A 69,602-nucleotide genomic window follows, 5' to 3' on the forward strand; every position below is an offset into this window, starting at 1 on the left:
CGATTCAGAATAATCTTCATGCTTTAACTTCATATAATTTTAGCAACATGCAACATATGTATCCCAACTCCCATGCATCGGCAACCCCACAAATCTATATGCCGATGAACAATATGAGGAGATCGGTTAATCATGTTGAGACACCCCATGTAGGAACTTCCAATAGTATGCAACAAAGTGTTTCGACTTTTTATTCATCGGCAAATAACTTGCAGTATGTTAATCCAAACGTGCCGGTGGATAGGGGAATTGGCCATGCCACTACTAGTTATTTGGCCAATTACCCTCAAACATCGTATGCTACACCTCATGCTACGAATTTTTCGGCACCATACGCAATTGTAGATATTCGTGATTCAGCTCCGCACCTTCATGCTCATGGCCGAATAAGTGAAAATTCTACCAGAGCGCATGTGTCTTTACCTAGTAACGTAGCATATCATGTTGCCCCTGCACAATTACAGAAATTCGGCAACACACCATTGCCGAAAGCGTCTCAAAGTATTGGGGGGCAATCCGATGAAGATTGGGCTGAAATTGGTCGAAAAAAGCTTAAAGATAGACTAGCTACAATGTTTGCTGAATTTAGACAAGAACAAGCAACCTTGCAAATCAAAGAAAGAAAGAGTGGTGATTCGGATAACAAAGTTAATTCGGTTATTAAAAAAGCCGAATCAAATAGTATTTGTACCGAATCTATCAAAGAAAAAGAGGATGCCAAGGCATTGGAGAGTCATTCAAAAGTGAAACAAAGTATTATTCAAGTGATACAACCATCATGCTCTCTCAACGTAATTGAAGAGGTATGTCTAGCAAGTGACTTGCCTATCTTCCGATTTGGTCGCAACTTTATTGTCGATGCTTCTACAAGAAAAATTCTAATAAGTAATTTTGAAAGACCAATGAAGAAGGGTAATTTACTTGTTAGCAACAAAATTGTTATAGACTATATCGGTCAACCCATTGCACCATTTATAAAGACCGATAATGACTTATTGTTGTGGCCAAAGCTTTCCCCGTTGCTTTATCTAAAGTTCATATCTAGTTGGGTAGCTTTGCTTATTTCTTACTTGGCTTGCACTTTGTCTCAATTGAGACATGTGTGTTCTAAATATTTTCGTATCGGAAGTTTAAAGCCAAGGTTAATTTCTTTTGAGAAATCCGATGCTAATATAATATCTTATCCAAAGACACCGGAGATAGAGTGGAAAACACAATGTATAGCCAAATGGGAAGATTCTAAATCTGAACCATTCGTTTGCTTACCTTCAAAGCCGTTCACACAGCAAGATCGGCTAGAAAACAAAAGGTATACCTTCGATTCAAGCTTGTGTGATCAAATATTTGATTTTTTGCTAAAAAATAATTACATAAGAATTCTTGATCACCATGTCAAGCCATCAATCCAAGGACGAATGTATTGTAAGTTGCATGATTCGTTCAAGCATAGTTTTGAGGATTGCAATATGTTTCGTCAAATAGTTAAATCGGCCATTGATAAAGGACGATTGAAATTTGTTGAGACACCAAAATATGACTAGTCTATTCCGATTGGTCCCGATGGCAGAAAGTTTTTGCATCGGCTGCTTCAAGCCGATCCATTGAAAGAGAAGGTAAAAACTGCAGGTGATGGGATTAAGCTTTCAAATAATGAAGTTGTTGAAGAGCATAATGAACATAATCTTGAGGGCGAGAATTCCATCGAAGCTACAATGGAGATGCCAAGGACTGGGAGGCAGCAAGCAAATCCAATGATCGATGAAAGCAAACAAAAAGAAAACAAAGGCCGAAATAAGCGCAAGTGTAAGAGATCAAAGATCACCTTCGCTGAACTATTGGATAAATATCAAAAGAAGAGTGAAGAGAAGAATACTTATCGGCCGAATCATGTAAAGAAACCAAGATCACCCCCAAGGCGCAAATATAAGGATCGGTATTGGCAAAGTGAGAATTTGTATGCAACATATTCATATCCTTATTTTGGGCCGCCAGTGCCAATGCCGTGGATGCCTCCCTATGCTCATGTAGATCTATATCTATCATGGGACAGGTATGATACAAGGGCACATTCTCCATCTTATTGTAGACCATCTCACCAATATTATGCAGCTCCGAGAAAAACAACATTTGAACAATCACATGTTAAAGACCGTTTCAACCATAAGGAATCGGTCCGGAACTCAAGGAAGAAGAAAGATGTAGTCAAACAAGTTTACCGCGTTAAAAGAGATGGTCGTAAGAGTGCTACTTCAGATTTGATCTCAAATGAAAAAGAGCCAATGAAAGTATTGACATTGGCTACTACAGGCAATGAGATGAAGCAATCAATTGTTAAGAGTCAAAGTGCCAAATCTGAAGAAAATAAGTTGAGAGTGCACAAGGTCAAAAAATAATTGCCATTGGTCAAAATAGAATCACAACCGAGATGCCCACTCGGCTTATCGTATTGGCAAAAGAAGGAATTACAAAATCTTAGTGCACAAGAGCTGAGAAAGAGGAACATGGCATGGGTTCCCAAGAAGATCAATCAAGACAAAAATGATGTCCATGCTTCTGTTGCAACAAGTAAAATAAAAGTGAAGAAGGAAAATAATGAAAGCAACAAACAATTAAGCCGAAGGTGCGCATCACAACATCAAAATCTTCGGTTAGCACGTCATCCATTTTCTTCAACCATACCGTTGATGCCTTTGCCATGGAATTCATCCCTAGGTATGATCAATTACCCTCCATGGATTTATTTTGATCCATGGATGCAACATAATTTTCTATATCATGAGAGGGTATTACCAAATTACCATACATTTGGTTAGTTACATTGTTGCTAATACAAAGGGGCCGAAATATTTTATTCCTATTTTATTTGTTTATTTCGGCTATACATACTTTGGTGGGTGAATTTTACATGGACCTCATGTTAACGACCGATATTTATCTATCGCCCTAAGAATATGTCAAAGCATGGCCGGTGTAGTATCTTAACATCGTCCTTAGTTCAATTGGAGATCAAAACAGACCTCATGCCGCTTAAAATATTTTTGCACAATGATCAAAGCTGAATATGCATTGTCATTCGGATCGGAGCTTTGCCTTGCTATAGGTGCTATACATACTGAGGCTTTCGGTGATTTGTTATGACTAGTGCAACAAATATCTAGGGTTTATCAATGTTTTGATGAATCACTTGTAGTTTATCTTGAGGTATGTCTAGATGCAAAATTTACCTTGGGTTGCTTTAAAATTGTTCATATATCTAGGCATGACAATTCGAAAGAGTTGGCACAGCAAGCGTTCGGCTACTATGTTAACCATGGTGTATTGCATTTCTATCAATAGCCGATGCTAGGTCTTGTTAACATAGGTAATGCTGAATCGAAGCCCACCGCTTCGGCCACTAATGAAACTTTTATGCAGGCGAAGTAAGGATTGGAGGAAGTTCATTCTTGATTATCTGCATAATCCTAGCAAAAGGGTGAACAATATGGTTCGGAGGATGGTTTTGATCTATGAAACCTTATCACTGGATTGTTATAGAAGCTGAGAAGTTTTCACCCAAGTTTGCATCAAGAGGTTCAAACAAGCAATGGTCGATATATACTTGTCGTCCTAAGAACATGCAAAATGGCCGATGGAGTGTTGACATCGTTCTTAGAATAAACTATGCGAAAGTTATTTTTCGGCACACAAACTTTACCAAAAAACAGGGGGGCATGTGTTGACACCAGATTTTGGCACGGTCAATAACTTATTTAAGATGACCTCAAATGGAGAAGTGATCTTCATGAAAGAGTTCTGTATTGTCGATATGAACATCTTTGAAGTTTGGGTCATCGCAGTCCGATTTCATCTCGAAGGCCGAAACTATGCTCAGAGTACTAAGATCTTATATTCAGAGTACAGTTTGGCTGATTAAGCCCCCAAGATGACCTCAAATGGAAACATGATCTACACGGGTTGTCTTCGTCTCATCGAAACGATCGATTTCGATATAAAAATCGTTCAAATCCGAGTTCGTATGCAAAAGTTAGAGCCATCGGAATGTAGCCCTGCCAGGAGGCGAAGTGTGGCGCGCCCCACGAGACGCCATGTCTGATGGGTAGCGCAAGCGACAGATGTTTTGCGTCACAGTCTGTTTTGCATGAGCTATTTGACCCTCAAGATGACCTCTGATAAAAAATCGTTCAACATGAAAGTTTTTCGTCTCATCGAAACGGTCAAGATTGCTTTTGGACTCGTTTCCATCCGAGGTCGTTTACTGCCTCAAACATGACCCGCAAGGTGCAGCCAGGTTGTAAACCGAACCGTTTTGGAAAGTTCGGATAAAACCAGTCCGAATTTGACTAGGGTTTTGTACGTGAATTGATGCAATTTTATTGTAAGGAAAGCCTAGATGAATCCTTTTCTTGTACGGGAAGTCCAGCTGCCTCTTATATATGTTGGGGGTGACGACCGATTGAACAACACACAATCGATCAAATCATCTACCACTTTTTATCTTTTATCTTTTCTCCTTAACCCTAGTTCTTCTTCTTCCTCGTTCTTCGTCTGTTCTTCTTATTGCAGGACGGCGAACCTCGAGGCCCTAGGGGCGATCAGGTCGACCTAGGGCAGCCCATAGCCGCCGCGCGTCCAGACGGGGTCCCTCCCGGGCGTGTGGGGTTTCGGGTCCTCAAAAGCACCTGCCGGATTGCCTGCGTACCGCGCTTCCGGTCGGGTCTCCTTCGACGTGAGTTGCGGTGCATCACCCCCGGCGTCGAGGGTACACGGTGACGTGTTCGTTTGCGAACACCACATTCTGGTCCTCAGTAAGTTCTCGCCTATTAAGGTAGGCCAGAAAGGGTTCGGTCCATGAGGCGATGACCGCCATGATGAGATGGACCGATGGTGTAATTTCGGTGGCTGAGCCCCCAATGATGTCGGTGTGTTCGGAATCTGGGGTTGTATTAGGGTCCAGATTGGTATTGCCGCTCTCCCCTTGCCACACCACGGATGGCTTGAAAAGCCTTTCCAGAAAGATGTTAGGTGGGACGGGGTCACGCTTGGAGCCGATGCGAGCAAGGACATCCGCCGCTTGATTGCTTTCTCGAGCCACATGGTGAAACTCGAGCCCCTCGAACCGAGCCGACATTTTGAGAACGACATTACGGTAAGCTGCCATCTTCAGATCTTTGGCATCGAAATCTCCATTTATTTAAGATGTTGCGAGGTTTGACTCCCCGCGCACTTCCAGGCGTTGTATGCCCATGGAGACGGCCATCCGAAGACTATGCAATAAGGCTTCGTATTCGGCTGCGTTGTTGGAGTCCGTGAATAATATTTGTAGGACGTACTGAACAGTGTCTCTCATGGGGGATGTTAGGACAACGCCTACCCCAAGGCCTTCCAGCATTTTCGAGCCGTCGAAGTGCATGGCCCAGCTGGAATATGTGTCGTACTCTTTAGAGAGTTCGGCCTCTGTCCATTCAACGATGAAGTCGGCCAAAACCTGGGATTTAATGGCCCGGTGCGGTTTGTATGATATGTCGAATGGGAGGAGCTCAATGGCCCACTTGGCAATCCAGCCTGTAGCGTCGCGGTTGTTTATTATGTCATTGAGAGGTACTTCAGAGGCTACTGTTATTGAGCACTCTTGAAAGTAGTGGCGTAGCTTCCGGGATGCCATGAAGACCGTGTATGCTATTTTTTGGTAGTGAGGGTACTGGGATTTGCATGGTGTGAGGATAGTGGATACATAGTATACCGGCTTCTGGAGCGGGAATTTGTGTCCGTCCTTCTCTCGTTCGATGACAAGTACCGCACTCACGACTTGGTGTGTGGCCGATATGTATAATAACATTGGTTCGTTGACGTTTGGCGTGGCCAGGATTGGGATGCTTGCTAGAAGAGCCTTTATTTCTTCCAGTCCAGCCGTTGTCGCGTCCATCCACTCAAAGTGATCGGTGCGTCGGAGAAGGCGATAGAGTGGCAATGCTTTTTCTCCTAGTCTGGAGATAAAGTGGCTCAAAGCTGCCACACATCCGGATAGTTTTTGGACTTGTTTGAGGTCTGTTGGCATAGCCAACTGTGACAAAGCTCGGATTTTAGCTGGGTTTGCCTCAATTCCTCTATTGGAAACGATGAAGCCCAGAAGCTTTCTAGTGGGAACGCCGAAAACGCATTTTTTCCAGACTAAGCTTAATATCATATGTTCGGAGGTTGTCGAATGTAAGACGCAGATCATCTATTAACGACTCGACGTGTCTGGTTTTGATGACTATGTCATCCATGTATGCTTCAACTGTCTTGCCGATTTTTTCTCCAGGCATGTTTGAATCATGCATTGATAGGTGGCACCGGCGTTTTTAATCCCAAAAGGCATAGTGTTGAAGCAGAAAGGCCCATATGGGGTGATAAATGTCGTTGCGGCTTGATCGGACTCCTTCATCTTGATCTGATGGTATCCGGAGTATGCGTCGAGGAAACACAGTGAGTCGTGTCCTGCGGTAGCATCGATGATCTGATCGATGAGAGGGATGGGAAAAGGATCCTTAGGGCAAGCTTTGTTGAGGTCTTTGAAATCGACGCATAGGCGCCAAGATTTATCCTTCTTTGGTACCATCACCAGGTTTGCTAGCCAGTCCGGGTGTTTTATCTCTCTGATGAATCCAGCCTCGAGTAACTTGGATAGCTCCTCCCCCATGGCTTGTCATTTGGGTTCGGAAAAGCACCGTAATGTTTGCTTGACCGTCTTGTATCCCTTCAATATATTTAGGCTATGTTCGACCAGCCTGCGTGGGATTCCTGGCATATCAGAAGGGTGCCAGGCAAATATGTCCCAGTTTTCGCGTGGGAACGCCCGCAGTGCGGCGTCGGCCATGGGGTCCAGTTGTGCCCCGATGGATGTTGTCTTCGTTGCGACAGTCCTTGATCCTGTCCTTGACAAGGAGGAATCTGGCCCAAAAGTGATGGACCAATTCCTGGGACTACTGTCTGATGTAGGTAAGATCGCTTGTATCTGGGTGGGTGGGTGGATTTAAGTCTGAACCATGACCCTATCTGGGATCCAGAGCTTGAGAAAATTTCGAGCTTAACAGTTTGGACTCCGGGATATCAACCAAGTTTTCTGGCCCACGGTCCGATTCTAAGCTCGAAATACGGGGCATCTCTTCCCACAGTCGAGTGTCTGGCTCTGTGAGCTCGGAGATCTGAACATAGTTTGTCCTCAACATAGGGGAAGAGTCGTCGCATTGCTCCTCCACTACCCCTATCTGATGAGTGATCGGTGGAGATTCAATTTCTCTCTGATCGGGTTTAAGCCCAATCTGGTCATAGTCTGTAGCAACTCCCAAGGCGGCGATGTGATCCAGGAGTTCGTTTAAAGACGACAACTCCATCAGATCCATCTGTTCGGAGTATTCTGAGATGACGCGAAGGCGATTTTCGATGACCCGAGAAGTCATCGTTGGCCCGACGACCGAACGGGCGGCCATGGTAAATCTGCCCAGCTGGAGGGTTTGGCCTGAAGCCAGGGTTCCCCCGGTGGTGATATTGTCCTTGAAAACATGGCGAGCCATCAATCCTATCTTCAACGTCACAGTGGAACTCTCAATGAAAGCACCAATGTTGGTGTCAAAACCAGTGGATCTCGGGTAGGGGGTCCCGGACTGTGCGTCTAAGGCTAATGGTAATAGGAGGCGGGGGACACAATGTTTACCCAGGTTCGGGCCCTCTCTATAGAGGTAATACCCTAGTTCCTGCTTGATTGATCTTGATGAATATGAGTATTACAAGAGTTGATCTACCACGAGATCGTAATGGCTAAACCCTAGAAGTCTAGCCTATGAGGTTATGATTGTTGTCCTACGGACTAAACCCTCCGGTTTATATAGACATCGGAGGGGCTAGGGTGACACAAAGTCGGTTACAGAGAAAGGGATCTATATATCCAAATCGCCAAGCTTGCCTTCCACGCAAAGGAGAGTCTCATCCGGACACGGGACGAAGTCTTCTATCTTGTGTCTTCATAGTCCAATAGTCTGGCCAGAGTATATAGTCCGGCTGTCCGAGGACCCCCTAATCCAGGACTCCCTCAACTACCGACTAGCTACACTACAGAGTTATCATCAGGAGTGCATTACGAGGTATCACCCTCGGCACTCGATAGTAGCTCTGCAGAGTCGTACAACTAGGGGGGTGATGTGATTGCTTGTATCTGCGTTGGTATTTCCCCGAAGAGAGAGGAGATGCACCTTCGGAGACACCTGTAGAGCTCCTTTATAATCACCCAGTTACGTTCTGATGTTTGGTAGCACATAAAGTGTTCCTCCGGTAAACGGGAGTTGCATAATCTCATAGTTATAGGAACATGTATAAGTCATGAAGAAAGCAGTAGCAACATACTAAACGATCAAGTGCTAAGCTAACGGAATGGGTCAAGTCAATCACATCATTCTCCTAATGATGTGATCCCGTTAATCAAATGACAACTCATGTCTATGGTTAGGAAACATAACCATCTTTGATCAACGAGCTAGTCAAGTAGAGGCATACTAGTGACACTTTGTTTGTCAATGTATTCACACATGTATTATGTTTCCTGGTAATACAATTCTAGCATGAATAATAAACATTTATCATGATATGAGGAAATAAATAATAACTTTACTATTGCCTCTAGTTCATATTTCCTTCACTGGCGCTCTACAACAGAAACGCGCTGCTACAAAGTTTTTAGCAGTACCGTGCTTTGGGAAGAACCGATACTACTATTCCTAGCCTACCGGCACCAGTGTGGGAATTATAGTAGTAGCGCTTTTCTGTGCAGACGCGCTACTGCTGCAACTATAGTTGTAGCGTGCTTTTTCAATAAGCGCTACTACTAAGTAGCAGTAGCGCCTAGTTTTGACCAGCGCTACTGCTATACCTCTGTGTATAAGGTTTCCCCTAGTAGTGAATGCACCCCAAGTAGGATGTAAATTCATTGCATGACTATCGGCTTTCGTGCTTGCATAGGGAATCACAAACCTTAACACCAATATTCTTACTAAAGCATAATTACTCACCAACATGACTCACATAGTACTATCATCATATCTCAAAACTATTACAAAGAATCAAGTTTATAATTTCCAATTATCTTCATGATTTTTTATTATATCCCTTGAATATCTATCACTTTGGGACAAGTTTCATATATTACCATTCCTTATAACAAGCTCTCGAACAAATTTAAGTGAAGAACATGAGCATAAGAATTTTCATCTCTCAAAATAATATAAGTGAAACATGAGAGAATTTCTTCAAAATATACTAACTCTCAAATTAATCTAAGTGAAGCATGAGAGTTTTTCTTCAAAAATTAAAGCACCACCATGCTCTAAAAGATATAAGTGAAGCACTAGAGCAATTCCACAGCTCAAAAAGAATTTAAGTGAAGCACATAGAGCAATTCCAACAAATCATAGCATCATTATTGCTTTCTCAAATGGGTGTGACCAGCAAGGATGATTGTGACAAACTAAAAAGCAAAAAACTCATAAAATACAAGATGCACCAAGCAAAACTCATGATATGTGATGAATAAAAATGTAGCTCTAAGTAAAATTACCGATGGTTGTTAGGAGAAAGAGCGTATACCTTCCGGGGCATCCCCAAGCTTATTTGCTTGGTTCTCCTTGAATACTACCTTGGGCTGCCATGGGCATCCCCAAACTTAAGCTCCTTTCACTCCTTATTCCTTCATCCATCGTGATGTCACCCAAAACTTGAAAACTTCAATCACACAAAACTTAACAAAACCTTCATGAGAACTATTAGTATAAGAAAACCAATCTTCACTTTAAGTACTGTTGCAAACCCATTCGTATTTTGTTATTGCATTATACCTACTGTATTCTAACTTTACCATGGCTAAAAAACCCGGTATGGTCCATAGATTCATCAAAATAAGCACACAATGCAAATAAAACAGAATTTGTCAAAAATAGAACAGTCTATAAAGACTGAATTTTACTCATACTTTTGTAACTCCTTCTGAACAATTAGGACAACGCAGAAAATTTGTATATCAATCTTGTGAAAAAATTCAGAAGTTTTCGTCGCTTTTGTGAATTTTAATAATTCTGCTACTGGATGCAAAAGTTTTCGTTTTCCAACAAGATCAAATCAACTATCACCAAACATGATCCCAAAGGCTTTACTTGACACAAACACTAATTAAAACATCAAAACACAATCATAATAGTAGCATAATTGTGCATACACTCAAGAACAGAAAGAAAAAGACAAACTAAATTTTATGCATTGGGTTGCCTCCCAACAAGCGCTATCGCTTTATGCCCCTAGCTAGGCATAATGCATAGATTCAAGTGTTGTCATCTTTAGTTTTTGATCCATAGGTTGCCCTCATGATTAATTCATATGCTGGCTTAATTCCTATTTTAGGGAAGTGTTTAGATGGGATGCGACATCCTCATTAGGAGTACCGAAAAATTGCTCTTTCATAACAAGTTTCAACAAAGCGACCTTAATATTATAAGACTCCACACTAGTGGCAAGAGGAGCAATCGTAGTATTAATAAAATCATTATTATTAGTATAGGAAAAATCGCACAATTTGGTATTTTCTTGAGACATCGTGAACAAGAAATCTGATGAGAAAAAGACAAACAAAAAGAAGGCAAATATGTTTGTGCTTTTCAAAAAAACGTTTTAGAAGTGGGGGAGATGAAAACGAGATGCAAATGGCAAAGAGTTTAAATTGCAAGGAGATGAGAATTGTGATTAGGAACCTGATAGATGTTGATGATGTGTCCCCGGCAACGGCGCCAGAAATTCTTCCTGGTTGCTTGTATCTGCGTTGGTATTTCCCCGAAAAGGAGAGGATGATACGGCATAGCAATGGTAAGTCTTTCCCTCAGTGATGAAACCAAGGTTATCAATCCAGTAGGAGAACCAAGCAACACTATGTAATCAGCACCTGCACACAAATAACAAATACTTGCAACCCAACGCGTAAGAGCGGTTGTCAATCCCTCCTCGGTATTGAGATAGATTAAATTGTATGAGATTGGATAAATAGATCTAGAGGAAACACACAAAAAGATAAAAAAATGCAGCAAGGTATTTTTGGTTTTTGGAATAATAGATCTAAAAACAATATAACAGAAAATAGACCTGGGGTCGTAGATTTCAATAGTGGCTTTCGAGAAAACAGTATATGGTGGGTAAAAAAATATTGTTGGCAATTGATAGAAGAGCAAATAATTATGATGATATCCAAGGCAATGATCATGTATATAGGCATCACGTCCAGATTAGTAGACCTGCCTGCATCTACTACTATTACTCCACACATCAACAACTATCCAGCATGCATCTAGTATATTAAGTTCATGGAGAAACGGAGTAATGCAATAAGAACGATGACACGATGTAGACAAGATCTATTCATGTAGGAATAGACCCCATCTTTTTATCCTTAATATACATGCGTGCCTCGCTACCCCTTCGGTCACTAGGTGAGGACACCGCAAGATCGAACCCATCACAGAGCACCTCTTCCCATTGCAAGAAAAATCAATCTAGTTGGCCAAACCAAACAAAAGTTTTGGAGAAGAAATACGAGGCTATAATAATCATGCATATAAGAGATCAAAGAAGACTCGGTTAATATTAATGGATAGAACTGATCATAAACTCACAATTCATCGGGTCCCAACAAACACATCGCAAAAAGTCAATACATCAAATAGATCTCCAAGAACATTGATGAGAACATTGTATTGAGAATCAAAAAGAGAGAAGAAGCCATCTAGCTACTGCCTATGGACCCTTAGGTCTGTGGTGAACTACTCACGCATCATCGAAGGAGCACCAATGAGGATGATGAACCCCTCCATGATCGTGTTCTCCTCCGGCAAGGTGCCGGAATAGGGCTCTAGATTGGATCTCGTGGTTCTGGAACTTGCGGCGGTTGGAATTGTGTTTCGTCGACTCTCCTAGGGTTTCTAAAATATTTGGGTAATTATAGAGCTGAGAGGCAGTGGAAAGGACCTCCGTGGGCCCCACCATCTCATGGTGTGTCGGGGAACTCTAGCATGCCTAAGTGGGTGGTGGGCCCCGTAGGCCTTCCCTCGTGCACTTCCTTGCCTCCTAAGTTGTCTTCTGGGCAGAAAAAATCTCCAAAAAGTTTTGTGCGTTTGAACTTCGTTTGGTACTGATATTCTGCGAAGTAAAAAAACAAGTAGAAAAATAGCAACTTGCATTGGGCACTATGTCAATAGGTTAGTCCCAAAAATGATATAAAGTTGCTATAAAATGAATGTAAAATATCCAAGAATGATAATATAACAACATGGAACAATCAAAAAATATAGATACGTTGAAGACGTATCATGAGGTGATGTGCCGGCTCTGGACGTTGATCACGTTGATTGAATCATCGGTGATGAAGCATGGGCAACAGGGACAAGGTGAGGGGTCATTGATGGAAAATTAACCAACCTATATTAACCAGTTTAGGATAAGCAGGTGAGGTACAAGAGCAGGTTACAAAAGCAGCCTATGCATCAAAATAGGAGCAATCAATTACAGTAGCAAAATCTAATGCAAGCATGAGAGAGAATGTAATGGGCGATATCAGAATGATAAAGGGGGGTTTGCTTGCCTGGTTGCTCTGCAAACGAAAGGAATCTTCGGAAGCGTAGCCGCAGTCGAACACTGGAGCATCAATGGTCTTGGGGTCTACCGGAGAGGAAGGAGGGGGAGAAACAATAAATAACAAGCATACAAGGGGACAGAAAGCATAACATGACCGATAGCTATGCTGAGGGTGACCTAACGCAGGGCTACGCATTACAGACGGAGCAGGAAAATATCCGAGAATATTTTCCTGGCTCGAGGCATTTATTGGATAGATGATCGGGAGAGGACGGTTCCATGTTTCAGTGTTAGAGGCATGTGAGAGGTATGTGGACAGCGTATTCGTATTCGTGCCATTTTTCTGATCAATTTTCATAAATAAATTATTTAAATCCGAGTTATGGTTTATCTTATATGATTTTCTAAAGTTTTAATCATTTTCTGAAATTAAAATAAAGTCGAAAATAAAAGGTTAAATTGCTAAGTACACCTGAAAGTGTACCCAGCCAAAAGCTGTATTAGGCTGACAGTGGGGCCAGGGGACCCAGTCAGCTTTGAGCGCTGACTGGTCAAATTTACAAATGGGCCCCGGATGTCGTAGACACTAGGTAATTAATCGAGTTTTAAAACATTTTAATTAGCCTAAATAACTAGTGGGGCCCACTGTCAATGAGCCTATTAAAGACAGTTTTATTTAATCTTAATCCTAATGCTACAGTGGCATGGCCCGCACATCAGTGAGTGTTAGGGGGTAATTAAAGGTTGGTTTAGCCCCTAATCACGGCGCCACGTCGGCAGGCGGCGGAGCTTCACCACCGGCGACTGAAAACGTAGCGTAGGTGCGCAGACTTCGCCGGAATCACGTTACGGGGCACGGACGGGGGCGCGGGTGGGTTCTTTCGAACGCTCGGGACATGGCGCGATGAATGGAATCGGTGGCTCGACCGGAGGAGGACCGCAGCATCGCCATCGACGAGCAGGGTGGACGTCGGGGCTCGGGCAAGCTCGGAGGCGGGGCTGCGGGGCACGAGGAGGCTCGTGGAGGTGTGCGTCGGGCTCCAGGGAGCCCCAGGAGCATGGATGGGTGCTCGGACACGAGCTAGGCCGACTGTGGCTGCGACGATGAAGCGGCAGGCGGCGGCGAGCGTCGGTGACCGGAGGGAAAGCCAGAGCATAGGGCAAAGAGGTGGGGCACGGGGCTCACAGAGAGGCCGGTAGGGAGCTCAGGGGAGCCGGAGGGGGTCTCAGTGGACCGGACGACGACGGAAGCGGCGGCGGCTCGAGGTTGAAGATGACCTCGCCCCGCTCGAAGGAGAGGCGCTCGGCTCGAGTCCGATGTCGCAGGCGACGTAGGGAAGCAGGACGGATCTGGTGGGCACAGTGGAGCGGCAAGGAGAGGCCGGTGAGCGTGCGGGTGTCGCCGCTCATGGTGACGGTGGGTCAGGCGCTGGCGGATATATCGCGGGAGAGAGCGAGGGGGAACTGCAAGGGGGGAGAGGGCATTGAAGAACCCTAGAGGCCAGGGGCACCCTTATCCGCTCCTGCGGCGCTACAGGGGCGAGAGGGGATCGGGCGACCATGGCACGCGCGGCCTTTCCCTGGCATACCGGGAGGTAGGGGAAAGGCCGAGGCCAGCAGGCTGGGCTAGAGCCCACTAGCACAGTGCAGCTCTGCCCCTTTTTCTATTATTTTTTACTTATTTTCTTTTAAACTGTTTTGCTTTAATTTTTAATAGTAAACTAGTTTTGTAATGGATATATAATATGGTCCATAATTATCATTGCATATTTAGACACTGCCACAAAAAGTTTGGAGTTTAATTAAAATAGTATGGATTTTACATAATCTAAACGGCAATGAAAATATTGATTTGGCCCTTGTTTTGATTATTTTTGGGCATTAACCACTTTTACAAAATATTTTTCTATAAATGATAATTCCTTAGTGATTATTTGCAACATTTGGAACATTTGTTTTACTGTCTGAAGAAATATTTTATTTGACTTTATTTTAAATTTGAATTTGAGGTTAAAATATTTCTTAATTATCTTTCTTAGGGCATAATGATGATGACTTGGCATCATTAATGTGGACTTACTGTACGCATGATTCTCGGGGTGTTACAGTAAGCTAAGCTAACATGTGAATTTAGTCCATTTATTGCTATAAGCATGTTCATTGTGTTCATCTACGTAGTTGCTAGTTTACGTTGCATGTGCTGAATGGATTCAGGGGTCCAGATATGAGGGAGACGGCTACCAAAGCAACCAAATGAGGGGTCAGTGTCCGCATATGCGTTCACACAGGCGGAGCTCCCGGTAGGGCGAGGTTGGGCGCTCGCCCTACCTTGATTTTTGGTGATTTTGTGTTACGTATATACACATGTTCGATCGCTAATGACCCGAAAACACTAATTGAGGAGCGCTCCTCGCAACGATTAGTCGGGGAGCGCTCCGCGCGCGCCAAGTGTCACGCGCGGAGCGCTCCCGAGACTTTTCGGATGCGCTCCGTGCGTGACACTTGGCGCGCGCACGGCTTCTCCCGTGATTTCCGGTTTCCGGTTTTCTTTTGTGGTTTTTCCTTTTTTCATTTTAGTCCTTATACTTCTAATGTTTTGTAATACCTTTTGATCTGTTTTGAGATCTATTTCTCGTTTCTCTCTGTTGTGGGCGAACCGTCGTCGCGCATTGTTCGTTCTTTGCCGTAGTCTTCGCCCGTCGCCGCCGCTGCTCTTGTCGCGTGGTTATGGCGGCAGTTGTTCCGGCCGCCGCGCTTGTTGCCTGGTCTTACGGTAGTCATTCTTTAGCGTCGAGCGCGCTTCCTCGTTCGCGATATCGTCGTTCCCTACTGGTTGCCTTCGTGGGTTCCCTGTTTCCCTTTCACGTTTCTCTTTTTGTTCCCATTATATTTCCGGGATATGGAGATTTATGGGGTAGTTACGGGTGGGGACTACCAACACTATCAGATGTCAAGTTTCAACTGGGTTTTGTGAAATTAGTTGTTGATAACCATTGTGTTCCTTGCAGTTATGGCTTGTCCTTTTTGCCGTATGCCTGGTGGCCCGTGTTCTTTTGTTGATTCTTCTGTAGATGGGTTCAGTGTGGTCCTGGATTGGCGTTGTTGCAGGCGTGTTGTAAGAAAATCATTTTATAGTTGTTCAATTTTTGGCACACAACTTATTTCTTTTGGTGTTGTCCATGCTGTTTATATTTTGATTATGATCCTTGTTTTGATTTGTTGTGCAGTATGTTCCGTGCAGTGTTAGAGCTCATCTTGCTCGTTACATCGAGGAGTGTAGGGCTTTAGCCATAAGGAGGGGTGACGAAGATACTGACCTAGCTCTTCAGTGCAATGACGGTTATTTGTATGGTGTTCTATTTAGTCATGGTCGTGTGAGGAGCAAATTCCATGGTCCTTCCTGGGAACGATTGGTCAGTGATTATGGTGTTCGTCCTCGTGATATAATGACCATTAGGCTTGAACATTATGGAACTTGGATTGGTATTGATTTTTATCGTGTTAGTCGTGGAGATGCGTTGTCTCCTTTATCGTCTGTTGGTAAGGTTTATTTTTAAGGAAGTTTTTATCTTGTTTTATTGTTTATTTTGATTTTTCTGTTCCCTTGAGCCTGTAATTATATTCTGTAGCTCTACATGGTTTGAGCGACTCTGAGAAGGAGCTTGTTGGGAGTTGTTATTACACCCGTGATGTTTTTCTTAATTATCAGGAGATGTATTTCATGAGGTGTCAACTATTTGATGATGACTACATACCCTGTTGTCCTTTTGTTCACAGGATTGATTCCATGAATGTTAATGGTCATCATATGGTCAGATTTTTTTCCCATTTTTTTGTTTCTGTTTATTTATTTATTTTTATTACGTCTCCTATTTATAGTTTTGATTTTTTATTCTATTTCTGATAGCTTGATGCTTTTTGTCAGGTTATTCCTGGTATTGTTGTGAGGAGTTTGAAGGGGTTTGTGACTTTTAACTCTTGAAGTTACTCTGGAATCTGGTGATGATGATATATATGTGAGCACTCCTTGCTCCTACTTCATTGGTTTGGGTAATAGAATGGTGTTCAAACAGGAAGGTTTCAATGATTTTCTTCAGGCATCGTCTATTGAAGTAAACAGTTTGGTGCTGATAACTTTCAAACAGCTTGTTGGGAGGCTTGCTGTTATCTTCAATCTTCTGTCGCAGTGATGTTAGTTATAGCCTTTGAACATAATGGATTTCGATGTATAAGATGCTTGGCTGTGCATCTCTTTTAACGATGTTTTTTTGGACGGATGTTATTTAATTGTGGTCAAAGTTATAAATACGGTAGAGGCACGTGTGTTGTTTACTCAGAGGCATGGTTGTGCATCTCTTTTATGTGAGAGGCACCTGGATTCAGCAAACTGAGGCACGGAATTGAAGTCAGAACAGGCACGGTTGTGTGGAGGCACGTAGAGTTACCATGGATTTCATGTGAGGCACGTGGTTTCAGCAAACAGAGGCATGGAATTGCAGTCTGTACAGGCACGGTTGTTTGGAACACGGGTATACTGAGAGGAACGTGTGTGCAATACCAAAGTTACAAGGGCGATGACGGGTGCCTAACACGCAGAGATACTGTGGGTTTCATGCGAGAGGCACGTGTGTGTGTAGCACGTAGAGTTACAGTGGGTTTTATGTGAGGCACGTGGATTGAGGAAATGGAGGGACGTAATTGAAGTTAGTACAGGCACGGTTATGCGGAGGCACGGGCGATCAGTCGCGCGGAGCACGTAGAATTACTGTGGGTTTCATGTGAGGCACGTCGATCGAGCAAACTGAGGCACCGAAGTGCAGTCAGTACAAGCACGGTAGTGTGGATGCACGGTTTTGAACCCTCTTGCTGCTATCAAGTGTCTTGAGGCACGGATGTATGTCAGCAGAGGCATCAGTTCGAATATTTGGTTAGAGAGGCTCGGTTGTGGATGCACAGGTGTGAAGTCTCTAAGGTCATGGGTGCGTGGCACCAGAGGCATGGGTTGAGTCTACACTTAGAGAGGCACGGTTGTACATGGGTCAGTTGTACACGGTAGTGTAGTTTTGTGTCATCATGGAGGACTGGTGTACGGAGAGGAACCTGTGAATGGACAGTGTGGTCAAAGTAACAAAGTTCTTGTCCCTTGCGTCTGTGTACTGAATGTTCTTCTGCAATATTTATGAATTGTTTATGCCAATGTTGAATAAGCATTCTACTGAAAGTTTGCAATGATACCATCACATATTCTTGTAAATGCATGATGCATCTTGTAAAGGTTGAGTATGAAAATTATAATACAATGTTGTGCGACATATCTCTAGTTCTATAGTCATGGATACAATATATGCTTGCTCGATACTTGGACATAACTTACTAATTATATTTAGACACGCACACCACTGTGTTCAAAGTTCATACGTAAAATAGTAATACAATACAGACAACATCTTTGAGCAAGAACAAACATATGTACAACATGGGTTCATTCAACCTAAATTATCATAATAGTTGTTCCACGCACCTGATCACTTGATCATGACAGATCAATCAATCACGGCACGATCCATTTTCTCGCAATTTACCAACCGCTGCTTCCCTTCTGGCGCTTCCAGCCGCTGGAAGATCCCTTGTCTTTGTTCTTACGCGGGAGGGGTCTTTCTTTCAGTGGTTGTTGGTGGAGGTGACGTAGCCCGTTCTTGATGATTAGGATTCTACGGTAAAACTCCTAGCTAACATACCCGTCCTTTGTCGCGTACTCAAGGTGTATCAGGGAAAGCGGCTTCCACTCCCAGAACTAGTGCTTCTCCTTTGGGAATGATTTCTTCATGTTCTTGTATGAGGGGTCGATGATGGCCGCTGCAAGGTCAGCCATGGAGTCCCTTTCTCCATCACCCTTGATGCAGAATAGCCTCTAGATGTCGACGTGGTGCTTGTCTGGAATTCTGATGCATGCACGGGCAAGCATGGTCTTGTCGTTCCTGGTGTCGACGCTGGTGAAAGTTACCACTTTCTGTTGCAGGAAGTCAACTAACGCCTGGGAGCGCTCGGACCTGCAGTAGTGGTATACAAGGACATGCTCGCGCATGGAAAGTTGGACGACGGCGATCCCTTGTCGTACGTAACTACTCTTAGATGTGTACTCGAGGTCGAGGCCGACGAACTTGTTCTTCTCCTCCTTTAGCCATTCCTCGTACTTTTTGATGATCCGCTCCACGGTCCTTGGGTCGTTGGTGTACACCACCTCCAGCATGGTTGTACCGTGGGTAGTGATGTGCTCGGTGAATGTTGTTATTTTCCCGTCGTCCATGGCTGGAGGTGTGCGGTGGTGAACTGTGGCCGGCGAGAAACTTTGGAGGGAGAAGACGCAAATGGAGTCAGAAAAGTGAAAGGGATCTTTTGTCGTGGGAAAAAGGAAACCGCCAAAGAGCAGTTGCTAGTCACCCAGCGGTTCCAGGCGTAGATTTTCGAAAACAGGCGTTTGTTTTATCTGTTTTTTTAAGATTTCCACTTATCTTGTTCTTTGATTATTTTTTTATTCGTAGCGTGCTGCGTGCGTGATCCATATGTGTGTATTCCATCTTTGGCTATGAAAGTAGTCGTGTGAACGGCAGAACACTCAGCAGATGCATGGTTGTGCCTTTGTTGTGAAAACGTTTTTTTTCAATTAACAATCTTCCTTGGTCAGGGAGGCACTGTTGTTATGTTATTCAGTGCACAACTGTGTGTTCATGAAAAGTTGGTGAAGTAAACATAGTTTGCACTTGAAAATGGAGTCCTGTTTGGTTTTAAATTGAGATATGTTTCAGTAGATCGTTTGAATAAGTTTGATAACATGGCATTGTTGTAGGTTTTGGATCAAAAACTGAATGTTGTTTCGTTTGATTTTTGAAACTTTTCAAAGGATTAGAACTACATTTTTTCGAATGAATCACTCTGATAGTTCAAACAGCATTTGTTGCAAAGCATCATTCTGATGGTTGAAACTGTGAGTAGAGGGTCCGTAAGAGCTACTCCCTCCGTTCGGAATTACTCGTCCAAGAAATGAATGTATCTAGATGTATTTTAGTTGTATATACATCCAATTTTGTGACAAGTAGTTCCGAACGGAGGGAGTACATAAGTTTCAAAAGATCATTCGGATAGTTAAAGCAAGCACATGGTCCATAATAGTTACATTACTGTACCATTCTAACTAGCGAACTTATTTTAAATAAACCAGTGTTTTGCTCCTGGGAGGCATCATCTTGAAATGAGCGCTGAACATCCTAGGAGATACATTGTGCTTCCATTTTAGGTGCAGGTTCTGACAGAATCTACACAATGCGTTGAATGATGATGGACACAGAACCATCATGGCACTCTTTGAAAGTGATTAGAACGACGTTCTTTTCAACAAAGGATGTAGCTGATATGAAGTCTCTGAAAGAAGACTTTTCTATTACCATTCGACCGTCGTTTTTGCAGATGTAGTACGACGAAGGAGTGATGACATGGGTAGGTTCATCAGGAGCTTCAAGGGTCACCGTGCCATTGGTTGGCATGTCCACCCATCTCTTCAGTGTTGAGACAACGCTCCTCGGAATTTTCTAGAAGAAATCGAAATTAAATGGAAATTAAAACCGTTGAATTGCCACTTGGACAATAAATAAAAGAATGGCTGAATACGGTGAGTGCGCAAAAATTAAGAAATTCTAAATTGCAAGCAATAGAAATCCTGGCATGTTCATGTTTGTGTCTAAACAGATGAAACAACATATAAAGAGAACAACAAAAGTTTTGTTGTTTTATGTTTGAATAAATAGGTTCTTTATAATTTTACATATAAGCAAGATTTCGTCAATATTGTTTATATTATATATTAGCAAAATACGTTTGGTATTTTAACAAGGACAGATTTAACCAACCATGATGCATTCTTTGGTGTTAGTGGGAGTCAAGACGTGTACAAATGGACGACAACGGATGAAAGTATCTCTGAAAAGGCGTTGTAGAAAGAATCGTGTCTGGTTGTAGGTAAGCTCAATATCCTTAGAGTAGACACAATAGTGAACATGGTCAAAATCGTGAGAAGAAAGGTCGTCCAGAGCTAGAAAAAGAACAGGATTTGAAATTTAGATAAAGTTTTATGTCATACGGGTTAATATTATTCAGTTCGATTCATGCATATCAAAATGCAGCCAAAGAAGATAAGTTTGTAGTATTAAATACGTACCAACGTGGGGGTAATGGAAGCAGCCTTTTGTCATTGTGATATGTTTGTATTTCGAGATTGAGACCCTCGTGTGGTAGTTCAAATTCTATGCGGTCTCCAGCACGAAGCTGATAATCATCCGCAAAGGTGTTCCACTCACCACCACAGAACTTTGTGTAGTTCGGCCTATGCTTAAACAAAGCATTGTAAGACCTTCCTTCATGTGTAAGGAGGGCTGGCTCTACCTGCTCTTTACGCAATTTTCTTGCTTCTTCCTTCCTCTCGCCGATGTACTCAGCGAGAAAAGCTCTGACGTTACAAGGTACATACTGGAAAAAATAGTAAAAATAACAACCTGTAAGTATAACTTCGAACCCGTGTATTATTAATGTTAAAAGTTTTCTTAATTTGGATATGAATTTTTGATAAGAATTACAGGTAACAACATAATGGTATTATAAATTAATGGATACAGATTTTTGGCATATATTGACTAGTTTTAATTAGAACTGAAGATGCATTATAGTAATCAAGACATAGGCAGGCAAAACTAATGGACTATATTAATTAGGGCATAGGCAGGCAAACTAATGGGAAATGAAAACACAAGGCAGGTGCGAAGAAGTAACAGTGACGATTTCTAGTGTGTTGTAGGAAACTAATATGTTAGTGATGCTTACTAACCATGCGTCTCCAGCAATTTTCATCAAGAATAACCTCAAACTCCTGGAGAACTTCAGGGTGTGGTTCGCAAGGGCCGCCTGGTTGGCAGCAGGTAGGGCAAATCATACCTAAATAATTCAGAACAATTATGTTAAGAAAACAAGAATATGATAACAATTTAAAAACAAGCTTCAGCGTTGAAGGTAGACAACGACTAGCTTCAACTATGTTAGCCATATTAAAATGTTCGTATGAAGGCAGACAACAACTACAAATTTACCAGAAATCTTCTCATGTACTCCTTCCAGAAAATCAGTATGACAGAGTTCAGTACACTTGTTTGGATTTTCTAATGGTTTTTATATTCCTTTAGAGAATGAAGTCATTGTACCGGATCTGACGCTTCAATAACTATCAAATGAAAAACCAAGACGTAAAACGTAAATACGGATCGGAGCATGCTGCTTATGCATATGCTTTTTACGTGGGAGAGAAGAAGAATGAGGGTTGACGAACGGAGATTGGGGTAGGGGAAGCTTAGGGCAAGCACACACGGCTAGCAAATCTACTTGAGAAGTACGGGGTAGGGGAATCTTAGGGCAAGCACGCACGGCTAGCAAATCTACGAGAGAAGTACGGGGTAGGGGAAGCTTAGGGCAAGCACACACGGCTAGCAAATCCACGAGAGAAGTACGGCTTGGAAGTTAATCGAGGGACCCAACAAAAACTCTACAATAACTTGTTTGAAATGAGACTGTGTGCGGGAAAGAAGCACGAACCCTATAAGTAGGTGGTCGGATAAGGCGGATGGGTTGTGATGGGAAGCTTAGGGCAAGCACGCACGACCAGCAATGTAGGGGAGAAGCATGGCTTGGAAATTAATCGATTGATTGCTGGGAAGAAGCACGAACCTTAGAAGCAGGCGACGGATAAGAACGACGAACCCTAGAAGCAGGCGGCGGAGAAGGCAAATGAGTTCTGATGTGGCTGAGGGAGTCGGAGCTTATTGAAATATAAAGGAGACGGGAGAGAGCAAGAGTAGTAATGAGTGTTTCTTTTTTTATTTTTTATTCTGCGAAATTGAATTAATGCTGGTTGTAGATGGTGTGCGTGCATTCCGAGGTGTTGTGGGCACACGAGATGTTTGACTCACCCAGCTGCCTCCCATTATAGTTGTCCAGCTGTGTTGCCTCCCAGCGGAGTCTTTTACGTGCCTATCCTGCCTTACATATTTTTTGCGAGGCGCGGTTATATATGCTGGAAAGCATACTCGTGCTTCTGCGTTTTTAATTTTTTTAATCACATGTTTAATCAGGTATAATAATGTGTGTTTTTAGGAGAGGAACGGTGATGATGTTATTAGATGTGCGGTCGTTGTAGCAGCAAAGGCATGGTCGATACGTCGGGGGAGGCAAATTGACGGGAGGCATGATGGTTCCTATTGAGAGTCACTTTTGCATCCGGAATGGAGCCACGGTTCGTGACTCTGTTATTGTAAAAAAATCAATAGTCGTTGACCCAGGGAGCCACTGTTTTTATGTACATTGGGTTCAGGCGGGAATATGTATGATAGCGCACAGTTATCTGTATGTCAGAAGCATGGATGTGCTTTTGTTTTAGCAATGTTTTCGGGGGTACGTGCATGCATATAGATGCAGGTCCGTTGGTATCACTGAGGTTTGTCTTTAAGCAAAGTGGAGGCATGCGTGTGGCTTTTGTGCTGGCTGAATCGTGCTTTTAATTTGGTTCACTCCCCGTGTTGTATTTGTACGACAGGGTCATCTAGTTTGCCTCCTCTCATTGTTCTCTCGGTCGAAAGATGTGCTGGTGACCGATGGGATGGCTATTTATTATTAGTATTCATTATGGCAGATACCATGCTAGAGTTAACCTAGAGGCTCCTCGATTATAGCGTTGCAGCCGTGACTTTTTAAGTGCATGGTTTCAAAAGTTGCAGAAGCACAACCGTCCATTCACACCGTCCCCGATGCAATTTAATGGGCGCATGGTAACTGAGTCGTCTCTCCCCAAGGTTAAGTAGTGGTCTATTCCGGGAGGTTATCGCATCTTATTCTCTCTAGACAAGTGCAGGTAGCTCCCATCATCCTCGCCTCGTACGAGAAGCACAGTCAGACTCCATTGTCGTGTCACCATCTTTTCCATGGATGACTTCAGGAACAATACTGAGCATCTATTTATAGATGCCGATGGTAATACCAGGCTCAAGGTGTTGTACACCAACGAGGCCTACAAGGTGGAGGAGATTCTTTCTCTTTATGAGGAATGGCTGCGTGAGGACAGGTACAAGTTTGTTGGTCTTGATCTGGAGTACACACGAGAGGATTATTTTGATCATAGTAGAAAAGTTGCCGTCACGCAACTGGCGATGCGCAAGCATGTTCTTGTCTATCACTTGTGCAAGGCCAGGACGGAGTGCGCTCCTCTAAAGGATTTCCTTCGGAACAAAGGTATCGTTTTCGCTAGTGTCGACGTCAGGAACGATAGGGATGTTCTCACAAATAGTTTCCTCAAAATCCCAATAGAGTGTCACATCAATCTTCAAGAGGAGCTCATGATCAAAGGAGGCAATCTTAGGGATTCCATGGCAGATTTGGCAGGAGCCGTCATAGACAAATCTTACTTGAGTATGAAGTCGTCTTTTCCCAAGGGTCTGCATGACTAATGGGAATGGAAGCCGCTTTCCCTTGAACATATGAAATATGCGGCAATTGTAAGTGAAAACTTCAAAAAAAATATGATTTTCTGTCTTTATATTTTTGTTTTACTACAACAATAGTACTTTTTCCTCTTTACGTATATATTCATTCTCATCCGTTTTTTGTTTTAGGATGGGTATGTGAGCTACGAGCTCTACCACCGAGTTTTGTCGATGAAGGACATGATGCATCCCCGTTGTCTTCCTGACCACAGATGCCGTTGATGTTTCGGAGCAGAACTCCAACTGAGTAGAATGGTCACGGTGGACGTTTATGTGGACGTTTCTGTGAGGAATGGACTCCTGGAAGACTTTCATTTCTTTTTTTTGTATAATCAATGAGTACTTTTAGTTTAATCCTATGGAGTACCGTTTTGTTATTCAGTATCATGTTTGGCTTGTCTCATGTGATTTGTAAATATTTTTTTTATGTTTTTCATGTTACAAGTTCATTGTTGATGTTTGCTTGAGTTCACGTAAATTTAGGTAACCTGTTGAAGTGGCGCATATGTATTGTTTGGGAGAAGCATTTTTTTGTTTGGCTTATATTCAACGCCGTTTGTTTGTGTTTGAATTGTTGTCTTTTACACGTTCGCACAAGACAGGCACGTCTGCTAACGTACGAGGCAACATTTCAGTACCCTATCTTTGTGTTCTTCGGGACCGTGCCTTTAGAAGCCTGACGAGGCTTCACTCCCGTGCCTCTTCTTTTCCGCTATTTCTGTACCTCACATGACACACGTGGTGTCTGCTTGTGCTGGTGTCACATGGCAGTTTCTCTTGAGACTGAACAACCGTGCCTCTTCCATCACTCTTTTGTGCGTCCAGCTGGTTTGTACCCATGCCTCGAGAACTCCGAGAAGCTGCAATTGCGTGACTTTATACGCTTCAGTTCCGTGTCTCCTGTATGTGCATTTGCTTGTCTCAGGCGTCATGTTGGCTGTGACTATACGTGCCTCTGGTGCAGATGTCCGTCTGTGACGTCACACATATGTATTGTTTGGGAGAAGCGTATTTTTTTGGCTTATATTCTGCGCCGTTTGTTTGTGTTTCAATTGTTGTCTTTTACACGTTCTCACAAGAGAGGCACGTCTGCTAACGTACGAGGCAACATTTCAGTACCATGTCTTTGTGTTCTTCGGGACCGTGCCTTTAGAAGCCTGCCGAGGCTTCACTCCCATGCCTCTTCTTTTCCGCTATTTCTGTACCTCGCGTGACACACGTGGTGTCTGCTTGTGATGGTGTCACACAGCAGTTTCTCTTGAGACTGAACAACCGTGCCTCTTCCATCACTCTTTTGTGCGTCCAGCTGGTTTGTACCCGTGCCTCGAGAACTCCAAGAAGCCGCAATTGTGTGACTTTATACGCTTCAGTTCCGTGTCTCCTGTACGTGCATTTGCTTGTCTCAGGCGTCATGTTGGCTGTGACAATACGTGCCTCTGGTGCAGATGTCCGTCCGTGACGTCACGCATATGTATTGTTTGGGAGAAGCGTTTTTTTTCTTTGGCTTATATTCAGCGCCGTTTGTTTGTGTTTCAGTTGTTGTCTTTTACACGTTCGCACAAGAGAGGCACGTCTGCTAATGTACGAGGCAACATTTCAGTACCCTGTCTTTGTGTTCTTCGGGACCGTGCCTTTATCAGCCTGGCATCCGTGTCTGCGGAGGCTTCACTCCCGTGGCTTCTTTTCCGCTATTTCTGTACCTCACGCGACACACGTGATGTCTGCTTGTGTTGGTCTCACACGGCAGTTTCTCTTGAGACTGAACAACCGTGCCTCTTCCATCACTCTTTTGTGTGTCCAGCTGGTTTGTACCCGTGCCTCGAGAACTCCGAGAAGCCGCAATTGTGTGACTTTATACGCTTCAGTTCCGTGTCTCCTGTACGTGCATTTGCTTGTCTCAGACGTCATGTTGGCTGTGACTATACGTGCCTCTGGTGCAGATGTCCGTCCGTGACATCACGCATATGTATTGTTTGGGAGAAGTGTTTTTTTGTTTGGCTTATATTCAGCGCCGTTTGTTTGTGTTTAAACTGTTGTCTTTTACACGTTCGCACAAGAGAGGCACGTCTGCTAACGTACGAGGCAACATTTCAATACCCTGTCTTTGTGTTCTTCGGGACTGTGCCCTTATCAGCCTGGCATCCGTGTCTGCGGAGGCTTCACTCCCGTGGCTTCTTTTCTGCTATTTCTGTACCTCACGTGATACACGTGATGTCTGCTTGTGTTGGTGTCACACGACAGTTTCTCTTGAGACTAAACAACCGTGCCTCTTCCATCACTCTTTTGTGCGTCCAGCTGGTCTGTACCCGTGCCTCGGGAACTCTGAGAAGCCGCAATTGCATGACTATATATGCTTCCGTTTCGTGTCTCCTGTATGTGCATTTGCTTGTATCAGGAATCATGTTGGCTGTGACTCTACGTGCCTCTGGTGCAGACGTCCGTCCGTGATGTTATGCATATGTATTGTTTGGGAGAAGCGTTTTTTTGTTTGGCTTATATTCAGCGTCGTTTGTTTGTGTTTTGAATTGTTGTCTTTTACACGTTGGCACAAGAGAGGCACGTCTGCTAACGTAAGAGGCAACATTTCAGTACCCTGTCTTTGTGTTCTTTGGGAACGTGCCTTTAGTAGCCTAGCACCCGTGTCTGCGGAGGCTTCACTCCCGTGGCTTCTTTTCTGCTATTTCTATACCTCACGTGGCACACGTGATGTCTGTATGTGCTGGTGTCACACGACAGTTTCTCTTGAGACTGAACAACCGTGCCTCTGCCACCACTCTATTGTGCATCCAGCTGGTTTGTACCTATGCCTCAAGAACGCCATTTCCAAAGCCGTGCCTGTGTGCCGAGAAGCCGCAATTCCATGCCTATATACACTACAGTTCTGTGCTTCCTGTGCATGCATTCGTGTTACTCAGGGGACACACTAGCTGTGACTCTTCGTGCCCGTGGTGTCAGACGTCCGTCCGTGAGGGGATGTGGTGGCTGTTACTCGTCGTGCCTGTGCTTCCGGAGTCTTTAAAACTGTGGCTCTCTGACTTGTGTCGTTGATTTGCTTCAAGTATTGATGTATCTCATGTGATACATGCCATGACTCTCGAACAGAGTGTTGTCACCGGTGCCTCTTGGAGGTCTCTTGTTTGCATTCAGATGATTTGTATATAGAGGATTTAGGTTGAGATTGAAAAACAAGACAGAAAAGATCACGTGGCTCGTGAAGCCGACGCATGTGCCTGTATAGGCTATGTTTCCGTGCCTTTGTTTCCTGCATTGATGTGTTTACGACGAGTTTCTGCCTGCATGTGTACGTGCCTGTTGTGATAGCGACCGGTATCTGCAAAAGTTGTATGCTCGTGCCTATGGAATAGACATGTATGTGCGTCTTGTGCCTGCATACCTGTGCCTCACATGAAACCAGCCTTGACTCACGAGGGACATATGGTGTGAATCTAGCTAGATGAGGAACGGATGAGTTCTGGCCTTCGGATCTAAGGTGTACAGTAGGTTGTTCATTTGCTTCATTGGATTCTTCCGTCGGTGGTCTTTGTTCAAAGGAGGAATCGATGACCGATGTGGTGGCTGTTCGATGTGACTATTCAATGTGTCAGTTACCGTAAAATAAAGTTAGAGGCTCCTCGGTTTCTCCGCGGTATCAATTATTTGTGCACAGCCGTGACTTTAGGAAGTGTACGGTTCCATGAGGTTTGGAAGCACAACCGTCTATACGCTGCTCCTTGTTCACACGTTAATCCATATGGTAACCCAAACGTCCCTCACCAAGGTTAAATACTGGTCGTGTTTGTGAGGTCTCCACGTCGTATTGTAGTTGCAGAACATCAGGTAGTTCCCACCCTCCTTACCACTCCCTAACCTTGTCGCAGGGTCTCAGGAGTCTCCATTGGCACCTTGTTGCTCGTTGCCATGGATGACTTTTTGAACACCACCGAGTACCATCCGATAGTTGCAGATGGTAACACGAAGCTCGACGTGTGGTACACCAACGAGCCTGGCAAGGTGGAGGAGATCATTGCCTTGTACGAGGACTGGTTGCGCGAGGAGAAGTACAAGTTTGTTGGTCTCGGCATGGAGTTCACACGAAAGGATTGGTATGGGCATAGAAAAGTCGCCGTCATGCAACTGGTTATGCTGAATCATGTTTTGGTCTATCACTTCTGCAAGGCCAGGATGGAGTGCCCTGTCCTGAAGGATTTCCTTGAGAATAGAGGTATAACTTTCTCTAGTGTGGGCGTCAGGAATATTAGAGATGCTCTTTTTCAAGATTTCATCAGAATTCCAGAAGGGTACCACGTCGACATCCAAGAGAAGTTCATGATAAAAGGCGGTCAAGAAAGGGATTCCATGGAGGACTTAGCAGGAGCTATCATTGACGAATCTTACTCCAAGCTGGAGTCCTCTTTTCCAGAGTTTCTTCGTCACTACTGGGATTGGAAGCCACTTACCTTTGATCACCTGAAATATGGAGCTACTGTAAGTGAAGATTTCATTTTCGTTAGTTTCTGCCTTTGTTGCAAGAACAATATGTTTTTTTTGGACATTGATGTTTTCATTTGGTTTTCCTTTAGGAAGGGTATGTGAGCTATGAGCTGTACCGCCGGTTTCTGTCGATGAGCGACATCCTTCATCGTCGCTGTCTTTCTGATGTCAGATGGCGAGGACGTTTCTGAGGATTGTGTGATGAATTGGTTATTTGATAGTTATTGTATTGGGTAATATTACATCGACTGATGAATTTGTAATTGTGGTGGTTTTATTTTGAACCAGATGGAGTTGACTGGTTTGGGAATTTAAGTTTATTTTCATTCCATCATGTTTTTCTTGACTGGGTGCCTTCAAGAATATTTTCCTCTATGATTTCTTGCTATTCGTTGGTATAAGATGAGATGTATTAAGAGGACCACTCAGATGTGCACTTTCGTGAATCTAGGCAGCACACAACCGTCTGCTCAGGAATGCATTGTTTTTGTTTTAGGCAAGGCACGGTTGTTTTTATAACGAATATACGATTGTGGTTGTGTGTTAGGCAGTGCATTATGTTAGTATGAGTCACTGTCATGGTTGTATGTTCTGTAATATTTCTATTTAGTCTGGCTAGTGAATTCACGTCTGTCTAGTTGGTGGAGGCATGCCCTATGTTATGTCGAGACAGAGTTGTGTGTGTCGTTCGGAAATGCTTTCTCAACACGTTTGTTCGGAGAGGCACGTATACGTTGTTACTCAAAGGCACGATCGTGTCTTTCTTTCGAAACGTTTGCTTTCACTTACTTGAAGTGACGGTCGTGCTTCCATCACTCGTTGGCTTGGTAGAGGGACCGGTGTTAAGCTATCGAGGGGACGGTCCTGTGTTAACTGGTGTCGCACTTGTGTGTGTTAGGTTAGTTGTCTGTGTTAAGAGTGGAACGTTCTACGTGGATAAGAGGCATGACAGTGCCTCTGTGACCAGCATTACTGTAGGTGAGTCATTTAGCTCCTTCGTGAGATGCTTACGAATCGATAGTGTTTTTCCTCTGTGTTACAATTGTTTCTTTTTTTATGTCTAGTAGGAGTGAGTGGTGTTATAGTGCAATAAATTGATGTCTTGAATATGATCTTTACAACTTTTTGAAAAAATATGATTCTTATTTTCGAAAAAATATGAAGTTAGGAATTTAAGACTTGACCATTTGAATGCACAGCTGTGGTTGATGGGATCCATAGCAGATATCTTTGACTGACACAAAAAATAGCTGAAACATTGTTGTGATTACATGGGTCGATATGGCTGAAACAATGTTCGGATGTCTCCATCTAAATTAAGGCACATCTAATCAGTAGTCATCTTCTTGCAAATCTTCTTCTTTCGCGCTGGATGTTGTGTTTGTTGAGTACGATGCTTAGTGCCTCAAATACATGGCATGTGTTGTAGTTCAATGTTATCATTTTGTAAGTTAGTTGTTCTCTCATCGGTTTCACATGGATCTACAAAACAAATAAGCGCACAGACTAATAAAATTTATTGTAAAACTTAATGTTTAGTTGGCTTGTATGATGATGAACATATGTTTATGTGTTGTCAATGAGAGTGAACTTACACTATTGATAAAAAATGAACTATTATTGAAATTAATGAGGGGCATCAGATGCATGGTGTAAATAGCACTGTCATCCCTGAAATTTGAGATCATTATGTTATTGGTTAGTAGGTGGACAGTAGATACGGGGTATGTAGTGGAACAAAAAAATGCATGGTGTAAATGAGGTAGAGTTACAGTTAGAAGAAACTCACTCTCTGTCTGAGTTACATACACTCTACACAGGTTTGACATGAAAGGTGGCAATTGTGTGAGGATAGTTTTTGTAAGCAGAATGATAAGCTCTCTTGAAGTTTTCGATGACAATGTCCGAGTGTTCCTTTATACAGTCGCAATTGATATAAGGACACAGAATTTCGAACCGACGCATTGCAAGATTCACGATTATGAGGTAGATAAAATGTGGTTTCTTTCTCACAGATAAAATGTGAAAGCTTCGGGCAGAATGTATTGCAGTAGTAAAAGAAAGGATCAAAACATTACTGTAAGAGGAAGAACTAATTCATTACCTATCATGTTGACTGATGGCTGGTGTACTGTCGACGATTGTTTCATACACTTCTTTCTCCTGCATTGTAGAATCTCTTATTTCCAAAAGTTGGCAGTGATCTTGATGGTCATTCCCTTGGTGAGTGAACCGAGTCTGTTCTAGCTGAGGATGATGTTGATGAGGTTGGAAGACATGACCACCAGAGTTCATTTGATCATTACTAAGTTGCATATAACCCTCATTACAATTGTTGTTTCTTTGGACTATTAGGCCTTGTGGTTGGTGCTGCATGTGCAGTTGTAATGTTCTGACAGTTGGATCACCGGTTGAGCTCGAAGGAATATCTGTTGGAAAATGTTGCAGAGGATGGCGGGAATACTGCATGCTGTTGAACTGTTGTTGCAAGGCACTGTAACTTTGGCCACGAGACTCGCTTGTCCGTGGTTGCTGATGGTTCTGCTCTTGAGGTTGGCGTTGCTGGCACCGTGCAGTGTTGTTATTCTGGGCATCATTGTGTTGGGGGTAGTGGGCATTGTGGACAGGGGTTTGTTGGTTGTATTGTTTCTAACTTTGGTTGTTCATTGCATAGGGTGAGTGCTGGCTACTGTTTGAGCTGCCGTTATTCTGAGCACCAGGACGTCGGTAGTAGTTGTTTTTGAGAGTAGGAACTTGTTGGTAGTGTTGGGACAAAGCAGATGCTGGCAAACTGTCGGACAAGACAGTTTGAGTTAAACCTGTGGAGTATGACGTATCAAAAGTCTGTGAGAGGTGGCTACCGCCTGGCATTACGCCTGATCTACTGGTCATATGTGGCTCTTCATAGTTAGAAAGGCAAGATTTGGATGACGAGGTTGAATTCTTGGTCAAGTGTGAGATAGTATCAGGTTGGCATTGTTGGGATGCTACTTGGTTATGAAAGGGTTGCTTCTTCTTTTCTTCAACGACTCTGTCAATTTGTTCATAGATAGATGGGTCAGACCATATTTCAACATCATCAATGAATCCAGCATCAAGGAGGCTTCTGTGGTTGTCAGGCTGTAGAGACTGATTGGTTAAAGTTTCTGTTGAAGTGTGTGGAGGCTCCAGTATTCTAACTTTTTTCTTAGGAGGTGTCGTATTATTATTTCCTGGATCTTCTGACTGCTGTAAGGACTTCTTATGAGCTGCCATTTGTGTTTCCAGTTCTGGCGGATGTGTGGTTGTGGTAAGAGGGACGCTGTCTGTGGGATCAATACGTGGTTGTTTGGTACATTCTTCATGTTCTTCTGGAATGTTATTGTCTTCCGCATCGGTAGATGTGGTAGTAATGATTGGAGCATCACTAGTGGATGGAAGTGCCTTTCTCGTATCCAGTACTGTGGAAGAACCGTTGTCAGAATCAGTGGTGACGACTACTTTAGGAGCAAGGGAGGAAGTGGCTCTGGTGCGTTCAGTTTCAGCAATCGTCTTCTCATCTCTCAAAATTGAAACAAGATGGACCTTAGCTTCCTGTAGTGAAGAAGAACGTTGTTCAGTGACTATGTTTAACTTTTGTGCAGGTTGGGATATAGTGAGGCTCTTTGTGTTGGTTGAAGAATTTTTGTGAGCGCTATCAGAACCGCTGGACCGTTCAGTAGTTGGTGACGTTTTCCCAATGTGATGAACAGGTGCTCCAAGTGTATCCGGAGATTGGACCAGTCAGTAACTGTTTGTCAACCGCAGAGTGCGAGGTTGATGTTTCTGTTGCAGTATGTTTTGTTGTTTCCTCCAAGAGTTTTTCCAGTGTGCTTGTCAGAGAGTTGTGGTCTGCAGATCCTCCAACAGAATTTGGGGTTTCAATCCGTACAGAACTCTCAGACGAATTTTCACCTGTCATTATGATTGCCCCACTCTCGAGCATCTCAGACGTTGGCATGAAGGGCTCATGAACCGGCAAGCCATCAAGGCAGTTCTGCAGATGGTTGTGCACTTTGTCCAGATGAATCTTTGCTTGTTCATCAATGTCCTGTCTGTTGTGGTCTATCCTGTTCACCTCCAGTAGCAACTTAATCTGAGTTGATGATTTTAGCTGTGAAGATAGACGAATTTGGGCCTGCTCTTTGTCGTATGGATTGTGGGAGACTGGGTCAAGGGTATCGCAGCAACCCTTTAAATTTTCCAGGGAGTATGACATTGTGTGAAGGACACTGGTTGAGCCACTGCTGGAAGAACTTTGACTACTTGTCGTGCTAGAACTTGGAAGCGTAGAGTATGTTGAAGGGGCTAATGAAAAAGTTTCTTTTTCATTTGAGTTATCCTGTTGCAAGTTACAATAAACACCCCGGTCTCTGGTGTTGGTTTCTTTTGCACTAAGATCCCTACCGAGTGAAAGGAGCTTCTCCAATTTCTGCTTGAGAACTAGTTGAAACTGCGAGAAAAGTTCTGTACATTTCATTGATAACTTCTGCAATTTTCACCTTGGCCTGTAATTGAAAAAATAAAACATCGGAAATATTTAATACCGGAAATGAAAATTAGTTACTAATACTGAAAATGAAAAATATCTTGTGAGCTATTGTATGTTCTGTCAAGAATTGCAGAATCACGCATGATATGCTGCGGGGAAGCGCGGGTAACAAGGTCCATGAATCATGGTCAACACATTCCTTGAAAGAGCACACCAGATGTATTGTACGAAGCATGGTTGACCTACCGTTGTAGGGAAGCTGTGCTATATTGAACAAAAAATCATAGCTAAGGTAGTATAGGAAGGACTTCTATATTAAACACAAAGGCACGGCTAACGTCCTGTATGAAGCACTCCTATGTTTAACACAAAAGCAGAGCTAACGTATTATATAGGAAGAATTTTTATATTTAACACAAAAGCACAGCTAACGTACTATAGGAAGCACTTCTAGTTTTAGCACAAAAGCACAGCTAAGGTACTATAGGAAGCACTTTTGTATTTAACACAAAAGCACCTCTAAGGTAGTAGAGGAAGCACTTCTATATTAAACACAAAGGCTCGGCTAACGTCCTGTAGGAAGCACTGCTATGTTTAACACAAAAGCAGAGCTAACTTGACTCTGTAGGAAGCATTTTTATATTTAACACAAAAGCACAGCTAACGTACTATAGGAAGCACTTCTAGTGTTAGCACAAAAAGCACAACTAAGGTAGTATAGGAAGCACTTTTATATTTAACACAAGAGCACAGCTAAGGTAGTATAGGAAGCACTTCTATAATAAATACAAAAGCACGGCTAACGTCCTGTAGGAAGTACTTCTGGTTTTAATAGAAGCACTTCTGGTTTTAATAGAAAAGCACAACTAACGTACTATAGGAAACTGTTTGGATGAGCACTCGTCCTATATGAAGCACTTCTAGTTTAACATAAAAGCACAACTAACGTACTATAAGAAACTGCCTGGATGATCATAATAGGACATGTATCTTTTTTGTAAAAACTTAGGGAGCATCATTTCAAACATAAAATCAGGTGCAGTAGCTGGAAATCACTTACGGAACAAAGTTTTTCTTGAGGCACAAATTCTTCTATGTAGGATTCTAGTCTGGGACTCATTTGGAGAAATGGCGCCTGAAAGCCAGGCGGTGGTTGGAAAGGCGTGCGCCTAATGTCTTTCAGCTGTCATGCACAAAAGGAAACAATTACAGTCAAGTCAAGTTAATACATTCCAGCTAAGTCCTTATGTTGAGTTGAAAACTTCGCCAAAGGAAGATGATGAAAAGTTGACTCACCATGTGTTTCCCAAAAATTCCGTCCTCTGTTGATAGGCTGTCTGTGTTACATAATTCTTAATGGCCTCTATGTCCCACATGACAAGTCTTGCAGGAGTGTCAGGTTCCAGGTCCATAATCTTCGTATCCAAGTACTCAAAATACGTTATCTGCAAGTGGGGAAGAGGTGAAAATGAATTATTCTCTTGCAGCTGTTTGTGGGTACAAGAAATGTACAAGTTAGTGAACGAACCACTGGAATCAGGAGGTAGCCACACAGGGCGCCTGCGAATCCTTTGTCCTTGAAGGTCTGGAGTGATGCCACCAGTTTCTCTGTGACAGCATTGGACCAATCATATGATGGTATGTTACTTGCTGGTCCTTCTAGAGCGGCTAAATAGTCGGGGCTAACGCAGTCATATGTCGTTGGGCATAGAAATACCGTTGTTGCAAACATCACGAAAACCCGTTGAAACACTTCTCCTGTCAGCTGTGGGGTTATTAGATCAGTTAACTCTCTGATGTTTGGAGCGTGCCCAGCACACCGAGTTTCAGACTTAACCTAACATCTGAAAGCTTCTGAGCATTTTCTTGGGATAACCTGCCCGCCAAGTGGAATTCCTAAGATCCGGTGCACCGTGTACGAGTTGATGAGGAATCTGTATCCACTAGGCAGTATGAAAGACCTGGAAGGGCAATCAAAATAGCGGACAAGCCAGCGAACGAAACATCTTGGAAGCTCGCGACATGACAGATCTAGAAGGTATCCAAATCCAATATCTCTGACAAGCTGCTTTTGTGGTTCTGTTAGCTTTTCACAGACAGTAATGAATTTCTGAAGCTAAGTTTCATGCTGAACTCTTCTTCATATTCACCCATTGTAACAGCTATGTTGACAAAGATAAGAAATGGCCTTTAGCAAATGTATTGTTGAACCACATGCTTTTCTTGCACAAGCTTACATATAAACGTTGAGTCAGCAAAACAGAGACAAATATTTAAGGCGTGATTAAAAATGCAGCTAGAATGAGAGGCATTGATTTCGGAAGAAATTTCAACGACACACGCAAGATGCATGATAAAAAACACCTACTTCGAGGCAGCAAGCTGCTTCTTTGCCCTGTACTCCTCAACAAGCTTTTTGTGCGTTGCACGTTTTAACTCGATCCTTAGTCTATTTGTTTCTAGCTGGTCATGAACCATGAAATCTTGGGTGACAATCTCTGTGCCATTGACAGACTGGGACTGAGTCTCCGACAGCTTTGGGGTGGAGTCCATCTCATCGAACTCTACATAAGAGGTCATGAGACATCATCGTTACCAGGTCAACTATGTAAGGCAGTTGTTAGCAGTCCATGTGAGACCATCATCAACAACTTGGTCCATGTAAGACGGTTTCTAAATCTGGGTTAGTAACTACTTTGCAAAAAGGGATGTATGTCCTTTGGATCTCTGCTATAGATTGCGGATCTATACAATCATTTGACCTGTGACCTCATGATAGGGATCAGGTTAGTGAATTTTGACTGCGGTTTAATTGAGCTCTGCAAGTAATATAATATGTGGTCACGAGAGTGCTTAAGTTTTGCATGGCTGGAGATATAACTCAACTTAGCAAAACCACGGCGCAAGCATGCAGTTGGCATGATTAAAGTGAGGTCAGTTGAGTCCTAATTTTAAATCCATAACCCTCCTGCGGTTAACACAGCGCAACAGTTTGAGCACGGACCAAATTGGATCGGGAACCGATATTCAAATCGCGCCCCACATGCTGTGTTGTGTAGATGCAGTGTATACGCAGCCCGCGGAATTGCTAGTACTGGTAATTTTTTTTGTTCAAATGTTGAATCGGTGGCATAATCATGGTGATAATGCAATGGATTACCTGAACAGGAGATCCACGGCGAGTGAGATGAAGGAGACGGATAAATTTTCAGTGACGAGCGAACTCTGTGGAGGGATCGGGATTGGCTTTCCTTTGGAGAGCTAGAATATGCCTCGCTTGTCGCCACCGATGCTAGATGGAGAAAGATCTAGAACTCATCTTGCGGACGACCCCACAAGTTAGTCAAATACTTGGAGGAACTATTTGAGAGCACACATGTCAGTATGACTTCGAAGTCCACCTACCACATTTTGTCACCCCAGACGGAGGTTCTCCTCGTAGGACTCATATAAGGCCGACCCCACAAATTAGTGAGAGACTTAAAGGAATTAGTAACTGAGACCCCACTTGTCAGTCTCGTCGACGGTCAAGTGAAGTCGACCTACCACATCACGTCACGCCGAAAAATCATGTGCATCTCTCATGCGTCGCAAAACTCACCCCACCTATCAGGTTATCCTTCTCCTGCACGCAAAAAATCAAAGTAGGCTCTCTCTTTCCTTCCATCTTTCTCTCTCTGTCTCTCTTTCTCTTTTCTCTCTCTCCCAGATTCAAAACCATTAAGGAGATCGCTGACAAACTGCAGGGAAGCAGATCCCCTCACAATTTAGAAAGGTGTGAGTTCTGAACAATCAGCGCATAAGATTTGGCAATCAAAGGTTAGTAGAAAGGTGTGAGTTCAATTATACAGAAGTATAAATATATCTTTGTTGCGTGGTAAGTGTAGTACCTTAGTAAGAAAGATTGAGATCGACTTTGAAAATTTTCAACACTGATACTGCGGGTTTATAACTTTTTCGGGCAGATGTTCAGGAGTTCGACATCTGGTCAGGACAACAGGGACGGTCGGTCTTTGAACGACATCGGCAAGGATTATGGGAGGCAGGTAATAGCAAGGCAGTTGAACATTAGGGTTTGGTCTTTTATTTCTGTGACGTTTGCTGTCAAGGTGCTACCACTGAGAACACTAATTAGTAGATCATTAAGAAGAACAAAAATGATTAATATATCCTGGATGAATGTTGTAATATCTGTTTATCCTGTGCATCTACTCTGTAGTTGAGTATTGAGAGGTGGAAGAAAAAAAATCACTACAAAATGAGAAGAAGATGAAGGATGCAGATGTTGTCAAACACACACATGCTATGCGGGCTGGAGTAATTGGAGTCAAGAGTGAGATACAAGCTCTTGGCAAACATCCCAACCAGGAGCATGTTGTGCAGCAGACACCTGCGAAGAGGAGCATTCTAAGCAGCAGAGACACCACTAAGCAGATTGTGTAGGTAACGACGAAAACTTCAAACGCTGGTTTTGAACGTACGTGGAAGTTTTACGTGCTAATTCTTCGTAATACTCTCACGTGCCTCTAATTATTCTTTTCTTTCAAGACACAGTTGTCCACAAAGGTGCAGAGCGGGCATTGTGACGCCCTAGCATTTGATGGCGGTCATAATGAAGAGGTACAGGGTAACAGAATTTGCCTTGATGCAAGCAGAAGGATCATTGGCAACAAAAGCATTAGTGTTCAAGGATTCGGTACGGTCTACGCAGGCAAGAAGAGTCCAACGACAAAATCAAACATAGGAGGAATAAACTTTACTGTTCAGCAACACCAGAAAGCAATACAGGTGACAGCAAATATGGACGTGCAACAACATTTAAAGCAAATGTATTTTTTTGTGAGCAATTTTTTCCTTGTTTTCGTCTAGTATATTTAAATTGTAATATCTTGGACACGCAGGTGTACGAGCAAGGAAGCAAGTATCGCGGTAGTCCACGGATCGATGAAAACATAAGGCAAGGTCCTTTGAAAGGATCACCTGCGGTGTTCAACATGAGGGGTCCTTCCAAAGGATCTCCGATGGCATTCAGAATAGCGAGAGAAATTACCAATGCACGGAGGTTGTCGCCAAGATTTGCTGGACAAGAGAGGCATGGGAAAACAAAGGTGACGTCTGAACTATGCTTTTTCAATTCAACGGACAAACAGTTTTATGGAAGAACAGGGTAAAGTGTAAAACATTAGGACGGCTGTCTCTCTGGTGCGGCTGTATATGCAGTTGTATAGGATGTTGTTGTGCATCTCCGGTTGTATGGTGTAAGCAGAAGCACATTTGTGCCTCTTTGTCGAGATGTGTGTGTAGCATGGTCACGTTCGTGCTGCTGGGTGTAATGTGAACAGTGCCTATGGTGCACCGCTTATTAGAAATTAAAAAAAACGCATATGTTGCTCTGGGTATCTAATTCTGTTCCATGCTATGTGTTCAGGATTTGGCGGAGGGGATAACAGATGAGGCAAAGAAGTATCATATTTCTCCATCCATTTTGAAAGGAACGCAGCGTTCAGAGCAGCAAGTAGCGTGCAGCGCCAGCACGGATTGCATTGTAGAAGCAGCACAGTCCCTTGGTTGCACGAGTGCCGGAGAAACAGGGAGCAGCATTGCACAGTGCGACAGTGGAGAGGCAGAGTCATTCATGGATTTGTCCGTGCCATGCAGAAACGACGCTGCTGCGTGTGACAAACAACAGAGCAGCAGCAGCTCCTCTGTAAGTGGACCTGTGGCTGGCGATGAAACCGATGTCGTCAGAAGTGAATGCGATCAGACGAACGAAGACACGGTAGACAAAATCAAAATGGCACCGCCGACCATTGTAGAGAAAGAAATGGACGACATGTTCAAAGAAGGCATATACCCAACGATTCAGGAGGTCACCGAAGCGCTCGAACCATAGGGTGGTATGGTATTTGGATCATTGGATGAGTGCTTTTTCTTCTTCTGCAGATATGAGAGAAAGGTTGGCTTTGCTGCCAAGCGATCAACGAGCAGAAGATCGACATATGATCAGCAGCTTGACAAGCAGGTGTTTCAGTGCACCAAGGAAGGGCAGAATAAAACAACTGAGAGACATGTTAAGGAGAGAAGGAGCAATTGCTTGATCCGGACAAGCTGCCCAGTCCAAATAATAGCCAAGAGGGATGCAGATAGGAGGAAATGGTATCTGAAGAACGTGCGCCTAGAGCACAACCACCAACTTCACCCATCAGATTGGATGCTGAAGTTCATGAGAGGCTACAACAAGATGACACCTCAGGAGAAATCATTTATACAAGTGTTGCAGATGGCGAGGTTAGAACCAAGGAAGGTTATGCAGATTTTTACTGCCATGGGGACACCGAGGCGAGAAATTATGTTCGACACGATTGGCATAAGCAACATTGCATGCCGGGACAGGGTTGGAGAGCGTGGCACTGATATCGAGGTCACCATGAAACTGTTTGCCAATATGCAGAGGCGAAGGCCGGGATTCCACCATGTGGAAGAGACAGAGAACAATGTAGTGCGGAGCCTGTTTTTGACAGACTCCTTGTGCAAGATGAATTATGATCTATATGGAGATTTCGTGTCTTTTGACACGACATTCTCTATGAATATGTATGGCTTGCCATTTGCCCAATTATAGGTATCGACAACCATGGGTCGCCCGTTCTATTTGGACTAGGCCTTTTGAAAGATGAGAAAATAGGGTCATTCAAGTGGCTCATAAGCATGTTTGTCGAGGCAATGGAGGTAAAGAGCCGAAATACATAATAACAGACCAGGACCAGGCGATGAAGACTGCAATAAAGGAAGCTCTTCCGAGAATGAGGCACATGTTCTGCTGGTGGCATATTAGGAAGAACCTGAAGGAAAATAACGCATTAGTGTTTGCGCAGCACCCAGGGATGTCTGATGATTTATTTCGAATCGTCAAAAACTCACTAAATCAAGACGAGTTTGAGCGTGCCTGGAAAGCAGCAATTTCTGTGCACAAGGCGGAAGGCAACAAACACCTGAACACGCTATGGGAACTCTGAAATTTTTGGGTGCTGGCTTACTTCAAGGACTGCTTCTATCCTTTCTCGTCAACAACCACTCGCAGTGAGAGCACGAATTCGATGTGGAAGAATTACGTCGACCACAGTGACACTGTAAAAAGGTTTGTTGATGCATATCACATGATTCAGCAAAATTTCCTCACCACGCTTGACAAGAAAAGACACCAAACAGAAGAGAAGGAGCCATCACTAGAGACGGGTTTTCCGATTGAAAGACAGGCAAGTCAAGTATACATGAATGAAATTTTCAGGAAATTCCAGCTGGAGCTATGGAATCGGACTTACTTCAAGTGCTCTGACCTAGCAAAGGGGAGGCAGTATTTTTAAAAAGGATTACTGAGCCTGGAGAAAAAGTGTGGAAACCATATCCGGGCGAGGAATTTGAGAGGTCTGAGTTCAGGGTAGATGTGGATGAGCAAAAAGAAATATACAGTTGCAGCTGCAAGAAAATGAGTAGGGATGGCATCCAGTGCTGCCATGTGCTTAAGGTGATGAACCAAACAGGCATGATAGATCAACTTCCAAAATCCTTTGTCATCCCTAGATGGACCAGGAATCTATCAGAGAGTCTGAAAGTTCTGTCTACAAGTCAAGGTGATAGCATGACCGCACAAGATGATGAAACGATGAGATTCGGCCTCGCTTACGCTGAGTTGTCGGATATCTGTTCAAATGCTTGCAGAAAAGAGAAGGCATACAGTGTTCTGCATGAGTGTACGGTAGATATGAAAATAAAAGTCATGGCGGCACTTGCTGAGGAACCAGACACAGGCATTGTTGCCGAAACTCTCAAGAACCCTCCCATGAGTGGCTCAAAGGGCACGAAAAAAGGAGATCGAATCAAAGCTAGTTCTGAGAAGAAAGGAAAAGGCAACAAAGCCATATCCAAGTGCGGCCACTGTCGAGAAAAGGGTCACAGGAAAACAAACTGCCCAGATAACCTAGAAGTACAGGAGAGGATGAGGATTGAAGAGGAGAAGAGGAAATCGCAGCAGGAGAAGAGGGCAAGGTCAATTAAATGGCCGACAACACCGACAACACCATCGAGGACATCAAACGGCTCAGGACAATGCACTCCAAGCCCAGGAGGAAGACATCAAACGCCAGCAACTCCAACAACCCCACTGATAGCAGGGAGCATTTACCAAAGTCTTGCATCTACGCCAGAATCGAACATCACACAAGCCAGGCACACAGAATGCATGCAGGGAAGCCCGGGACAAGGCACGGAATCAGCGCAGTCCATTTTCAGAAAGGAAAGGTCTGAGTGGAGACTTTTTGGTACCGGAGAGCAGTACGAAAAGGAAAATTAAAACGTAATAATGCAGGCTAAACAAGGCGTAAGCAAAAAACAGTGATGACCGCAATCTTTCGCTTTGTTTTTATGTATGAATGTTGATATTGCAGGCAAATAGGTTGAATAGGTATGTAGAATCATGGGGTTGCACAAGTGTCGAGAAGGAAGAATGGATCGCTGAACATTCAAAAACAATGCTGCACGTGGAGCGATGAAATAGCAAGTGATCGGTGTGGAGGGCGGGCTGGTGTCGATTGTTTATTTTCTCGTTGTGTGGTTATAAGAACGGCTTGTAAGATAATTTGCTGCAGTCATAGAAAGAAAACAAATTTAAATAACAATGCCTTTTGTTTCTTTATGTATTTTTACTCGGCAGAGAAAAATATCAGAGGCACAGGTTTCCTTGTTATTTTCCGCAGCCGTGTCGGTTTCTGAATGTGGATGTTCTAAGCATACAAGCATGCTTCTCTGCTGCATGACAGAGAGATAAAAATAACTGAAGGGCACGGGCAGCCACGGCCATGCCACTGGTGAATGTTCAACCGTGACTCTCACGGTTGCATCGTAAACGCACAGACATGACTCTGTGTAATACCACACCATGCCTCCGCGTGTTTACGTCGCTTGTCTCTCTGTTTGAACGAGTCGACGGGATCGTTCGGAAGACAGACACTAGTTTACATGACTCTATATAATACCGCACAATGCCTTTGTGTTCTGCCCACCCGTGCTTCCGGCGTGGAACAGATTATTTTAATGTATGTATGTGTCGTAAAAAATTAAAACTTCAAGGGGCACACCCGTTCCTGGTCTGCATGTTCAAAAGTGCATATTGTATAATCAAAGCCGTGATTGTTCAACAGTGCATCTGTACAACCATGATTTCACCTTGTCGTGGCATCGTGACGTTCGTTCTCTGCCTGAAAAGTGTGCCTTCCACAGCCGTCCTACTGTGCGCCTGACAAAGGAGCAATGCCAGCCGATAGAGTGCTTCTTCTATTACTAAAAGTGTGGCCCTCTCTGCTTCACTTTCGTGCGTTTGACAGTTGCTCCTTGGTACAGAACCATGGTTGTACAAAGTTCTTGCCCGTGCTTTTAAGGACAGTGTTTCTCCGATCGTCCATTCAATGTCTCATAAAGTAAACTGTGAGGGTTCACATTTGTATCTAGTCCCGTTGTGTTTCTGCAGTAAACGCTCGTACGTGACTCTATGTAATACCACAACATGCCTCCACTAGTTCACGTTTGTGCCTCTCCGTCGGCGGAATCGTTCGGAACACAGACACGAGCTAACATGACTCTATATAACATCACACGATGTCTTTGTGTGCTGACCACCCGTGCTTCCGGCATGGAACAAATTCTTTTAATGTATGTACGTGCCGTAAAAAATTAAAACACGGAGGGGCACGCCCGTGCCTGGTATGCATCTTCAACAGTGCATCTCGCATAATCAAAGACGTGACTGTATTTAATGTTTCAAGCAGGCATCTACAATTTACGGGAAAAATAAAGGAGAGGTAATTAATCTGTACCTTTCCCGTCCTTCTCAGTATTTAAGTTGTTTCGTGGGTGGACAGGTTATAATCCATTTTTTCAGATCCAGCTCACTGAGCACTTGTCGTGTGCGGTGCGACCCCTGCAATGGAGATGGAGATGGAGATGGAATGTGCTAGTTCTAGCTCCAAGAGGGCGAGAGTGGCTCCATCGGCGACGCCGCCTTCTGGTGGTGTGTTTGTCGCCATAGGGGAGGGAAGCGGCAAGTGTACTCTTCCTCGATCCAAGGATGAAGAAGAGGGGTCTCGTCTGGACCTCATCAGCGACCTCCCGGACGCCGTCCTAGGTGAGATCATCTCTCGTCTCCCCATGAAGGAGGGCATCTGTACTCGAATCCTCGCTCGTAGGTGGCGTCCTTTATGGCTCACCGCTCCTTTGAATCTCAACTGTCGCGAGATCTCTCTTGACCGTCTTTTTAGCGATGGAGAAATAATTCATATTGCCATCCTCTTGAAGCTGTCCGCCGTCACCGAGGCCGTCTTCAGATTTTATACCAGAACTCGGTCTTCTCAATATTCTGTCGTTAATGTTGTCAGTCTTCCGGAATTCATCCTGTCCAGTCATCCCGGCTCAGTAAGCCGCCTCTCTATCCCGGCGTGCTACCTGCGGTGTAGACCTGCCACCGTTGCGGCCTGGCTCTGATCGTCAAAGCTCAACAATCTCCAGATTCTTGAGTTCTACTATCTGTTCGCAGGATTCGTGGCGCAAGAGGTCACACCACTGGGTGAATTCATCATGCCCTCAGCGCCGGAGTCTGTGTTTAGGTTTTCCTCCTCTTTGCACACACTCGGCTTTGCTCTTTGCCATATACCAGACAATTATGCAGGGACGCTTAAGTTACCGCTGGTGAAAAGACTATCACTTGTGGAAGTTCTTATATCGGAGGTCTCGCTTCAAAGCATAGTCCACTCTAGTTTCCCTGCACTTGAGTCTCTGCTGCTTATTTTCAGTGGGGGAGTTCGTCGCATCACAATAAACACGTATAACCTTGTAAGCATTGGCATTTGTTGTCACTACGGAAAACTCATTATTGAGGATGCGCCTTCACTTCAACGGTTGATCTGCGATAAAGAGGACGACCACTGTTCGATTACTGTTGTCTCTGCACCTAAACTGGGGACGCTGGGTGAATTCGCATTCGTGTCTGCACCCGCACTTGTTGAGGTACCGACTTTACCTGATTCTGGAACAGGGTGATGACTTTTTCTGATATTAGTTCCATTAATTTGTTGAAATATGTTCTTTGCTTCATGCAGGGTGAGGATTTGGAGGTAACCGGTGTCTCTGCACCTGATCCGTATCGACGTCGTCTCACATGTCTTGCGGTATTGAGTTTTGACAATACTTCCAGCTTCATCTTGTTTGAGAGCAAACCAGTTTTATTTCGTCCAACCTTTAATCTATTAGTTTTGTGACGTATCTTCTGTTTATTTTAATGAAGCATTTTGGGGCAGTCAGTCTTACAACAATGCGGCAATCTGTCAAGACCTTCTTCATCTACATGGATTATAAGGTGGACATTGTCGTTGAATTGCTGAAGTGCTTTCCAAAACTGGAGAACTTGTCTGTCAAGGTGATGATCTTGAGAAATGTGCATACTGTAGTTCTCCTTCCATTTAAAAATGTTTATGTTAAATTTGACTTAACATACATACATACATATCTTTTTCTATGGACGCTAAGTATTTTCAACCTTTCATGTATTTTTTAGGGACGGTCGACACTTCGTTCTGAAAAAAACGTATGGCGTCGTAGGCACCGGCAGTTTCTCAAACATCACGGTATTTGTCTGAAGACAGTAACGCTGGAAGATTATTATTCTTGCCGGGGTAACGAGGAATTTCCGGCGTTCTTTGTTCTATGTGCAAAGTATCTGGATAGCATTGACATTAAGTTTGTGTACCATCATGCGGAGTTCACAGAAGTATTTTACGAGGAGCAACAAAGGGTTCTGAAGTGGCACAATAAGGCTTCTAAACATGGTCGTCTTCGATTATTACCAAGTTGCTTCCATGTGCATCAGTATTTACAAAATAGGAGTGTTGAATATCTCGATTTGACGGATCCATTCAGATGTTCATGCTGAAGAATAGGTCTTGAGATGGTTGCTCATGTTCTTGGGAGTGTCTTATTGTCTTGAAGTTTTGGAGTTCGCATTTGTGTAAACCTTGTCGAACAACTGTTGTTCTGTTTGCACTGTTTGTATGCTTTGTTTGTCTTTGTTGTCCTTGAGGAGCCACGAAGGAGCTTGCAAACAGAAAATTAGTCTACCTTTCTGTCTTTTTATGTTTATGCTGCTTTACGTCATAGTCGCCAGTCATGTGGAAATGCACCAATAAACGTGTGCCCCTTTATGTCTCTCGAATGGGCTGTTACGTGTCTCACAGAGTAAGAAGAAAGTGTTGACATATAAACCTGATTCTGTTAGGTTTCCGTAATAAACGCACATACGTGCCCATGCCTCCGTGGTCTTCACGTGCGTGCCTCTTCTTCTGACCGAGTCCACCGAGCCATTCGGAATACAAACAGAAATCTTTCTGCGTGACTGTATATAATAGCTCTCCATGCCTTTAAGCGCTTTTATGCCCGTGCTTGCGACCCTGAAACACAGACATGCACGAACGTCCACGCCTTTATCAAATAATATAAGTAGAATCAAGAAAGAACCGTTACACGACTCAATACGGAGCCGTGTCCTTATGGAATTCATGTCCGTGTTTTAAATATAAGGAGTCCGCGTCTCTGACGTAGGGCATTCCGTGCCTCACAGAGTAAGCGTCCGTGGCTGTGCGTAACACAAAGGTTCAGTTCTGTGGGCTAAACGCCCGTGCATCTCCGTCTGATCGAGTCACAGCGAGCATGATTCTATGTAATACCACAGACCATGCCCTTGAGCGTTGCATGCTCGTGCCTATGAGCCCAAACATTCGTGCCTCTCCGTCTGAACGAGTCGACGGAATCATTCGAAACACAAACCCAAGCAAACATGACTCTATATAATACCACACCATGCTTTGTTGGGCTGTCCACCCGTGCCTGTGTATGTTTTCTTCCGCAATAGTGAAGGAAAATGACCGTTCTTTTGTTTTCCACCACAACAGTGAAGGAAAGATATAATTTAAAGTTGTCGTCCAATTGGTCAACGTCCCCTTCCCTCCTTTCCTCACACGCTGGATCTACGCGTAGTGAAGACCTAGTAGTTTTTCAGATCCACGCCACATATAGAGGTGCTCGCAGGCGGCACGAATCCAGCAACGGAGACGGGGATGGAGATCCGGCGAGGTGCCCCGAGCAACAAGAAGGCGAGGTTCGGGCCACCGGTGACTTCATCCTCTGGCGGCATGGTGGTGGCGGCCAGAAGCGGCACAGGCCCGCTCAGTGGTTCCGAGAAGCAGGAGTCTTGCCCGGACCGCATCAGCGACCTCCCGGACTGTGTCCTCAGTGAGATCATCTGCCGTTTGTCCACTAAGGAGGGCACCCGCACTCAAATCCTCGCACATCGGTGGCGCCCTCTGTGGCGCGCCACTCCTCTTAATCTTGACTGCAGTGAGATCCCTGTTGGTCGTCTTTTTAAGCCTCTAGAAACAGTTCATATCGACGTAGTCTCGATGCTCCCCAGCAAGGATGTCATTCGCATTAGATATTTTGGAACTCGGTGCAATTTTCAGCCTGATGTTGGTGGTTCGTGCCTTCCAGAAACCATCCTCTCCGCCCATGGGGGCGCAGTCCATCGCCTCTGCATTCCCGCATGCTGCCTCCACCGTAGACCCTCTACAATCGACGCCTGGCTTCGATCCCCAAAGGAAATAAGCTTTTAAAAAACAACGTCTCTCATATAGGCCATTCCGTGCCTCACAGAGTAAATGCCCGTGGCTGTGCGTGAGACAAAGGTTAGCATGACTCTATGTCATACCACCGACCATGGCTTTGAGCGCTTCATGCTCGCGCCTGTGACAATTGTGACCCCGCGTAAAACACAATCATGCCTCTCTGGTCCGACATAGCGTGCGTCCTCTGGTGATAGAGTCAAAGGAATAACATACTGTCGGTGTCAAAGCCGGCGGATCTCGGGTAGGGGGTCCCGAACTGTGCGTCTAGGCGGATGGTAATAGGAGACAAGGGACACAATGTTTTTACCCAGGTTCGGGCCCTCTCGATGGAGGTAAAACCCTACTCCTGCTTGATTAATATTGATGATATGGGTAGTACAAGAGTAGATCTACCACGAGATCGGAGTGGCTAGACCCTAGAAGCTAGCCTATGGTATGATTGTTGTTCCTCCTACGGACTAAAACTCTCCGGTTTATATAGACATCGAAGAGGGCTAGGGTTACACAGAGTCGGTTACAATGGGAGGAGATCTTCATATCATATCGCCAAGCTTGCCTTCTACGCCAAGGAAAGTCCCATCCGGACACAGGACAGAGTCTTCAATCTTGTATCTTCATAGTCCGGGAGTCCGGCCAAAGGTCTTAGTCCGGCCATCCGGACACCCCCTAATCCAGGACTCCCTCACTAGCCCCTGAACCAGGGTTCAATGACGACGAGTCCGGCGTGCAAGTTGTCTTCGGCATTGCAAGGCGGGTTCCTCCTCCGAATATTCCATAGAAGATGTTGAACACCAGGGTAGTGTCCGGCTCTGCAAAATAAGTTCCACATTCCATCGTAGAGAGAATAATATTTGCATCAATCGAATCTACTGACGTATTCCGCGGCGTGACATCATGCCACGGCCTGGCTTTTATTCATTTTACCATTCCACCTCAGCGCGTTTAGCGAGGCGGTTTCCTTGGCATGTCTTGTCAAAGCAGAGATTGTGTCCCCTTATTCCGGGATTCTCATCAATACGGGTGTGGGTAACCCAACCGCGCCATTAACCGCGGTGCTTGGGAGATAAGCGAGTTTTATTAGGCCGGTGGGGGGCTCGTAGTTTTGGCCGCCCATATAAGGGGATAAGAATCCGCCCTTTCCATTCACGCCTTCTTCCTCTTCTGCTTATCCGTCCATGCGCGCTCGAGCTCTAGCGCCCAAGCCCGCACTTCCCACCTCAACCTTCTCCAACCATGTCCGGAGCGGGAGGTAGATGGATGGCCTCCTCCGTTACGGAGGGGCAAATCAAAAAGCTGAGGAAGGCCAGATACTTGTCTGACGACATCGCGCACCGGCTTCCAGATGTGGGGCAACTCATCCCCACCCCCGGGCCCCATGAGAGGGTTGTTTTTCTTCCCCATTTCCTCCACGGACTGGGTTTTCCTCTTCACCCGTTCATCCGGGGTCTCATGTTCTACTACGGCCTGGACTTCCACGATCTGGCCCCGAACTTCATCCTCAATATCTCGGCGTTTATCGTTGTGTGTGAGGCCTTCTTCCGCATCCAGCCCCACTTTGGCCTATGGCTGAAGATCTTCAGCGTCAAGCTGAAGGTTGTGAAAGGCCGACAAACGGAATGCGGAGGTGCCATGGTGGGCAAGATAGCCAACGTCACCTGGCTCGAGGGTGCCTTCGTGGAAACCATCAAAGGGTGGCAATCGGGGTGGTTTTATATCACCGAGCCGCGTTACCCTAAGTGGGTAGCGGCCCCCGAATTTCGATCCGGCTTCCCCACCCGGCTCACATCTTGGAAAGAGACGGGCCTGTCATGGGGCAATCCGGAAGAGGTGACCGGACTCCAAACCTGCGTCCGAGACCTGGTGACCAAGAAGGTTCAGCTTGTCAACGTGGTCCAGGTCATGCTCTTCCGCCGGATCCTCCCATGTCAACGACAGGACTTCAATTTGTGGGAGTTCGACCCGGCCCAGCACCAGACTCTATCCCGGCTCTTCGAAATGAAGCACGAGGACGCCTGGAAGGTGCTTTTCAAGAGTTCCGATGTCTCCCCTCCTGTCACTGAGGATCGCGGATTCTGCGCCAAACGTCAAGCCTCCGAAGTAAGCTTACATTTAGTCCCTTATGGGATACCCGAATTTCATAGTGTGACTTTATGTGGGATCTAAACTCCCGTTCCTTTGACAGGACTGGAAGAGGACATCCGGACAGTTTGAATGTCCAGCCCCTTTGCCCGAAGGCCCAGCAGACGCAGACTTAGCGAAGCTACTGGTTCCGGCACCTCACGTGGTGCCAAAGAAGAAGGCCAAGGAGAAGGCCACGGGGACCCGAAAGAGTTCCCGGCGCCCAGTGTCGTCGGATTTGCCCGACGACCCCAACGCACCCTCCGCCTCCGAGGACGAGGAGGAGGAAGAAGAAGAAGATGCCTCTCCCCCTCCAACGGGGGGAGGAAAGAAAAGAAAGGCCGCCCCAACTGGGGAGGCCGGAGGGTCCAAGAAGGGGAAGACCCTTCTGCCGGACTACGCCCCCGACGCCGAAGACGGCGGGGGGGAATGGCCATCCAGGGTCAAGCCCCTGGCAAAATCGTAAGTGTCCGGCTACTCGAATGACTTATTGCCCTCCTTTATTATTCGATAGCTTCTAACGCCGAATCTAATCATGCAGTCCACCCAGAGCTCAGCTTGGCGATTCGTTGAGCGGCTCTCTGAATTCGTCGGACGTGAATAGCGCTTCACTTCCGACGGCCTCCTCCCCTCTCCCTATAGACGACGCTGAGGTGGAGTCCCGCAGGGGACAAAACCAGGAGGAGGTAGTCCTGGAGGCGCCACAAGGTGACCTTCCGGATTCCGGGCCCAAAGGAGGTAAAGCCCCGGAGGGATCTAAGTCCGGCCCTGGGCCGGGCACTGCTCCGGAACCATCAGCGGTTCCAGAGTCCGACAGGCGGCACCTTCATAAGAAGGGCAAGCCTGCGACGCCGGCGACTTCTGTCCATCCGAAGGCGCCAGACAATTTGTTGGAGGCGCTTAACGGTGCCTCCATCGACGAGGAACACCGCACTGTTATGAGTGCGGTGATTCAGAAGGTTCGGTCCGCCAAGAGCGGGCTGACGGAATCCTGTACAAGCCTGTTAATGGGCTTTGAGGTATGTGTTCAAAAACATATAAAAAATATTACCGCATAGATAGTAGCCCCTGATGCTTAGTTCGGTGTTTGAAAAGAAAAGCCGAGCTGAGGATCCAAAAAGATATACGCAGGAGTCTAATAGAAATATGTCAATATGGGAATGCAGGCTGCGCTGCTGACCTCTGCCGCACTGACTGCGGAGGTCAATGCATTGAAGGAAAGCCTTGAGCGGTCCGAGTGCGAGCTCGGCCATGCCAAGAAGCGGCTCGAGGATAAAGAGGGTACATAGTACCTCCTGTAAATGTATATATAAATACCTGGTTGCAAAATAATAACAGGACCAACGTTAATGTTGCAGGAGCCACAACCAAGGTGGCGACCCTGAAAGAGGCGGTCTCCAAGGCCGAAAAGAGTGCGTCATTGGAGCGCACCAAGCGAGAGAAGCAGGAGGCGCGGGTGGCGGAGGTGCAGCAAGAGCTCCAGGCTCTCGTGGAAAAACACGAGAGTTTGGAGCGTGACTCGAAGACTCGAGAGTCCAAGCTTGCGTTGGCTCTTGAGAGTGCCAAGACCGCTAAGGCCGAAGCCCAGAAGGCCCTTCAGAAAATCGAGGCAATGAAGAAGATAGCGGCGGGTAAGGCATTCTTTATGCAAAGCAAAAATATAAAAGTTAATTATCTGCTACTTACCTGAATCCGGGGCTCTCCAGGAGCGTTCGCCGATCTGCCTCGTAGTGTGTCTGATGCCGCCGCATACTACCGAGCCGAAGAGGGGAGCTCGACGGAAAAAGTGTTCTGGTCTCAGTATGCTGAGCCTGAACATCCGGTGCCCCTGAGTGACCAGCTGAAGCAGCTGGTCGAGCTCCACAAGGTGGCCGAACAGGCCATGAAGGGCCTCATAGCTCGGCTGTGGCCTGGAGATGTCATGCCTGGGAGCTACTTCGGTCTGGTGCGGCGGCTGGTGGACGCGTGTCCGTGGATTGAGGTCATCAAGCGTTCCATTTGTATTGAAGGTGCCCGTCGGGCCCTTGCCCGTGCTAAGGTGCACTGGGGCAAGCTAGATGCGAAGAAGCTGTTGACGGACGCATAACCGCCGGGCAAGGAGTATCGTACGCCCGAGATGTATTATAATGGCGTTCTGAAGGGTGCTTGCCGTATAGCGGATGAGTGCTCCAAAGATGTAATTTTTGAGTAGACTCGCATTTGTTATCCTGTACGCTGAAGCTTTGTTCATATGCGTTAAGCAACGCTTGTTAATTTAAAATATTACCTTCTGTGCGGCCGTTTATCAAATCTGAGAGATGCAAGTCATCGGCTTCGACCCCCATGCAACGAGTGCTGGGGTGTTCGGGATAAACCTGAGCGCTCTTGTTCCCATTCTTGGGTCCATCTAGGGAGGAGTTCAGCACAATGAACCAGGCCGTCGGACTTATAATGCTTTATCACTCTCACTTAGCCATAGAATTCTATAATTTTAAATTTTGGCGAAGCCCCTAGTATTCGGAAGACCGAGTTCGGGGCGCTATCCACGCCTAGGCCGGATAAGTCCGGTTCCTCGCTCGGAGCGGCATAAGTCTTTAAGGACTCGAAGAAACCTCGCGAACAGTGACTGGTCTCGCACACTATCATGACAGTCAGCTTTAGCTTTCTCTACTGAGGTGTTAACCCAGCTCAACTGGGGCACAATTACAGTAGTTCTCCCAGCGCTACCTTAGCCAACAATGCGGAACATAAGGTACCAAAACATGGGAGCCGGGCAAACCCAACTATTGACCAAAGACATGATTCGGAGCCGATGCATATAGTGCTATAAGTTCGGGGTGCCGCACTCGTGAGAGTGTTCGGTCTTCTCACACCATGTTATGGGGTGTTGTAAGCCCCTGGTGTATTGTCCGCACCAAAGTGTACGGTTGCAGAATGTCATGACTGAACATATTTGTATATAAAAATAGATAAGTACAATAATAGGTAAGAGCTATATATTGTTTATTTAAAAAGGGTTGCTGCGAAAGTAGAACGATACAAGAAGTGCGGTAGTCAAGAGATGGGAGTATTTGACATATTCCCCTACAGGGGCAAGCTGCGGGATTGTAAGTAAAACAGGTATTAAACTCGTTATAGAGACCACCTGGACTTTTGACGTGGCTTGCTCCCTCCCTGGCTGTTGCATCGTGGGTTCGGCGAGTGTATTGCCGGACAGGCCTTCCGAATAGTTGGGTCCTGAAAGTGTGTAAAAAAGGAAAACAGCGAAATAGGGAGCCCCTTAGTGCGGTTGAGCCGCCTTCTTGGCGTGCCGTTGTTGTGCCCCTCCCCTTATGCCCATGGTATCTCTAAGGCGTAATTATGTACGCGTGGTACCAGTATCGCCATTTGGCGGGGGCTGGGGTTGGGGCCGCACTGCTATGCTTGCTCGGAACGTGCCAGCCGGATTTGTTATAGGTTACTTCGGGCTCGCTTGACGTTGTCCGGACGTTTGACGCCTGGATTGGAGAACTGCCTTGAGAGGCTACTCTGTACTTCCGCCGCCAGGGCCGCCGTGTGCTCCTCCATTCGGAGAGAGCGTTCGGTGTTTCCATTTACCGTGATGACTCTGCGAGGTCCTGGCATCTTGAGCTTGAGATATGCGTAGTGCGGCACCGCATTGAATTTTGCAAATGCGGTTCGTCCAAGCAGGGCGTGATAGCTGCTACGGAATGGGACTATGTCGAAGATTAACTCCTCGCTCCGGAAGTTATCCGGGGATCCGAAGACCACTTCGAGTGTAACCGAGCCTGTACAGCTGGCCTCTACCCCTGGTATGACACCTTTGAAGGTTGTCTTTGTGGGTTTAATCCTTGAAGGATCGATGCCCATTTTTCGCACTGTGTCCTGGTAAAGCAGGTTCAGGCTACTGCCGCCGTCCATTAGGACTCTGGTAAGGTGAAATCCGTTGATAATTGGGTCTAGGACTAGTGCGGCGAATCCGCCGTGATGGATGCTGATGGGATGGTCCCTTCGATCGAAAGTGATCGGGCAGGAGGACCATGGGTTGAACTTCGACTGGCTCCAGCGCATAGACGTCCTTGAGAGCATGCTTCCGCTCCCTTTTGGGGATGTGGGTTGCGTATATCATGTTCACCGTCCGAACTTACGGGGGAAATCTTCTGTCCTTTGTTGTTCGGAGGTCGGGCCCCCTCCTCCTCATCGCTATGTAGCCCCTTGTCTCTGGTCTCGGCACTTAACTTGCCTGCCTGCTTGAACACCCAACAGTCCCTGTTGGTGTGATTGGCTGGCTGTTCGGGGGTGCCGTGTATCTGGTACGAGCGATCGAGTATCCAGTCTAAGATGGATGGGCCCTGAGGGTTTGTTTTAAATGGCTTCTTCCGCTGACCCGGTTTAGAGCCTCTGAATCCGGCATTGACTGCCGTATCTTCAATATTGTCACCGTTAATGCGGCGCTTATGCTTGTTGCGACATGACCTGCTGTTGTTATCCTTGGTATCCGAATTGCCGGGGCTCTTAGTTATGTTATTGCTACGAGCTAGCCAGCTGTCTTGTCCCGCACAGAAGCGGGTCATGAGTGTCGTGAAGACTGCCATAGATTTCGGCTTTTCCTGTCCTAGGTGCCGGGCAAGCCACTCGTCTCGGATGTTGTGCCTGAAGGCTGCAAGGGCCTCAGCGTCCGGACAATCGACTATTTGGTTTTTCTTGGTTAGGAACCGTGTCCAGAATTGTCTGGACGATTCTTCTGGCTGCTGGATTATGTGGCTTAGGTCATCAGCGTCTGGTGGTCGCACATACATGCCCTGGAAGTTGTCAAGGAATGCGGATTCCAGGTCCTCCCAACAACTAATTGACTCTGCTGGCAGGCTGTTAAGCCAATGTCCAGCTGGTCCTTTAAGCTTGAGCGGGAGGTATTTGATGGCGTGTAGATCATCACCACGGGCCATGTGGATATGAAGGAGATAATCCTCGATCCATACCGCAGGATCTGTTGTGCCATCGTATGATTTGATGTTTACGGGTTTGAAGCCCTCGGGGATTTGATGATCCATTACTTCGTCTGTGAAGCATAGTGGGTGTGCGGCGCCCCTGTACTGGGCTATATCACGACGCAGCTCGGACGAGCTTGGTCTGTTGTATTCGGCCGGCCCATACTTATTATGTCCGGCGTGACGGCTAGCGTCACGTGAAGCGGGGCGCCCATGCGATCCGTAGATCGATCTTGTTTGCCTTGCCTTATTCTCCAAGATGTCTCGCAGGTCTGTTGCGTCTCCCCGTACTCTGGTATGTTTTGAGCGGTGTCGGGGTGCGGCTTGGGTTGAGGGCCTGAAGGCCTCTCTATCGCGGCCACGGGGTGGCCGATCAGGCGCATCGTACGCTGGTGATGTAGGTTTAGTTGCTTCCTCCTCAAGTTGGGGTAGCAGCCTGCGCTTTGGGTAGCTCTTGGACGGGCGTTCTAGTTTATACTCTTCGGCCGCCAGGACTTCGGTCCATCTGTCGACTAGCAAGTCTTGGTCAGCTCTAAGCTGCTGTTGTTTCTACTTGAGGCTGCTTGCCGTGGCTACGAGCCTGCGTTTGAAACGCTCTTGTTCGACGGGATCCTCTGGCACGACGAATTCGTCGTCGTCGAGGCTTGCCTCGTCTTCGGAGGGAGGCATGTAATTGTCGTCCTCATCCTCTTTGTCGGCCGCTCTCTCATGAGGGCTGGCTCCTTCGTCCTCCTGCACTGAATCGTGCTGGAGGGGGTTGTCTTCGGCACTATCCGGTGTGTTGTTATCTCCGGTGCCGGAGTCGCCATTTTTGGTTTGGCGGGACTTAGAGCGGCGCCGCTGACGTTGACGCTTGGGTTGCTTGTTGGAGGGGTCATCCTCCGTTTTCTCCTCGCCATCCCCCGCTTTAGGGGTGTCCACCATGTATATGTCATATGACGAGGTGGCTTTCCAGTTCCCTATAGGTGCTGGTTCTTGATTGTCTCCTTCATCGGCATCCATGCCGTTGATGTCTTCGAAGTCAAAGTCGAGCATGTCGGTTAAATCGTCGACAGTGGCTACGAAGTGGGTGGTGGGTGGGCTTCGAATTTCTTCGTCGTCCGCATCCCAACCGTGTTGGCCGTAGTTTGGCTAGGGCTCTCCTGACAAAGAGAGAGACTTTAATGAATTCAGGATATTGCCGAAGGGCGAGTGCTGAAAGACGTCTGCGGCGGTGAACTCCATGACCGGAGCCCAATCGGGCTTAATCAGAAGAGGTGCGGGATTTACGGAGTCCGGATCGGAGTCCGGCACCTTTGAGTCATGGGCCTTGCGAGGGACTAGGCTGGTATCCGGCTCTATCGCCGTAGAGGTTGCAGTTTCCGAGGCGGCGTCCAACAGTCCGTCCCCGATTGGTGCAGTGGGCTCCGAGCTAATGGTCGGAGCGGACACCTGAGCGACGCTCTGGGTGTTGTCCGATGACAGAGCTAAATCATGCCCATCGTGACAGTGCGGCGCGCCCGTTCGTGGCTTGAATCCGTCGAAGATCAAGTCCCCACGGATGTCGGCCGTGTAGTTTAAGCTTCCAAACCTGACCTGATGGCCAGGGGCATAGCTTTCGATCTGCTCCAGATGGCCGAACGAGTCGGCCCGCAGTGCGAAGCCGCCGAATACAAAGATCTGTCCGGGGATAAAAGTCTCATCTCAGACCGCATCGCGATTGACGAGCGAAGAAGCCATCGGGCCTAAAGGTGACGACATAGAGGAACTCTCAATGAAAGCACCAATGTCGGTATCAAAACCGGCGGATCTCGGGTAGGGGGTCCCGAACTGTGCGTCTAGGCGGATGGTAACAGGAGACAAGGGACACGATGTTTTTACCCAGGTTCGGGCCCTCTTGATGGAGGTAAAACCCTACTCCTGCTTGATTAATATAGATGATATGGGTAGTACAAGAGTAGATCTACCACGAGATCAGAGTGGCTAGACCCTAGAAGCTAGCCTATGGTATGATTGTTGTTCGTCCTACGGACTAAAACTCTCCAGTTTATATAGACACCGGAGAGGGCTAGGGTTACACAGAGTCGGTTACAATGGGAGGAGATCTTCATATCGTATTGCCACACGGGATGGAGTCTTCAATCTTGTATCTTCATAGTCCGGGAGTCCGGCCAAAGGTCTTAGTCCGGCCATCCGGACACCCCCTAATCCAGGACTCCCTCACATACTATGGACTGTAGGACCACACCCGAATAACATTCTATGGAATGTGCGTCCATGCTTTTAAATAAAAGGAAATAAGCTTTTAAAAACCAACAACTCTCATATAGGCCATTCCGTGCCTCACAGAGTAAACGCCCGTGGCTGTGCGTGAGACAAAGGTTAGCGTGACTCTATGTAATACCACCGACCATGCCTTTGAGCGCTTCATGCCCATGCCTGTGACAATTGTGACCCCACGTAAAACGCAATCATGCCTCTCTGGTCCGACATACCGTGTCTTGTCTGGTGATCGAGTCAAAGGAATCATTTGGAACACAAAGAGACACGAACGTAGACCCGAACTGTTCTACATGTCTGTGTGGTATGTTGGACAGTGCGTTACAATGCTGAAGGGAGGACCGTGTGTCTGGTTCGTGACAAGCCGTGCCTCTGCCACGCTTCAACGGTTTTGTCTGTGAGCGTTCCAGCAGAATCATCTACAAAACAGAGGCACGGCCTTGAATCTTATAGTGTCTTGATTTTTCAACGTGCCCATGGAAAACTTTGATGCTCGCAGAGGGAAGTTGACTGTAGGACCATGCTTGCGGCGTCAAACAAATTCTTCTATTGAATGTGTGCCTTAAATAAATAAAACACGGACGGGAACGCCCGTGCCTGGTCTGCGTCTTCAACTGTGCATCTCGTACCTTGTAAGCCGTTGCTCTATTTAATGTTTCAAGCAGCCACCTACCTTTTACTCATTACGAGTAGTAATTAACCCCGACCCTCCCGTCAAAAGAAAAAAAGAGGTAATTAATCTGGACCCCTCCGCTCCTCGTCGCTGGTATTTAAGTCATTTGATGGATTGACATGCTGTAATCCATTTCTCCATATCCACCTCAGTGAGCACTGGTCGTGGGCGGTGCCACCCTTGCAACGGAGGTGCAGATGGAAAGCGTTACTCGTAGGATCAAGAGGTTGAGAGTGGTGCCTCCGGCGACGCCGCCTTCTGGTGGTGTTCTGGTGGTCGGAGGGGATGGAAGCGGCGACCGTGCTCCCTCTCGATTCGAGGAGGAAGAAGAGGGATGTCATGCGGACCGCATCAGCGATCTCGCCAACGGCATCCTAGGTGAGATCATCTCTTGTCTTCCCATCAAGGATGGCATCCGTACTCAAATCCTCGCATGTTGCTGGCGTCCTTTGTGGTCCATCGCTCCTCTTAATCTCGACTGTCACGAGATCTCTGTCTCTTGTCTTTTTAACGATGGAGAAAAAGTTCAAATCGAGACCATATCTCATGTGTCCGCCTTGGCCAAGGAGTGCGTTCGCAAATGCTATTCCGGTCGAAATACTGTCTCTGATGTTGTAAGTCTTCCGGAATCCATTCTGTCCGGCCATGCTGGCTCTGTTAGCCGCCTCTCTATCCCAGCGTGCTCCCTACAGTGCAGACCCTCCACCGTTGATGCCTGGCTCCGATCCTGGAAGCTGGACAATATCCAGGTTCTTGAGTTCTACTACCTCTGCCCAAGGTTTCTGACGCAAGAGGTAACATTACTGGATCTATGCACTTCATCTACGCCCTCAGCACCGGAGTCCGTGTTTCGGTTTTCTTCCTCTCTCCACACTCTTGCCTTTGCTCTTTGCCAAATACCGGACAATTACGTTGGGACGCTTGAGCTACCACTGGTGAAAAGACTCTCGCTTGTGGAAGTTGATATATCAGATGCCTCGCTGCAAAGTATAATCCACACTAGTTGCCCTGGAATTGAGTCTCTCCTGTTTGTTTGCAATAGAGGAGGTCCTCGCATCACAATAAACTCGTCTAACCTTGTAAGCATTGGCATTCGTTGTCCATACGGAGAACTCATTATTGAGAATGCCCCTTCGGTTCGACGGTTGATTGTTGATTTTCTGGTCGACGACTGTTCGATAACTGTTGTCTCTGCACCTAAACTAGAGGTGTTGGGTGAATTCGTGTTCGTGCGTCCCTCGGCGCGTCTTGAGGTACTGTCTTTCCTTCACACTGGAGCAGAGTTGCACTTGTTCCGATGTTTGTTCTATTAATTTGATTATCTATGTTCTATTCTTCATGCAGAGTCAGGAGTTGGAGTTAGCCGGTGTCTCTACGCCTGATTCGTATCCATGTCGTCTCACGTGTATTGAGGTATTGAGTTTTCACGATACTTCCAGATTCACTTTGTTTGTGAGGAAACAAGTTTTATTTCATCCAACCCTTATTCTATTAGTTTTGTGATCTTCTTTCTGTTACTTTTCATCAAGGGTTTGAAGGCGGTCAGTCTAACAAGAATGCGTCAATCTGTCAAGACCTTACTTATAAAGTGGACATTGTCGTTGAATTGCTGCAGTGCTTTCCAAAACTGGAGAACTTGTTTGTTGAGGTGATGATCTTCAGAAATGTGCATACTGTAGTACTCGTTCTTTTTCAAAATGTTTTTCTTAAGTTTGACTGAAATTGATGCACCCGTATCTACACATCATTTATTGTTGGATACATCCATACATAGACAAGTCTACGTCTAACTTATTGTCACGGAGGTGATAGAACTGATGTTCCTTCTGTTTTTTTCATGGTCTGTATCTCTTTTTATAGACGCTAAGTATTTCTAACCTATCATTCATATTTTAGGGATTGTCGATTTCTCGTGGTGAAAAAAACAAATGGCGTCATAAGCACCGGCAGTTTCTCAAATATCACGAGATTTGTCTGAAGACAGTATCACTGGAAGATTATCTTCGCTCCGAGAGTTACGCTGATTTTGCGATGTTCTTTGTTCTTAGTGCAAAGGATCTGGATACCATGGCCATTAAGTTTTCCTCCCCTCCCGCAGAGTTCACGGGAGTATTTTACGAGAAGCAACAAAAGGCTCTGGAGTGGCATAGAAGGGCTTCTAAACGTGCACGTCTTAGATTATCATCAAGTTGTAGCCATGCGCGTCCGCATTTAAGAACAAGGAGTATTGAATACCTGGATTTGACGGTTCCGTTCAGGTGTGGATGCTGAAATCAGGCCTTGTGTTACTTGTCCAGGTGTATGGAGTTATTTGTTGTTGCGGTCTCTTTGCATCGTGTGTAGGCTTGTCTAAAAGAGGAGCTTGAGTTGTATGTAAACTTTATCAGAGAACCGTTGTAGTCTTTGCACCGTGTGTAGGCTTGTCTATTTTTGTGTTGCATGCAGCCATTAAGGAAGTGTGTGGTTTTGCGGCTTTGTACAGGCCGAAGAACTACAAAATGCTGTGGCACCAAGGTTAAAATATATAAAGTAGTTTTAATTTTTCAGTGGAGAAATGCTCGTTGTACGTGTAACCATACCTGTGTTGTATGTACGATAGTGCCTCTCATATGTACCTGTCATGCACAGAATGGATGCACATCCATGCCTGTGTTGCAGGTAGAGCAGTACTTCTCGTATGTACTTGCCATACACACTGAGGAGCTGCAGTTGAGCCTTGTACTGATGGAGATGCATTTGAGCCGCTGCACTATTTCTACTCCGTGTTCCGTGGTCATAAAAAACAGCTTGTAAGTTTATTTGGTGAAGTTGTAGAAACAAAGCAAATTTAAACAGAAGAGATTTTTCTTGTTTAGGTATTTTTATTACTCATCTGATAAAATATTATAAGGGCGATAGGTTTGCGGGTAATTTTTGGCAGCTGTTTCTGCTCCTTGTTCTGTGGTTATAAAAAACGGCTTGTAAGTTTATTTGGTGAAGTTGTAGAAACAAATCAAATTTAAGCAGAAGAGATTTGGTTGTTTAGGTATTTTTATTACTCAGGTGAGAAAATATTATAAGGGCGATAGGTTTGCGGGTAAATTTTTGCAGCCGTTTCTACTCCTTGTTACGTGGTTATAAAAAATGGCTTGTAAGTTTATTTGGTGAAGTTGTAGAAACAAAGCAAATTTAAGAAGAAGAGATTTTACTTGTTTAGGTATTTTAATTACTCAGCTGAGAAAATATCATAAGGGCGATAGGTTTGCGGGTAAATTTTTGCAGCCGTTTCTTTATGAAGCTGGATGGTGTAAGAATACAACCATGCGTCTCTGCTGCGACACAGGAGAGATGAAAAGAGCTCCAAGCATAGCTAGCCCAGTGGTCAACCAAACCTGTTTCGTGGGGCGTTACGTAGTGCCTCTGGTGACCGCACAACCAAGTTTCTACTTAACATGCCACGCCCAAATGCGTGTTGAGGATTCTAGTCATGACACCGCAGACTCACAACCATGCTTTTGACATTGTCGTGACATCATGATGTTCGTTGTGTGCTTGACTAACGTGCTTTCCACACCCACTCTACTGTGCGTGTAGCAAAGGAGCAACGCCAACTGATAAAGTGATTTTCTACTGCTAAAAGTGTGGCCCTCGTTGCTTGACTTCCATTCGTTTGACAGTGGCTCTTTGGTACAGAACCGTCGTTTGCCTTTAAGGACAATGTCTCTCGGATCGGTCATTCATTGTCTTAGAAAGTAAACAGTGAGGATTCGCATATGAATCCAATTTTGTTATGTTTCTGCAGTTAACCCTCGAATGTGACTCTGCCTAATACTGAAGTATGCCTCTATGGGCTTCTCGTCCGTGCCTCTCCGTATAAATGAGTCGACGGAATCATCCGGGAAATAGACACAGGCAAACATGACTCTATATAATACCACACGATCCCTTTGTGGATCTGACGCCCGGGGTTGTGATACTAATAACAGAAACACTGAAACACAGGCGAATGTGTTTGCTTTTAGGTTCACGGCGTTTGCTGTGTAAGAACCCTGTGTGGCATGTAGAGCAGTGCGCATCCCATCAGTTCACGGCCATTGTGTGGTACGTGGAAAACCGTGCGCTTGCCATGGTCGTGCCCGTGTGACAGGCATGATCGTCTGTGTGTTTGCTGACAAACCATGGTTCACTGAATCATTTGGAACACAAACACGAGCACAAGCGAACATGACTCTATATAATACAACACGATGCCTTTGTGGATTTGACGCCCGTTCCTATGACCCTTAACACTGAAACACAGAAAGTCACAAACGTACATAGCCGTGTCTGCAGAGAGTTGAAGTTCGTTTAGCTAATGAAATGTGCGGCTTGCGCAATAAACGCATGGACGTGACTCTGCCTAATACTAAAGAATGCCTCTATGGGCTTTTCGTCCGTGCCTCTCCGTCTAAACTAGTCAACGGAATCATTCGGGAAACAGACATAAGCGAACATGACTCTATATACTACCACACGATGCCTTTGCTGATTTGACCCCCGTGCCAGTGACCCTTATCACTGAAACACAGACAGTCACAAACGTACATAGCCGTGGCTGCAAGAGACTTGAAGCCCCGTCCAGCTAATGAAATGTACGGCATAAGAAAAAGATCGTTTAGCCATAGAGCAAAATACCGTGTTCACTGTTGCCAAGGTTACAGATTGAGTGAAAAGGTACATGCATTGTTTCACCACACCTACGTAAATTCCAAACCGGAAAGTGGCGGCAACAAATCACTCCAAGGCTGTTTTCTGCACTTACAAGTGAATGGATCCTTTAAATCCAGGTGCTCAATGCATGCGTTCCTTAGATCCAAGTTCCCGTGGTTGCAACTTGGCGACAACCTAAGGCAAGCATGTTTAGAAGTCTTTTTGTCCCACAAACGCCGACTCCCAATCAACCCCACCCCTAAGCGGCATGGGTCGTGTACAGCTTCGGCCTCGTACTATGCAGATTTGGTTTAGATCACAACGATTTTCCAGGCAATTCCTAGCATAACAGTGTAGATGTGTCGCTTTCAAACACGGAGAGGCGAAACTAACAAAGAGGAAAACGGATCGGAGCGAAAAATTCACATAGAAGTTAAGAGAAAATGGACTAACCCTAGATCTAGAAGGAGAATCGAGAGAGAAGAGATGATGAACTCTACAGCGGATGAGTGGGAGGGGGCGATCTGGGTTGGCACAAAACAAAACAGACACTTATAATACGCGCTTGCTCACTGACATGGGGCTACTGTACAGCGTCAAAGGCAAGACTATTGGCTTATTAGGAGCATAGAGCACGCACGAATGGCCCCAAAATGCACGGACTTACATGCAAATAAGGCACGTCCATGACGTACGACCATGCTTCTGTTTTTCAAAGTGTTTTTCTCTAGCACGGTCTCTCGGAGGGGCAGGGACGTGAAGCCACGGTGCGCATCGTTATGTAAGGATGAGAATGAGACGCACGGAAAGGCCTCTGTATTCTAAATGTTCTCAGTGACGTGTTCATTGACAGACGCGCGGTATTTAAACAGTTGGCGCACGGTTGTACATGTGCACAACGCACAGACGTCTTTTGTATTCTGCTGGTTGTTTTTGCATGACACGGCCACTCCGAAGGACAGGGGAGTGAAGCCATGGTGCGCACGGTTCTCTGAGGAGAAAATGCACTGAAGTGCCTCTGTTCTCATAACATTTTAATCATCTTGTTCACTGAGAGAGGCATGGGTGTAATATTTTATATTTCAAAGAAACGTGCTGCTAGCGAGGCGCATCCAACAATACCTCGTCTTGCATCATTCAATGAGGCATGGGTTACTGTAATTTAGCAAGGCACATATGTCGCTTTGGCATGGGGAACCATGCCTTTGATAACCTGGCACTGACTTGTCAAAGGCACAGTCAAATGTGCCTCTGATAACCTGGCACTGACTTGTCAAAGGCACAGTCCTATGTGAGACAGAAGCACTGCACTAGCACTGACACAGAAAATCTACAATCTACAGAGTCCTGCTTACTCCTGATGCAGACGTACATCTATGCCTCCGTGACTCGATAGTTTGTACTCAGACATAAACTCGTTCACGGACATGCGTTTACACGAAAGGCACGTACAGTCTGAGGTCGCTGGGAGCACGTTTTGAGATTAAGCAGAGTCACGGCCATGTGCACGTATAGTCTGCCACGAAAGAAGGTAGTGTCGTCCGGTCACTGCAGACGCACTGGCTCTCATGCACTAGACGCACGCTCCCTGCAGAACAGGCAAGGCAGTGCCTCTTCTCTTCCAAATGTTTTTGTTCCCTTGTCGCACACAAATGTTTTTGTAGAATCACGATAGAATGAAATAAAACTATCAAATTATCAGAAGAGCAGGTGCATAGCACAAAAGCATTGTTATAACAAGCTTACAAAATGGTGCAAAAGGCGAATGGATTGTTTGGCCATGTTTAGAAATAACACAGCTTCGGATTAGCGCAACAACATCTAACTGCACTAGCTTGAGGAACTAACTACAGCCCTATGTCCAGTAGGCACAAGTGAACAGATTTGAAAAATCGAGGCATTCAACACGCCTGTGTTTCAAATCCAAGCACAGATGATTGCAGCATGCTGATAACTTGATACGGGCGTGTTTGGAAGCTTTATACTCCCACATGAACAACTTCTATTGCTGTTCGTAAAATTCTTGCGTGAAGTCTGAGGGAAAGCGAAACTTAATCCTCATAGTGTCTAGCTCCATTGCATTCAGAATAAAGAACCTCACAAACTCAGTGTTCTTCCCATTTTTTATAATCTTCCAGCGATACTGTCTTTAAATGAATGATGTGTTCTTTTAGAAACGCATGGTGCTTGCGACGCCAAAAATTTCTTGCACCACCAGGAGCGTTTCCTCCCTGAAAACGCATAAAGGTTGGAAGATACTCAAGATCTATTGAACGACAAAATGAACGATAAATTCCATGACCCCCACCCCAATCAGTTCATCGAACATTTCCCTGGATACGGATGTATGTATAATAATAATAAAAAAACATGCCAAGGCATAGGGTGTATCCATTGCAGACAAAATGTAAGACAAGATTTTTGAGATGCAAGGAGTGCTGCACTATGTATGATAAGTGCTTTTCATTGGACGTGAGAATCATCACCTCAACAAACAAGTTCTCCAGATTTGGAAGGCACTTAAGTAAGTGAACGACCATGTCCACTTCATAAGGCATGGCCAAAAACAAGGTTTTAACAGATTGCCGCATTGTAGATAGGCTAACTGTCGCCAAACCCTTCACATAACATAGAAAATAAAGCATAAAATTATTACAACAAAAGGTTGGGTGACATGAAACTACTTTCTTAAGGAAATACAGCTGGAATTATTGTGAAATGTCAGTACCATAAGACATGTGGAGCCGCGGGAGATCCTGAATTTGCCCAATGTCTTCAGTTTAGGTGCAGAGACGATGAATACCTGCATGTTATTGCTCTGGAGATCCTGGATCAACCTTTGAAGCAAGGGGGCATCCTCGATGATGAATTATCCTATCTCACCACGGATGCCGATGCTTACAAGGTTAGGGGAATTTATAGTGATCCGATGCCTTTCTCTATTGCAAACAAGCAGCGGGCACTCGAGTGCAGGGCAACTAGAGTTGATTATGCTTTACAACGAGAAGTCTGATATATCAACCTCAACAAGAGAAAGTCTCTTGACCAGTGGTAGTTCAAGTACCTCTACATAATGGTCTGGTATTTGGCAACACGCGAAGCTGACAGTGCGCAGATAACAGGAAAAGCGAAACACGGACTTCGGTAGTGAAGGCGTAGATGAAGAGTATGTGTGTGATAGTTTGACAGTTTTTTTCACGAATCGTGGAAACAGGTAGTAAAACTCAAGCACCTGGAGATTGTTCAATCTGGGGGACTCAAGCCAGGCGTGGACAGTAGACGGTCTGCATTGGAGGTAGCATGCCGGTATACAAAGGCGGAGAATTGTGCCCACATGGCTGGAGAAGATGGACTCTGGAAGGGACGAACCATCATCAGGAACTGTTTTTCCCTGATGCCAAGTTACGATGTATCGTATGCGAGCAAGATCCTCACTGTAGGCAGAGGCCCTACTGATGATTTCGACATGAACTGTTTCTAAGGGCTTAAAAAGACGTGGGACAGGGATCTGACGGTAGGCGAGATTCAGAGGAGCGGCGCGCCGAACAGGGCGCCAACGACGTGCGAGGATTTGAGTGCGAACGCCTTCCTTAGTGGACAGACGGGAGATGATCTCACCGAGGACACCGTCTGTGAGGTGACTGATGCGGTCCGGACCAGACTGCTCTTCTTGATCCTTGGATCCAGTAGGCGCACCCTCGGCGCTTCCAGTCGCTACCGCCAAACCACCAGATGAAGGCGCCGCCGGTGGCACGAGCCTCGCCCTCTTAGTGTTGGGGGCACCGGTATAGACGTCCATCTCCATCTCCATTGCTGGGATCGCGCCGCCTCCGAGCGCCACTATATGTGGCGTGGATCTGGAGAAATGGACTACAGCCTGTCAATCCACGAAACGACTTAAATAGCCACGACGGGGAGCGGAGGGGTCCAGATTAATTACCTTTTTTCTTTTTTCTTTTAAAGGTACGAAATGCACTGTTGCACAGGCAAACCAGGCACGGGCGTGCCATTCAGTGCTTTAATTATTTGTGGCACACATTCCATACAAGAATCTGTTCAACGACGAAAGCACGGTGTACTCGGTAGGAAAGACTGGCACACACGTGGCGCCCACGAAGGCATGGGCTAGCACTCTCTGCAGCCACTGTTATGTACGTTTCTGACTCTCTGTGTTTCAGTCATTAGGGTCACAGGCACAGGCGTCAAATCTACAAACGCATCGTGTGGTATTATATAGAGTAATGTTCGCTTGTGTTTGTGTTTCGAATGATTCAGTCGACTCGTTTAGACGGAGAGGCACGAACGAGAAGCCCATGAAGGCATACTTCAGTATTAGGCAGAGTTACGTTCGAGCGTTTACTGCACAAACCAGACACGAGATTGACACTTAGGTTAGGCCTTCACTGGGCACGTACAAAAAACACAGAGGAGGGGGAGAAGATCTCACAAAAAAATGAGGATGAGGCACAGTGCAAGGAAATAATTCCAGATGTCACCAGTGGTGCACATTTTTCAAAAGCACGGGCTAGCACTCCCTGCAGCCACGGTTATGTATGTTTGTGACTCTATGTTTTAGTCATTAGGTTCACAGGCACAGGCGTCAAATCAACAAAGGCATCGTGTGGTATTATATAGAGTCATGTTCGGTTGTGTTTGTGTTCCGAATGATTCAGTCGACTCATTCAAATGGAGAGGCACGGACGAGAAGCCCATGAAGGCATACTTTAGTATTAGACAGGGTCATAATCATGCGTTTATTACGCATGGTCGATTGTATTACATAGAGTCATGCTGGCCTGTGAGACTCGACCAGGCGGAGGTGCACGGGCATCTACTCTGCAAGGCACGGAATTGCCTATACGAAAGACACTACTTTTTAAAGCGTGTTTCTATGTATTTAAAATCACACACGTGAAGTCCATACAGACACGGTTCAGTACCGAGTTGCGTCACGCTTCTTTCTTGATAAAAGTCATCGACGTTCGAGACTATCTCTGTTTCAGTGTCAAGAGTCACAAGCACGGGCATACAGCCCTCAAAGGCATGGCGTGGTATTATATAGAGTCACGCTCAAAGGTTTTCTGATTGTATTCCTAATGACTCGGTGGACTCGGTCAAAAGCAGAGGCACGGGCGTCCAGTCCACTGAGGCATGGTTTTTTTACACAAAGTCGCATTAGTGTCGCCGCTATTCGGGTGTGGACGCCACGTGCCGCCAGTACAGAAACCCAAGGGTCCGACGGACGTCTCCTCCGCTGACGTCGGTCTAGCTCGTCGCCCGAGGCCAGGCTCCGGCTATTTAAGGCGGACAGAGGGGGTCTCGAAACCCTAGCCACACCCTCTTTTCTGGACTATCCAGACCCACGCCACATAAGGCGGCGCTCGCAGGCCGCGCGATCCCAGCAATGGAGACGGAGATGGAGGTTCACTCGGGTGCCCCGACCACCAAGAGGGCGAGGCTCGCGCCACCGGCGACACCTTCTTCTGATGGTTTGGCGGTAGCAGCTGGTAGCGGCGAGGGTGCGCCTACTGGATCCGAGAATCAAGAAGAGCAGTCTGGTCCGGACCGCATCAGCGACCTCACGGACTGTGTCCTCAGTGAGATCATCTGCCGTCTGTCCAGTAAGGAGGGCACCCACACTCAAATCCTCGCACGTCGGTGGCGCCCTCTGTGGCGCGCCACTCCTCTGAATCTTGACTGCAGTGAGATCCCTGTCGGTCATCTTTTTAAGCCTCTAGAAACAGTTCATATCGACGTAGTCTCGATGCTCCCCAGCAAGGATGTCATTCGCATTAGATATTTTGGAACTCGGTGCAATTTTCAGCCTGACGTTGGTGGTTCGTGCCTTCCGGAAACCATCCTCTCTGCCCATGGGGGCGCAGTCCATCGCCTCTGCATTCCCGCGTGCTACCTCCACTGCAGACCCTCTACAGTCGACGCCTGGCTTCGATCCCCAAGACTGAAGAATCTGCAGGTTCTCGAGTTCTACTACATGTTCCCACATTTCGTGGGAAAAACCATCACACTACCGCACGAATTCTATTCGTCCGCGGCCTCGCCACCGACTTCCACGTTACTGTTTTCCTCACTACACACCATCACATTTGCTCTTTGCCAGATACCTGATGAGTCTGCAGAATCATTCAAACTTCCACTGCTTAAGAAGCTTTGGTTTTTGGAGGTTTATATATCAGACGTCTCACTGCAAAGCATAATCAACCATGGTTGCCCTGCCCTCGAGTGGCTCCTGCTTGTTTGCGATAACCTGGACCACTGCATCAGAATAAACTCAGCCAAAGTTGAACTCATCTGTATCCTTTGTGAGAATGGTGAACTTGTTGTTGAGGATGCGCCCTCACTTAAACGACTGATTCACGATATTCAGAGCCGGCAGTTGCAGATAACTGTCTTCTCAGCACCTCAACTCGAGTGTCTGGGCAATTTTTATGAAGGATCCCCTGAATCCAAGATTGTTTTTGGCTCTACAGTTATCGAGGTACTCACCTTTTGCACTATATGCTCTTTAGTTGCATTCGTTCCACTGCCCGAGTTTCATGCCATGTAAACTTTTATCCATCTAGTTTTATGATATGTGCTTGGTGCAGGCTTTGTCTGTACAGAGCCTATCAATGGCGGTTCAATCTGTGAAGACCCTGCTTATCCACATGTCATTAAATCTGAACAAGGTTGTTGCCTTGATGAGATGCTTTCCTAGCCTAGAGAACTTGTTTATTGAGGTAAAATGATTTCCAGACGCATTGAAAGCACAAACAATGCATAGTGTACTATATTGGAGGCCTCTCTTTCCCCTTGTAGTCCTCAAGTATTCTCACTCTTTATGCATTTCCAGGGAGGAGTTTGCCGTGAGGAAGGTGTAACAAACAAGTGGCGGCACAAGCACCGGTTGTTTCTCAAATAGCATGACATTCGTCTGAAGACAGTAACGCTGGAAAAATATGTACACTGCAACAAAAACATTGAATTTGCAATGTTCTTTATTCAGAATGCAAAGGAGTTAGAGACTATGAGGCTTAAGTTTCTCCCCCCCCCAGACAACATCACTGAAGGATTTTATAAACGTCAAGAAGAGGCGTTTCAATGGTGCAACAAGGCTTCTAGATGTGCTCGTCTTATATTGTCAGGGTATTGTAGGCATATGAACTTGGATTTAAAAGTACACATCTGGACAAACCAGAGCCCAATCATGGATTTGCCGGATCCATTGACTTGTCAATGTTGAAAACGGTTATCCGGCTGTCAAAGATAGGTGTTTTTGTGAGCTTTCCAGTTTGGATTTCCAGCTTGTACTTTATGCACTGTCTGTGATGTTGTCAGGAACTTGTTTTTGTGGTCTTGAGTCGGGAAGCAATTCAGCAGCTCAAAAAACTAACAAGTTTTAATGTTTTTGTGCACCTTCTGTAAGTTTGGATTTCCTTTTGTGAATAGAGCGAGCGAATAAAATCACCTGGAACACGCAGTCACGTGTGATGTGACAGCCGTGCCTATCCAAGTAACTTGTTAGCTGAGATATTTTACAATACAGAGGTGTTCGTGCCTCTTTTGCATGTAAGACTGTGCGTCTGTTATCACTGCACGGCACTTACTTTGTGATGGACCAAAGGTTAGCGTGACTCTATGTCATACCACCGACCATGCCTTTGAGCGCTTCATGCCAGTGCCTGTGACAATTGTGAACCCGCGTAAAACGCAATCATGCCTCTCTGGTCCGACATAGCGTGCCTCCTCTAGTGATAGAGTCAAAGGAATAACATACTATGGACTATACGTCCACACCCGAATAACATTCTATGGAACCCGAATAACATTCTATGGACTGTGCGTCCGTGCTTTTAAATAAAAGGAAATAAGCTTTTAAAAAACAACGTCTCTCATATAGGGCATTCCGTGCCTCACAGAGTAAACGCCCGTGGCTGTGCATGAGACAAAGGTTAGCGTGACTCTATGTAATACCACCGACCATGC

The 69,602-nt window shown here is 45.5% G+C and overlaps 1 pseudogene; it reads left to right on the forward strand.

Moving 5' to 3' along the window:
* Window positions 1-37,178: 37,178 nt before the first annotated feature.
* On the forward strand, window positions 37,179-41,670 carry LOC119350233 (annotated as a pseudogene).
* Window positions 41,671-69,602: the final 27,932 nt, after the last annotated feature.

This window comes from Triticum dicoccoides, chromosome 1B (assembly GCF_002162155.2).
Source record: "Triticum dicoccoides isolate Atlit2015 ecotype Zavitan chromosome 1B, WEW_v2.0, whole genome shotgun sequence".
Taxonomy (NCBI): Eukaryota; Viridiplantae; Streptophyta; class Magnoliopsida; order Poales; family Poaceae; genus Triticum; species Triticum dicoccoides.